The sequence below is a fragment of the Oryza sativa genome, chromosome 5 (genome assembly GCF_034140825.1).
Source record: "Oryza sativa Japonica Group chromosome 5, ASM3414082v1".
NCBI classification, from domain to species: Eukaryota; Viridiplantae; Streptophyta; class Magnoliopsida; order Poales; family Poaceae; genus Oryza; species Oryza sativa.
Genome location: NC_089039.1, coordinates 8,888,333 through 8,958,338, shown reverse-complemented (window position 1 = coordinate 8,958,338; position 70,006 = coordinate 8,888,333). Strand labels below are relative to the sequence as shown.

Sequence of the window (70,006 nt, the reverse complement as noted above, 5' to 3'; positions counted from 1 at the left end):
AATTCCAAACTCTTCGCAAAAGGATGCAAACTCATTGGAAAAATACTCCCCACCTCTATCAGACCTCAACCGTTTGATTTTCCTTTCAAGTTGGTTTTCTACCTCAGCTTTATAGATTTTAAAGTAATGCAATGCCTCATCCTTTGTTTTCAATAGATACACATAGCAAAATCTAGTGCAATCATCTATCAGTGTCATGAAATATTTCTTTCCCCCTTTAGTCAACACGCCGTTCATTTCGCACAAATCGGAATGAACAAGTTCTAGAGGTGCCAAATTCCTCGCCTTAGATGCCTTGTGAGGCTTGCGAGGTTGTTTCGATTGAACACAAGTATGGCACTTGGAACCTTTGACCAAAGTGAATTTTGGAATTAAACTCATGTTAGCTAAGCGCGTCATACAATCGAAATTCACATGACAGAGTCGCGAATGCCACACATTAGACTCATCATTCTCGCTAATATGGTTCACAGCATTATGATTATTACACATGTCATTCAAAGAAAAGCGGAACAAGCCTCCGTTGTCATAACCTTTTCCAACAAAAGTCCCATATTTAGATACGACACATTTATTGGACTCAAACACAAGTCTAAAACCTTCTCTACACAATACAGAGCCGCTAACTAGATTCTTCTTTATTGAAGGGACATGATGCACGTTCTTCAGCTGCACGGTCTTTCCCGAAGTAAACTTCAGATCGACCGTACCAACACCATGAACAGCCGCAAGCGACCTGTTTCCCATCAACAAGGAGGAACCTCTCCCGACCTGATAAGAAGAAAACAGAAAAATGTCAGCACATACATGAATATTAGCACCAGTATCCACCCACCAATCAGGTGAATGAAAAACAGAGAGAACTGTAGGTAATATTTTACCGTACCCCGATGTTCCTCCGCCCTCGCTAATGATCATGTTGGCAGACTTCCTGTCTTTGCGCTCAGGACAGTCCTTAGCCCAATGCCCAGACTTGCCACACACAAAGCAGTCTCCCTTTGCCTTTCCCTTGCCTTTCTTCTTAAAATTGGTTGCAGCCTTGGGTTTGACATCAGGCTTGACTTTCTTGTTGTTGTGGGATGCATGAGGGTTCTTCTTCTGTACCATATTGGCACTAGAACCTCCCTCAACCTTTTTGCCCCGGACGTCCTTTGCCCTCGCCTTCTCCTCAACACCCAAAGAGCCAATGAGATCAGGAACACTGAACTCTTGTCTCTTGTGCTTTAGAGAAGTGGCAAAGTCCGACCAAGAATGTGGTAGTTTGGCAATAATGCCACCCGCCACAAACTTGTCCGGCAACTCATAGTTGTTGTTCTCAAGTTCCTTAGCCAGCATCTGAATCTCATGAGCTTGTTCTACTACAGAACGGTCATCGACCATCTTGTAGTCATAGAACTGCTCCATGACATACAGCTCACTGCCGGCGTCAGAAACTCCGAACTTGGCCTCAAGTGCATCCCACATGTCCTTCCCAGAAGGCATGTGCATGTACACGTCCACTATGTTGTCAGCGAGTACACTGATCAATGCTCCACGGAACAGGCAATCCGAAGCCTCGAACTTAGCCTCTTCCTCAGGAGAAAGAGGTGGTTCACTTCGTTTGCCCCGTGAAACATAGAAGCACTGCATCGCTGTCAACCACAATAGTGCACGTGCTTTCCATCTCTTATAGTTTGAACCATCAAAAGCATGTGGTTTCAGTGCAGCAGCAAAGCCAACAACCGAAAATGACCTATCAGGTTTTTGGATTGTTGGAAATATAGTCATTAATCGGCATATTTTAATCCAAGAAATTGAAACAATGATCATGACATAAGCAGTGTAAGGTGATCTTAACATAACCAGTAGCATACTATGCGCATCATAAATGTCAGGAACAGGAACATACCAGTAACGCGATAACATGCTAGAGGCATCATGTAGAACAGGAACAAGAACATAGCGCACATAGTATAGCGATAGCGCTAACAACAGTAGCAGGAGGAGAAGATTATACCCCGAGAATGGCCCTCCGCTGGATGGTGAGGCAGAATTGCCTCCGTTGTTGTTGTCGTTCACGGCACCTCCTGGCGCACCAGCTCCAGATCCAGATCTAGCTCCTGTCGGCGGCGGCGCACCACCTCCGCCAGCAGTGGCGGCGGCAACTCCAGACATGGCGATGAGCTGTCGTGCGCGGGAGGCACTCCCTAAAAACCTGATCACCTGCCTACCCGGTGCAGATCTCAGGCGAAGGTGTGGTTTCGGAGGCACTGCTCCTTCCAATCTCTCGTGCGCGCAAGAGATCAGAAGTGGGCAAGCGAGAGCAACTCAGGCGCGGAGAAGGAGAAACTAACACCGGGAAAGAAGCGACAAACTCGGATCGGACTCGCGGCCTCCTTATCTATCAGGAGAAAGAACGTGGACGCGCTGTTGCGGAGGGAATCGTGGGAACGTGGGTTAGTGGCTGCAAAAGGATAGCGACGTGACGTGACGCACGCAAGACGCCAGCCACGCCACGCCCACGCCCACGGCCCGGCCCGACGCGCGCGCGCGCGCGTGTGGCATTCCGACCCCCACCTCAACTGGTCAATAGGGAGCCTCCAATAACTCCCTATTTAGGTTGAGATATTTCTCGCTTAAATCCTGAGGTGGTATTATTATCCTCAATATTTATTATGGGCCTTTGAGATTTAATATTATAAATTGGGCCTAGCCCAATTATTCTAACATGAAGTGGGCTGTGACCACCATATTTGTTTTTTCTAAGTTCATTGTTACTATAGAGGCATGCTATTGTTAGAGACCTAAATCTCTCAACTCGATTGCTATGATAAACAACTGGAACAAAGTGTTTTTGGGGAAAAGGAGAGGAGGAAACAAAGTAATACAATGTTATGGAAGTTTCTAGAAACTAAAGTAGAGGGTTGAAGGTAGGAGGAAGATAGGGAGGAAGAAGATCGCCAAGGTGCCAAGCCTAGCCACCAGGACACCGCCGCATTTCGCCGCCTTGGTTGATTGATCGATCGATCCTAGAAGCTTGCTGCTGCTGCCTTTTTGTATTAATCTCATAGGCATAACTGGGCTTTTGTTAGAGTAGCAGCTGAATCGGCCCATGTATAGCCCGTGGATTCTAACAATCCTCTTTCCTTGAAATTCGACTTGTCCGCAAGTCGATATCAAATAAACTTCTGAACTTGCAAAGCTCCACTCTTGATTTATATTGCACACTTGTACTGTCCCAAAAGCTTTATAAATTTGTCCTTCGCTTTCAGCTAGATCCCATTGCATGATCAATGCAATCTTAGCTATCAATCTTAAGGAAGTGAGATGTTTCGGAAGCAGCAAGACAAAATCATTTTCCTCAATCTTGTTGCTGACAAGCAGAGCAAAGGACCGGAGTTCAGGGTTCATTAGCTCTTTTGTTTCAGGTTTAACAGTAACTACCTCAGCTTTGCTATGCACTTGAGTATAAGCTGAATGTTTCTGAACATGTGTGTTAATCTCAATTATAGAAGTGTCAAAATTGCTGGTCCTATTTGCCTGTCGCAACAATTCTTCACCATATTTTTAATTTGGGAAGCCCAACCAAGATACCAACCAAAATTACTTGCATGTTTGGCAACCATCCATGCATCCACAAACCATGACAAATACTCAACCATGGAATTATGCCACTGCCTAAAAGGAAGTTTATTTAGAAATTATAAAGACTAGACCCACATGTCATAGAGACATCGGACGGGATTAGGAGAACAATTACTTGTAAAGCTTGATTAGGGACCGTGGGGTCCACCTAACCAGTGCCTCTTCTCCTTTTCTTTTCTCCTCTCTTCTTTTCAATTTCTCATCCTCTCCTCAGTCCTCACACTCTCCCCACCCGAGTGAGAGAGAGCTACGCACGGCGACGACGGAGGGCGGTGGAGCAAAGGAGTTGGAGTGCGGAGGTCACTGATAGGGCGGTGGGGAGTAGGCGGCCACGCGAGCGGTGCTCGACCTAGCGCAATGGCAGCCTGGATCGAGGCAAAGACAGTGGTGATGGCTCTACTGGCTTTCCAGACAGGCGGCGATAGGGGCGGCAGTGGTATCTCTGCAGATGGAGCCCTACGTATAGGGCGACCGGCGAGCAGAAGGTCGTGGATGCGGCGCTTATATTGGTTAGGCTTGGCCGAGCGCGGTGGCACCCTGGTTTGTATCCTAATTAATAGATACAATTGCCTTCTTAGGACTCTACCCATGCGTGGCAATCCTCATGAAGTACATCAACCTAACCCGACAACGTGTACCATGTCATACTGCCGAATTCGGTTCAATCGGCTAACCCCGTCCAACTCGGACTCTGCTGATCCTGATCGCAGCCGATTCGGACTCCAGCCGATCCTCACTCTGTTTCTGAGACTATCTCCATCTCGAACTCCGTCTCGATTTCTTCTTCATCTCCGATCCTTGGATTACCAAATTTGATCGTTAACAACGGCGGAGGTAGCGAGCTGCCTGGCCAGGAGGCGGTAGCACGGTTGTTTGGGGTGGTGGCGGTGCTAGTGGCGAGCTAGCTCGGGAAGGGACGGCAGCCGATGGTGTTTGGTCGAGCAATGCACGAGTCCAACGGCGCGGCTCCGTGTGCACCCAAGATGCTCGTCGATGCGCCTCGGGCTGGCTGATGATGTTTGAAGGTGGCAGCGGTGATGGGAAGGGCGAAAGGAGGAAGATGGCAGACCGCGAAGGCTTTTATAGCCGCAGCAAGTAGATGCAGGAGCTGCAATGGCTTCGGGACGAAGGGAGGAGGCATGGTGGCAAAAGGGAATAGGGACAGTAGCAGTGTGAGCTCACACCTTTCATCTTTGATGGGCGACCGCTGCAGCTGGAGCACGAGAAGGCGAGACGGTGGATTGGGCACAGTGGAGTAGTGCGCGCGGCGCGCACTACTACAGAAATGATTTTTTTGGACGAGACCCTCTTTTAGTTGCAGATGGACCATAACTGATCGCGTCTGCAAAAATCAATCCCTATTTTCGCATACGGCTCCTTAAGAGGACTGCACGCGAAAATCGATTTTCACAGGTGGGCCTCTTAAGGATCCGCCTAAAGTCTAAGTTACCTCCTCTCCTCCTCCAACGCTTCAAAATTTTCCATCCTTATCCTCTCTCCATCTCTCATTTCCACTCATTATCTTTTTGAAATGAGCTTCTACTCATTATTTCATCCTTATCATCTCCTTTCCTCTCATCCCTCTCACCTCCTCTTCTCTCACTCGCAGGTGCCCGCTGGGGTGGGTGGCAATAGTGAGACGGGTGGGAGCAGGCGCAGCGCGGTGGTTAGGAGCAGCGGCGGATTCAAGCCGGCGGTCGTCCCTGTGCTCCTGGTGGCGGCGCCCCTCCCCCACAGGGAAGAGGATAGGGGTGTCTAGACTGGGAGAGAAAGAGATAGAGGGGAAGGAGTTGGGCTAGGGAAAAGAAACGGTAGCCCACTGAAATAATAATGTTTCAGAATTTATAGGAATTTCAGATATTGAATTTTTTAGGGGTGTTGTTGTAATTGTAAATGGGCTTAGGAACTCTAATTATTTTAGGATGTTTTAGATGGACTTTGAATGATTGATTTGAGATCTTTAATGGCACCAAACCAAAATTCAAATAAGAGATAAAATTTAAAAAATAGAATTTGTATTCAAAATAGGTTTTAAACTTGAGCCAAAATCAGGACGTTACAAACCTTCACAGATTCACCGGCACGAAAGCGATTGAACAACCATATAGATAACTACCGACAATCCAAATAACTTTGAAGAATTAATTAATTAGTTAAACTAATAATAGATAAATCTCTCAAAGTTCAGAGAACATAGGCTAGATTCTCCCTAAAGGAGATGGAGCTGGTCGGGTACGAAAATTCTTAGACGAACCTCTTAGACGCTTGCGAAAATGGATTTCACATTTTTGAAATTAAAAGAGGGCCCGTATCTTTCAACTCTTTTTATATACGGGCCTTCTTTCAATTTGGCTTAGAAAAAAAAAAGAGGGTGTGTTTCAAAAGTCATTTTTTAAGTAAACATATACCTGACATGTATCAGAGAGCATCCAATACGCAAAAATCAAAACATATAACTTCAGTTTTGGGGACTATCCCTATTTCATACTCTGGCAAGCCAAGGCCTCCCGAGTAGGATGCAAAAATCAGCACTAAAAAGTTCAAATATAAATAAATTTTAATTAAATTAGTACTATTGCCCGGCCCCTTCAATCAATAAATCTAAAAAAAAAGAGTAAATTGCACATTGAAATAGAAGTTCTTTTCTTTGTCAATGTCAAAGTTTTAATCTTAGACTAGCCATTTTACTCAGTTTGAACAGTTTGGACCAATGACCTACCTGTGAGCCCGACCATAAAAAAAACAGCTGCTATCAAATATCTCTCGATGACGAGCTCCCATAACAAAATCCTCTTCAACACTGTCTGCACTAGTGTGACTATGGCGAGAATGAAGGCGCATAATGGCACCGGTGGGTGGAGGCTGAGCTTTGGAGCAACTAGGCGGAGGAAGAGCTATGGGGGCAATGGGTAAGTCCAGAAAAGGAAAGAGGACAAGCAAAAGGCGGAGATCGATGAAACACGGTGGAGCTAGACAGTGGTGATGCAATTGCAAAGGCAGAGACTGAGCTAACGCGAAGGTATAGTGGAGATCGAGGAGAAACATGGTTTAGGGGAAGAAGAAGGCATCTTAACATAGTGATCATTGGCATTATCTTATCTAGAGAGGAGTAATCAGAGTAAGGCGATAAATGGTGCACTCGTTTTGAGTGTAACTAGTTTGAGCAAGGGCTAGGATGGATTTCTATTCCATTATTAAAAAAAAAAGGCAATAGAGAGTTGCAGATGTTCTGGAGGAGTAGCAGGGTAGTGGGGTCGTCCCCATTTTCAGCAGCCTGACCCAGAGGAAACATATGAGATATGACAGGCAATAGTGACATGGAACAAAGCTAGCTAAAATTGAGGCAAAGTACACGTTAATTCACCTATTCCAAAATAAAACGTAGGAATAAACCTAGTTTAAGCTGCAACGGTGGCAATTAATAGATCTGATTCACTCTAAAGTTAAATTCCTTGATCCACCACTGTATTCTATCACGATGATGACGAGCACCGATACAAGTAAAATATGGTAGTGCAAAGCAAGGATAAATTAAGAGGAGTATATTATCTTTGAGGGATATTTAATCCTCTAGACGAATAAAATGTTTGTACCATCGCGCTTTTCAAGCTATATATATGGTGATCGATTAAGCTTTGACATGATGTGATAAGACTAACTAGATTTGGTCGATGTCGTGCTGATCTTATCTAATTAATCTTGCACACGTACTTAATTACTTTTCCTTGCTAATTATGGCGCACACGCGTGATTATGCTAGTTTTGTCCGATCCATCGGCGCTGGCATTTGACCATCTACCTACCCCCGGCCGACGGCTGACGAACGCGCGTGCGGCAGCGCTACGCGCGCGGCGGCAGGATCAGCTCGTTCGTCTGTCTTTTTCCCCAACGGCCAACCTTCCTTCACCAACACACAGCCCCCTGCACGATTCGATCGATCCAACACCACCGCACGTTGCACGTACTACTAGGCACTAGCTAGCCGCCCAGAAGGAGCAGATGCATGTACCTATACTTGTATTGGCACAGCATACACGTACGGGACAAATATTACGGGGAAACTCTTTTGACACCCACAAGTATCTCCTGATCTATACTAAACTACTTCCTCCTTTTCACAGATACTAATAAATCTAGATAGTATCTATATGAATGTAGACGATGCTAAAAAATTTTATATTATGAAACGAAGGGAGTACAACCGAGTAGCTACTACAGATCCTACCATATTTAACGTACAATATATCACATCATTAACAATTATTATATGTTAAATATAAACATGATACATCATCTATATTTTTTTCGTTTTAGAGCTCAATGTACCACATCATTTTTTAATATCTTAACTTATATTAATTCATCATTTCTACCGTATTTCATATAAAACGTGGAGTATCATCTAAAAATATATATTATCTCCATCCATGAATAAGCCCGATAAAGTACATTTTACAGGGAAAAAAAGTAGTATACTAAAAATGCACTTTATTTTGGGACAGGACATAGTAAATATTCGAATTGGACTTATCTAAAGAGAGTATAAATGTTCATTTGGTGAAAAAAATGATTATAAAACTTTCTTTTATACAAAAGAAATAATTAACAGTGTATGGGTGTTGCGACCTCTATCTTCACAAAATTAGAATTCAAATTGAGATAAAGGAGAAATTAATGGGCTATTCATATTGATGTTATTTTTCAACCATATCATTTTTTGGCAAGTTGTCATAAAAGTGCTTACATTTAGTTTTAGTTTATTGGCAAACTTAAGTAAATACATAAGAAATCCTGCCAAAATTTTGATAATATTGCCAACTTACCAAAATTTACTTCAGCTACAATCTAAATAGCCTCTAAACGACTAATAGCACAGGCACGGCTACCTTTCATGAAAAATTTGTCACTTTGTTTCTCTAATTAATGTGTACGATCAAAATTAAAAGTATGTTAAGGGAAAATCCGATATGACTATGGTTTAATCTATCACATGATGAAACCATAAATTTAAATTCGATGTACATAACCATTAGTTCTACATGAATATATAATATATTAAATATTTTCCATAATTTTACAAAGATATTAATATATTTTGATTCCTATTTGATGGTTAAGTTTCCAGTATATCTGAAAAAGTTATAAATCAAGTGTTTGACGCGAGGTCAAATATCGGACACACCCCTCATCCCACGATTTCTCCACCACTCAACCTTGATTCTATCTTATCCTCTCTTCAAACCTCTCGAACTGTCACTCTCTCCACTCTCCCTATTTGTCTATACTTCTCTCACTTATGACAAGAATACACTACTACAAAAATGATTTTCCTATTTAGATTGTAGGCGGACCATAACTGGTCGCGTATGAGAAACTAAGCTCATTTTCACGTGCGGTTCATTTAAGAGGACAGCACTAAAAATTTGATTTTTCCATGCGGTCCTCTTAAATGAACCGCACACGAAAATAAGCCTATTTTTTGCATGCGGACATATTAAGAGAGCCGCACACAAAAATACCCACTCTCTCTTTCCCTCCTACCCACTTTAAATTTTCCCCTCTTCGTCTCCTCTCCTCTCTCCTCTCCATCTCCTTTTCTTCTCTCCTCTCCTCTTTTTCTCCTCTCCTCTCTCCTCTCTATCTCTTTTTCCCCGTCCTCTCCTCTCCTCTCCTCCTGATTGAGTCCCGACGGCCACGACAGGCATAGGCAGCGCAGCGGCAGCGGCGGCACGGCGACGACACGCGGGATCCAGCGAGCGGCGGCCAACCCCAGCACGGATCCGGCGGCGGCAGCTGTCCCCGCACGGATCCGGAGGTCAGCCACCTTCCCCCGCAGGATCCGGCTCCCCTCCGGAGGGGAGGGGCGTTAGCAGCGTGGCCGGAGGGGGGCGCAGAGGCCGGTGGGAGGGCGGATCCGGCGACGGGATGCGCGGAGGCTGCTGTCCATGACCACAAGGGCAAGAGCGGCGTCCTCGGCCGATGACGACGATGAGGAGGAGGAGGAGGAGGAGGACGACGACGACGAGGACATGGTGGCCGGGAGCGGTGGCGCCGCCGGATTCTAGGTTTTCAATTTTTTTTTAATTTTATTTTATTGGATTTTTGTTTTTCCGTGCGGGTGCGCCACACGCAAAAAAAATAGCGATTTTTGCAGACCCCTGGTGTGTGTGGGCCGCCCACCCACACGCGAAAACTGGTTTTGACCGCCCGAAAAAACCTTTCTCATAGTAGTGATAGCCTCTCATCCTCGATGGCAGCATGATGAGCTTGGCCTTGGCAACCTCAATGGTGGCGTGGTACGACGGTCCCATAGGATCTCGGGCAAGGACCCACCTATAGCACCAATAGCGACAGATCGAGCAGAAAGAAGTAGATTTTTTATGATTTTTTTAGAGTAAATTGCACCCACGGTGCATCAACTTGGCAGGTAGGTGTAATTTGGTTCAAGAACTTAAGAAATGATTGTTCCAGTGTAACAACTTGGCAAGTAGGTGTAATTTAGTACAAGAACTGTATAAGTGATCGCATAAATACAACAACTTGCAAGATATATACGATTTTGATACAATAAGTTAAGAAGTTACGCGGCAACTTAATTATTTAGAGCACTTTTTTTATACATATTCAATTTTTAAGTACTTATTTTGACGATATACTAGCGTCGATTTGTATATAAGCATATTTATATTTTTATCCGAATAACTAATATTTGAAAGTCAATTAAACTGGATGTAGAAATTTAATTTCGGTTGAGATTTTGGAAGGTGAAGAAAACAAAAATTCTTAAAGGTAGTTGATGTAAATTAGATGTGCAGTATAATTCTTAAAGATTAAATTCAATATTATTAGGTAATATCCGTAGGATTGCTATGTAATGTCATATTGATATCGTGAGAAAAACTCACCTAGCATATGCTTAGTTAAATTGATGCACCAAAAACTAAATTGTCAAGTTCTTATACTAGAACTCACTTGTCAAGTTGTTGCACTCGAACGTTTAATTCTTAAGTTCTTGCACTATATCTCACACACCCGCCAAGTTGTTATACCGTGGGTGCAATATACTCTTTTTTTTTTATGTTTCAGACAATCAATTTTAATGTTCATTTGTGTTGAATCAAAATACTGGAGTGGTATATTTATGGCATTTCATTTTTTTCAAATGTTAGAACAAAATGATTCGAAGTGTGGTTCGATTGTGTTTCACCGTTTAAATTATTGAACCATTTTTTTCCTCTAGTTTTGACAGTTCCGTACGAGAGATGAAACAATGTCAGACTTTTGAGGGAAATGTTCCACGCCAGTCTCATTCCAATATATCTCCACAAGTGGAACTAACAATAATGGTCAAACATTTATCGAGAGCATGATCCAAATGATACCTATTATATCTTTCAACACAAGCAGAACCAAATGATTCAGAGTCGCTAATGCTTTTTGAAGTGGCACATCTAGAGTATCTAGATGGAAGTGGAACGCACGAAAGTGGTGGGGTGCGGGTCTCTTGTATTGCTCGCCTTATGGAGGCGAGACGATGGGGAAGGTAGAGGAGAGATGGAGGATCTAGCGGCTGAAGCGAAGAACGCGGCTCATGCTTTTCATCATGGGAGAGGTGGAGAGAACTAATACTCTCTACCGTTTCAAATTACTTATCAATTTAGTTTGTATTAAATTAAATATTTCATTTTTTTTGCCATTAATTTCTACAAACACATGTAGTTAACATCCTACTAAGATTTATATTTTTTAGATTATCATGCGATTTACAATCATATTGTTAAAACTACATTTCTAAAAATTTAGAGTGAAAGATAGGCATGTTTGGCTTAAGATAAACTTAGAACAATGAGCAGTTTGAAACAGAAAGAGTAAATAATTAAGATAAGGTGTGAATAACACACGAAGCTTGATTTGATCTAAAGTCATAAAAATATGACGGAAATTTAACGGTATTTCAGTAGCTGTCTGTATACATACTTTTCAGGCGCCAGGAACATTTCGCTGAATTAGTGAGCTTGGAACCGTACTACCCCTGATGCCAATGTGCCATGAGCTGGTGGATAAGGCAAAGGTAGCATATATGCAGGAGCGTGCACACTTCTGCAAGAGATCATAAGCTTCGACCCCACGCAGATTAGTTGGGTTGTCTCCAAATAATAATATAATATCGAGTTATCAACATTATCACACATTGTGCGGCCATGCGTGAAGGATGCAACAATCTCTATTTGTCGCATATACTCCGTATATTATAATATATGAATGTGATATATGTGTCATCATTCATTTTCCATCCAGTATTTCTCAACACATGCTTGAATGTGATTTGCATGTCCTTTTCACCATTTAATTCAATTAGTCCAAACGTCCACGTTGATCAGATCAGTATCTTCCAGGGTAGAGCTAACATGACTGAACAAGCTCTGTGGTCGATACACATCATCTCTGAGACTCCGACCCGTCCATATCGGGTCGCATTATGGACAGTAATTCTCGATTATACAGGTGCATGTTGGCATCATGTTGCTTCCTCCGACAGCTTTGCTTGCTGCAGCAGTACAATATACTCATAAGAAGATTGCAGTTAATTAGCATTCAAATTTTATAAAAGAACTATAATTATAATTATAAAGTACTACTTATCCCATCAATTAAACAATCACCTCCATTTATTTGTTTTCCATATTTTATCCTCAACCGTCCTTATTAAGGTCCTCTTTGTTTAGGCTTAGACTTATTGGCTTAGACTTTTAAGTCAGCTTATTGGCTTATATGATTTATAAGTCAGTGAATTTAATGTCCTACGTTTAGTTGTGGAGACATACATCTACCTCATATAAGCCAAAAAAAGCTTCTCCAACCTAGCTTTTGGTTTAATAGTGTTAGAGTGGCTTATGGCATTAAAAAAGCCAAACGAAAAAGCTACTTGTTTGTTTAGGTTTAGACTTTTTGACTTATAAGTTGGTTTATAAGTCTAAACAAAAAGGGCCTAAATATGAGACATATAGGTAATTTGTCTTTCGTACTAATTTCCCCTACGCCCTCTTAGAATTGTCATCTTTTCCTAATGGAGAGTAGATGAAAACGGTCCAAGATTTTTTTATACCCGGTCAGGTGCGTATGCACCCGCTGCTTAGTGCTTACATGTGATTGAAATAGTTGTAAAGCCAAAATACAACTAGGAGTATTTCATAATATAGAATTCATGTACAAATAAGCATAATTAAATTTGATGTACACTAGCTTAGAGAAAAAAACAACAAATTTGACAGCGAGTAGTTCCTGAACAACAAAAATATATATTCAAGAAAGAAAACTATGTGAGATGAAAAGGCCTAGTACTCATCCAGCTCCATCTATCATAACTCTCTAAGCCAAATTTTAGTGATTCTAGCAAAAAAAATCTCACTCCAACAGCATCTCTATCTGGATGGCAAAGCTTGATGGCTTGCCAACTCCTCCCTTCACTGACCAAACTGGCTCACCAATTATGGACCCCACACCTGGCATGCTCATTTCCACGCATTCTCTGCATCTAAGCAGCGAGGGAGGGAGGGTGCAGTGGCTGGGCATTAGCGAGGGAGAGAGGATGCGGCGGCGGGGCGAGAGGATAGTGAGAGAGGGAGGGAGGCTCAACGGCTCACTGGCCGAGCCTGCCGCACATGAATGGTTGTGGAGAAGGACAGGCCGGCAAGGTGGGGAACCGCCATCGCTGTTGCCTTGCACGCTCGGATCCGCCGCCGCACTCCCGAGCCCGCCTCGCATGCACGGATCCACAGTTGCCATCGCCTCCCGCCAACACCTCCCCCCCCCCTCGCTCGCACAGATATCCTCCGTCACACCCATGAGCCTACCTCGCGCGCACGGATCCTCTGTCACTACCTCCTTTCCCTCCCCCGCGGAGCAGTGGCGTGCACAGACATCATTGCCACAACAGAGGGAGTGGGTCAGGGAGGAGCTCATGGATAGGGCCCCATTCCCCAGCAGGATAAGAGGGAGAGGGGGAGAAAGAGGAGGAAGAACAAGGGGTGGTAGAGTTGACATATGGGTCCTCATTTTAGAGATATTTAATAGGGCCCCTTTGAATCAAAGGATTTATGTAGATATTTCATAGGATTCAAATACTATAGAAATTTTTCTTATTTGGCCCTTTGATTCAAAGGATTGAAGCTTTCCAAATCCGATGAAATTCTTATGAAATGACACATTGCATGTAGATTTTGGAGGAAACTTAGGAAAATTTCCTTTAAGTCTATCTCTCTCATCTGATTCCTGCGTTTTTCCTATAGTCCAATCAAACGTTTTAGGCATTCCTGTGTTTTTTCCTTTGTTTGCAATGCTCTATTTTACACTTTGATTCCGGTTAGAATCATGTGTTTTTCCTATTCCTCCGTTTGTTAAACCTTGCGATTCAAAGGGTGAGCACCTAGTTTGACTACCCAAATCAGTTGAAAAACTGGCTATATGGGTATTTGAAGAGTCTAATTCTATTGGAGATGCTCTCAAAGAAAAGGAAGAAAGGAGGGATGGAACTCACTGTGGATGGCTATACAGTGAGACAAAATGGTGGTGATAACCGCTTAAGGTCCAAACAATTGTTTGCAAACAACTAATGAAATAGAATAGTGGGATTGAAGATGATGACGTCAGGCTCATCGAACAATTTCTACTTTCAAATACTTATCCCGGGTACTATTATTTCTTAACATCCCTTTTTATAAATGATTTGTACATACTAAAAAGTATTATATTTGAGGATGAAGAGAGCATAAGGACATGTATAAAAATTGACACAAGATTGCAATCTTTTACACCCTCTGCGTCATAAAGAAAATACTGAAGACAATATATAATAGACCTTTTTAATTTTAATTAATAAAACAATAATATCTTATATTTTATGCCATGATTGTTGTTTAGTGAAGAGGAAACTATACACATACTTGTAGGCGCACTATCAAACACGGCGGTGACCATCGAGGCCAGATCTAGCCAAATCTGCTCAATGGGAGCTCAGAGGCCAGCGTCCAAGGTAGCAGACTAGCAGGGTGGCGTGATGCGACGATCGAGATTTCAGCAAGGCGATGAGGCACCGCAGGATTTGGGGCCTCGACATCCTGATTAGCCGTGCGACAACTGCATTGAGTTGTGCAGGTAGCAGCTAGTGGCAAGCTCATGAGCACATCCTACCATAATACAAAGCGATGGCGGTGGGTGCAGCATGCCGACACTTTGATGCATTACGATCTCTCAATGGACATTGTCGATGTGCCTCTCTCCCTCCCTAGTGGGATCCTGTAGGTGAAAATTATATCCAATTCCATGGATGGACATCGATAGTGCTTCTGACTTCCTTCTTCCTTGGATGTGTCGCCTAGCTAGGAGATCCTGTAATTTCCTAAACTCGCATGCAGAGTGTCTAGGCTCAGTGCCCTTGAATGGCGGCATGCAGATTCTGTGCAAGGGACGAATGAATTTTTCTTCTCTCTCATCCTCTCCTTCTAGAACCTTTTTGCCTCGGTTATGTTCAAGAGCCCATGAGTGTTTCGGCTGCATGGAGATAGTGGTGGGCAGTTCGGTCATGGCTCTATGTAGCACTACTAGAAAAATGATTTATGCTCATGGGCCAAAAAGATTTTACCAGATGGAGCTCCACCCCGCCTATACTTAAAGGCCTGCAAAAATAGATGATTACGCAGGCGGGCCACTATATCTTACGCAGCCTCGCAAGAGCTACACCCACCCGCCTGAGAAAACAACCTCACCAAATAAAAAAAAATCCCCCTGCCACCACCCCGACCCACTGCCGCCCTCCCCCACCGGCCCCTCCCTCCGGCCGCCGGCTCTCCTCCCCCTTCCCCTCTGGCCCCTCCTCCGTCCAACGCCACCGCCAACAACAGCCGGCTCCCCTCCTCCAGCCGGATCAAAGTTCACAATCTAGATTTATTTCACAAACACACAAACATAGAACATCAGGTATTGAATATTATTTGGTTGGAAATCCATGCTTCCTATGCGGCAATACAATCACAGTAGGGATAAGCAAGCTACCTCAGCGATCATACCCATAGGGTAAGACGCCAACGCATCATTTGTTGGGCTATCAAGGATTGATACTCCAATACCCTACAATATATAAGTGCTACTACTAGGTAGTTCCATTGGTTGCTCTCACAAACCGAGGCCAAACAGTTTAACGTGTGACCTAAGCATGCATATTTACAACAAAACATTATTTTGCACATATAGGAGGAAACATGGTCAAAGGTGGCTTGCCTTGGTCCTGCGGTGGTTCTTCCTTGTCAAGAACAGCTTCTAGATTATCTTCCGGTAGCGTGAGATAGAGTAAATCAACACAAAAGCTACTAAGTTTGCTACAACAATGCAAAATAAGGTTGCCATTAGGTAGATCTCATTGTTAGAAAAATTGTGAAAGTAGAACGGAGTAAAACAGAGCTAATGTTTTCAAGATATTAATATTCGAAGTTTAATTGATTTTTTGCACAAAGGGAAAAGAGTTTCTATTATGGAAAAGAATATTCTGGAGGGATATACCTTGTGGGGTCCACTTTCATAGGCTTCGAGGAGCCGCCGCATGCGCATGGTCAACCGAGCACCTGGTGCTGTTAGGACAAGTTTTATAATAGAGGTGGTTGTCACTTCTAATTTCATCTCTATCACCTTTCTATTAATTAAGAGGTAATCTATACAATAAGTTACCTCTAGCACACAAACCCCAATAACTTTAATGCTCTCACTTTTTTATTGAAGTGTGTAGAGGTCACCCCTTGCATGAGAGGTGGCTCCTTCACTCTCTCCTTCCTTCCCTCTTCCACATCAGGAAATGAGTCTACATGGCATCTAGGGGCAAGTGCTTAAGGGCTTATAGTACTTGCCCTTAAGTGGTGGACAGGGCTCATGGTTCACGGGTCAGCGTGTGGGGCCCGACGACCATTGACCCGGCTCATGCAGACTATGTGCACACTTGTTCACAGAGAACGGTAAGTGGACAAGGTCTACCGTTATGGACCTGGTGGTGGACCCCATGAATGGGCCCACGTGTTAGTGACTCTGGAACGGTGGACTGAGCGCGCGTCGGATGGGAACAATGGGTCCCACTCATAAGTAACTCAAGGATTAAAAGGAAGTTTATTTAGAAATTATAAAAACTGGACCCATATGTCATAGAGACATTGGAGGGGATTAGGAGAACAATTACTGTGTACAGCATGATGAGAGACCATGGATCCCACCTATCATTGCCTCTTCTCCTTTTCTTTTCTCCTCTCTTCTTTTCGATTTCAACACTCCTCTCCTCAGTGCTCACACTCTCCCTGCCCGAGCGAGAGAGATCCAGGCGCGACAAGGGCGGAGGACGGCGGAGCTGAGCAGTTGGAGCGAGGAGGTCGCTACTGGGGTAGCGGGGAGGAGGCGGTCACACGGGCGGTGCTCAACCTGGCGCGACTGCGGCCCGGATCGAGGCAAAGTCAATAGTGGTAGCTCTGGTGGCTTTCCAAACAGGGGGGGGCGACAGTAGCAGCTCCGCTGATGGAGCCCTAGGTTCAGGGCGACCAGCGAGCAGGCGGTTGCAGATCCGGTGCGGGGTGGCTGAGCGCGGTGCCAACCTAGTTGGGATGGCAGAGGTGGCAAGTTGCCTTGCCAGGAGGTGGTGGCGGTGCTGGTGGCTAGCTGGCTCAGGAAGGGATGGCGCATCGATGGCGTTCAACCGAGCAATGAGCGGGTATGGCAGCGTGACTCAGAGCGCACCTAAGGCGCTTGTCCAGGAGCATCTTGGGCTAGCTGGTGATGTGTGAAGTTGGCAGCGGCGACGGGAAGGGCGAAAGGAGGAAGACGGCAAGGTATAGAGGCTTTTATAGCCAGGGCTAGTGGATGCAGGAGCTGCGATGGCTTCGGGGTAAAGGAAGGAGGCATGATGGCACAAGGGAGCATGGACAACGACAGTACGAGCTCACCCCTTCATCTTGAACGCACGGCCGCGGTAGCTGGAGCAAGAGAAGGCGAGACAGTGGACTAGGCGCAGGGGCGTTGACACGGCGTGGACGTCAAGGCTAATAAAGACGGGGCGAGGTGAGGTGTCATGTGGCTATAGCTTGGACGGCGTCGGCGTGGGACCGCGTGATGATGCCTGCGATAGTGTGGCATATAGGGCGGCGAGGAGGTCCTCGGCTTGGGGCCCGCATGGTTGGCGGGTTTGATGAGGAGGAAGGTGGAGGTGGCCAGGCGGGGAGGCACGTCCACAATCTATCGCAGAGTGACACGGCATGGCACTGTGTGGCGTGGTGCAATGCGGGGATGGGGCACAATGGCTCTGTGTTGTGCGACGTGGTTAGGTGGTTGGCAGCCAGCCACAACGACAGGGATGGCAGTGCGGTCACACGGGCGAGTGAGCTGCCTTTCTAGGGCAAGCTCAACTCCACTAGCTGGGCCGGGTCAATTGGACCAAGGGAGGAGGGGGAAGGGATGGGCCATCCTGCAGAGGGAAGAGGGTAGGGGTGTCTGGACCGGGGAGAAAGAGATAGAGGGGAATAAGTTGGCCTAGGGAAAAGAAAAGGTAGCCAACTGGAAAAATAATGTTTTAGAATTTATAGGAATTTCAGAGATTGATTTTTTTAGAGATGTTGTTGTAATTGTAAATGGACTTTGGAACTCATTATTCTAGGATCTTTTAGATGGACTTTGGATGATTGATTTGAGATCTAGAATGGAACCAAACCAACATTCAAATAAGAGATAAAATTTATAAATTAAAATATGTATTCAAAATAGGTTTTAAACTTGAGCAAAAATCGGGATTTTACAAACCTCCACAGATCAATTCCACACAACTGGTACGAAAGTGATTGCACAACCATATAGATGATTGCACAACCATATAGATAACGACCGTCAATGAAAATAATTTAAAAGAATTAGTAAAAATAATATTAGATAAATCTCTCAAGTTCAGAAAACATAGGCTAGATAGACTACCATGTCGATGTAGTAGTAGTACTACTACTACTAACAATAATTATAACAAAAACAATAACAATAACAATAATGTGGAGGATGTGAATGTCGATGTAAATGTGGAGGATGTGTGTGATTTTTGTTATATTCTGTGATTTCTATACATGTTTTCAGGAAATTAATATTCGGTACTCTAGGAAATATATTTTTTATGCATCAGAACTATTATAGGTGCCGGCACCTATATAAGGCATCCACGTCGTCCCCGAAACCACTATAGGTGTCGGTTTGTGTGGAGAACTAGCACCTATAATATAATACCCATAGGTGTCAGTTAAGCAAATGGCACCAATGATGACTTGAGTCATTGGTGCTGACCAATAGTTCCCGGCTTCCAAACTGACACATGAGGGTTTTCAAACCGACGCCTATAACATTTTCTGTAGTAGTGGTAGCTAGCGAATTGGCCACGTATGATTTGACCAATTATATATATACAATGTAATTACACTTTAAATTTATTATATCTAGATTTGATTTTTTTTTTGAAAAAAGAACTGTTAAATGTTGTATGGTTAATTACCTTTTGTTTTACTATCTCAATATGAAATATGAAACATTGTATCGCCTAGCGCCGTTCGTCTAAAAAACAAAAACATAGTTCATCATACTAGACTAGTCAGCGTTAAGGGTTAAATTATAAGTATAGTAAAGTAGTGGTGTCTATTGATGTTGTCGTTAACTTTTGAACACACGTTGGATCAATTGTCTTATTTAAAATTTTGTGCAAATACGTATGATATAAATCATGCTTAAAGTATTTTTAGTTCTAAAATAACTCACAATAAAATAAATCATAATTTTGTAATTTTAAATAAAAAGAACGGTGAAACAAGTATTTAAAAATCAACAATGTAAAATATTAAAGGGAAAATTGCAAAAACCATCCCATAGGTCACTTGAAGTTTGACATTCCACCCCATAAGTCATTTTGTTGCAAATACCCATCCTCTACTAAGTTTTATTACAAAAACCACCCAATGCGCACGTGCTTAACCGAATAAGTTCGTTATTGCTGATGTAGGTTTACCACAGGCTAAGCTAGCCAAATCAATCTTGTCAAGTGATTGCATCAGGCTTATTTTCCTTATTGCATATAGCAAAACTCAGTATGACAATGTTTAAGCTTTCGTAACAATTTTATTTATGGAATCTCATTAAAAAAAGTGTCAAGAATACTCTAGAAGTATATAGTTTTGGTAAAGAACATATTGATGACTCCTATTTTATAAAAACACGTTGATTCGATTAAACATGTGTTTACTAGAGTGGTTTTTGCAACAAAATTGAATAGGTGGGTGGATATTTGCAACAAAATAACTTATAGGGTGGAATGTCAAACTTCAAGTGACTTAGGAGAGGTTTTTGCAGTTTTCCCCATGTTAAAATAATATATTAAAATAATATGGCGGTAGTAATCTTGGAAATGCTTAATTTCCATTGATTCGAACTGTAGTTGCACGCGCGCGACAGCGCTAGCTGTCCCCACTCCCCACCCATCCTGCTTCCTGGTGAAGCTGGTTTCCTTCCCTGCTCATCGTCTGATCGCCACGCAAGCTGCCACGTCGCCGGCGGCGCGCGAGAAGCTAGGAAGAGACGTCCAAACATCGACGATCCAGCTGAGAACACGCGCGACATCCCTATATATACCCATACACACCCCTCCCCATTCTCCGCATCACAATCGATAGGTAGCTAACTACTCCATCTAGCTAAGACCCGTAGTGTATAGTAGTCAAGATCAATGGCGTCCCGACGCCTTGCCCCGCTGCTGGTCCTACTGCTCTCGTCCAGCCTCGCCGCCGGCCAGAGCACCGGCGACACCGTCGTGTTCTGGGGCCGGAACACGGACCAGCTCGAGGGGTCCCTCCGTGAGGCGTGCGACACCGGCCTCTACACCACCGTCATCATCTCCTTCCTCAGCGCCTTCGGCTACATCCCGGGCACCTACAAGCTGGACATCTCCGGCCACACCGTCTCCGCCGTCGGCCCCGACATCAAGCACTGCCAGTCCAGGGGCATCCTCGTCCTCCTCGCCATCGGCGGCCAGGGCGGCGAGTACTCCCTGCCGACCTCCCAGGCGGCCGTCGACCTCGAGGACTACCTCTGGAACGCCTTCCTCGGCGGCGGCCGCCCCGGCGTCGCCCGCCCCTTCGGCGACGCCGTCGTCGACGGCATCGACTTCTTCATCGACCAGGGCGCCACGGAGCACTACGACGAGCTGGCGCGGCGGCTGTACGCGCACAACAAGGACTACAAGGGGAGGCTCGGGGTGATGCTGACGGCGACGGCGAGGTGCGTGTTCCCGGACCAGCGGCTGCAGGCGGCGCTGTCCACGGGGCTCTTCTCGCGGATCCACGTCAAGGTGTTCGGCGACGGGCGGTGCGCGTCGAGGAGGGAGGAGCTGGAGAAGTGGATGGCGGCGTACCCGCAGAGCCGCGTCCTCGTCGGCGTCGTCGCGTCGCCGGAGGCTGACAGGGACGGCTACGTGTCGCACAAGGATCTCTACTACGACGTGCTGCAGTTCATCAACAAGCTGCCCAACTATGGGGGCATCATGGTCTGGAACAGGTACTGGGACAAGAAGACCGGATGGACGGCTGGTAATGAGCCTGGTCTCCTGGATCAGGTTCTGTGATGGACGGCTGGTAATTAACCAGACCTTGATCCATTTTCACTTTGATCACTGATCACTTCACTGGATTCATGCACGAGCTACTACTAGTACGTGCACAAATAAAGTAAGTAATGTCATGTGACGTGCATGCACAAATAAAGATGGAAATGATATGATAAAAGATTGGGGTATGTGTGTGTGTGTGTGTTGGATAATGTAATGTAATGCACAAATAAAGTGAGGTGATCAGGACGGGCAGGCTTACTTTCTTCTGGGTGATATGTTGTATGTATTTTGTTTTATTGGATTGGAATAAATATATATATATATATATATATTTCATCGCCAGATATATATTCTCCCAAATCCAAAATTTTATTAATTCCGTGTATACTATTGTGGATTTCCTCGAGGATGGATGCTTGTCACCGACAAGTGCTATCTTGTCCATTTCGTAAAGGCACAATCTTCAAATTGTAAGCCGATCGAAACTGGTCTGTTGCTACATGGCTAGCTAATTTAATTAGACGGACATGTTTCATGTCTACTTGTCGACGTTAGCTAATTTATGCACGCCACTATATAATTCTATGATCGAGTTAAGTACTGTAACAAGACCAAATGAACATTGCATTTTACTAAGACATGACTTGTATCTTTGAGAACCTTATTCTTGAGGAATGAGGAAAACGATATTTTGATATCAGTTCAATTGGACCAATATATTTTGTTTTTGGAGAGTAAGTATCAGCCAAATAAGACCACGTGGGAGGTATCATTTTTATGCTTCTAAGAGTGCCACATAAATAACAAGGCATTTAATTCATTATATTAAAATAGTTCGTACAATACATAGTGTTATTTTTGTTGTTTCATAAGTAGTGCATGCAAGAGATAAATTGTATTAGAAACAGTGTAGACATAGTTCCATCTACATGAAACTTATTTCTCTCACGTCATTAATTCCCTGCCACATCATAAAAAAATGGTGACATGCCACCCTATTTAATGAGTATGAAACTCTCATTGGGAATGGCCTAATGCAAATTTGATCGGTCACTGTTGACTATTGAAAATCAAGAAACAATATTGCAAAGTTAATTAACAAATTGAAAATCTCACCACACATCTTACGTTTTTTAGACCGTTAAATATGCTTTGAAATTCGTACAACCCCTGAACTTTAACTCTCCGTCACCCTTCGATTCCTCGCTATCTCTCCGTCACCCTTCGATTCCTCGCTATGGCCAACACTTCTCCGTCCATCCTTCACCCCGATCCCCCACCTCCTTTGTCACCTAGTCTTGCCAGTGTTGAAAGCAGCCAGCGAGGCCCGCCAGACCTCCTTCCTTCTTGTCTCTCCACCCCCATCAAGCTAGCAGTAGCCTTGTCCATACAGTCTTCCTTATCTTCGACAGCTTACCATCGCCGGAGACATCAGCGTTACCCACCTCCTAACTACTCGCTCCACTTTGCTTCCACCGCCAACACCGGTTTATAGCACGCTGCAAATCTTGTGGCTTAATGCATGCATGTGCTAGCTACTACTATAAATAAATAATTTGTCTAATGTGATGCACGCACGAACAAAGATCGAGATGATATGATAAAAAATATTAGTGTGTGTTGGATAATGTTATTTAATGCACAAATAAAATGAGGTGATCAGGACGTGCAGGCTTACTTCCTAGCTTGTGAATGATGATATGTTGCATGTATTTTATTTTATTGGAATAATATATATTAAATCCACATATTCTACCAAATATTGCAATTTTATTCCGTACACACTATTCTGAATTTCCTTGAGGATGGATACTTCTCACCAATAAGTGCTTGTCCATTTCATAAAGGTACAATCTTCAAATTTTAATGGATCCTTTGCAACAAAGGGTTTGAAGGTTTGGAGGGATTCAATTCCATGGATTTTTTTTTCTTATGTGGTCCTTTGTATTAAAGGACTGAAAAAATCCTATGAAATTCTATTGAACCGACTGAAAAAATAGGTATTTTGGATAAATATTCACATAAGGTCCAACATCTTGAAGAAAAAATCATTGGCGTATATATCTCTTGTGATTTATGTGTTTTTACTGTGCTCCATCCAAACAATCATTCACCACTAAAAACGATTTTCCTATACAGGGACCATTTAGATTGCAGACAGACCATAACTAGTCGCATCTGGGAAATGGGCTCATTTTCGCATGCGGTCCATTTAAGAGGACCTCACACGAAAATGAGCCTATTTTCAGTGTAGTCCTCTTAAATGGACCGCACACGAAAATGAGTCTATTTTCAGTGTGGACCTATCAAGAGGGCCGCACGCAAAAATACCCACTCCCTCTTTTCCCTCTTACCCACAATAAAATGAGTCTATCTATCTCTTTTTCTCCTCACTCCTCTCTCTACGCGCGGCGCCTCTCCTCTCCTCTCCGCGCGGCCTATCCTCTCCTCACTCCTCTCCTCTCCTACCGACGGCGGTGGTAGACGTAGGCGACGGCGGCGCGCGGCGACGGCGACAGCGGTGGGCGTAGGCGACGGCACGCGCGGCCTCCACCACGCGGCGGCAGTGGAGGCGCGGGATCCAGCGGGCGGCGGCCAACCCCCGCACGGATCCGGCAGCCGGCCGCCCTCCCCACGCGCAGGATCCGGCTCCCCTCCCCTCCCCTCCCCTTCCTTCCCTCCCCAGATCCGGCGGAGGGGAGGGGCGTCGGTGGCGGTGTGGCCGGAGGGGAGCGCGGATCCAGCAGCAGGCAGCGTGGAGGCCGGCCGGAGTGAGGATCCGGCGGCGGGCGGCGCGGAGGCCGCCACCGATGACAACGAGGACGGGAGCATTGTCCTCGGCCAGCGATGACAATGAGGGTGGGAGCGATGTCCTCGGCCGACGAGGAGGAGGAGGAGGAGGAGGAGGAGGCAGCGGCCGGGAGGTGCGGCGGCAGCGCCGATTCTAGGGTTTTTATTTTTTTGAAATTTTTTTTTTTTTGGATTTTTGTTTTTCCGTGTAGGTGACATAAGCACCCGCACACAAAAATTGCGATATTTGCAGACCCTTGGGTGCGTGCGGGCGGCCCACCCACACGAAAACCGGTTTTGACCGCACGCGAAAATCTTTCTCGTATTAGTGATTACTGATGTTTTTCTGTATCTTTTTCAATCCATTGGTTGTGAAGTGCGATGGCACTTCAATTCTATATTTTTGCTATTACTATAAATTGAGAATGCTGCATTTCGATGAAGCCTTAAGGCCCTGTTTAGTTCATACCAAACTTCCCCCGAACTCCCAACTTTCCATCACATCACATCACATCCAAAATTTTCCTACTCACATAAACTCCTAACTTTTTTTTCCAAACTACCAACTTTCCCTAAACTTCTCCCCAATTTCAGGAAATAAACACAGCTAACTGACTTGGGCCCAATTCAGATTATTGAAACGAATCATTTGTTATATGTTGTGAAAAAAAATAATCAAAAAGCATCTTTCTAGTAATAGACCACTTTTTTAAACTATATATACGGGTAATTTTTAAAAATATTTATTCTATCTCTATAATCAAATATCCATTCATTAATCTAAATTAAATAGAGACAGAAATATCTGACATCTACTTGTCCATTAGCTAGTATCTGTGTACCAATGTATATATAATTCAACAATTGAGTTAGGCCTTGTTTAGTTGGGGAAAATTTTTGGGTTTGGTTGTCACATCGGATATATCGACACACATTTGAAATATTAAACATAGTCTAATAACAAAACAAATTACAGATTCCGCTAGGAAACTGCGAAATGAATTTATTAAGCCTAATTAATCCGTCATTACGATGAAACCATCTTTCGTGGAAGCCATTTTGGGTTTTCGCTGGCAGAAATTGCAGCCGCCACAAAGTAAAGACCAGTGAAGATGTAGATCTTCACTAGCAGTTATCTACCGCCAGCAAATAAATATATTCGCTGGCGGCCGACTAAGGCACAGCTTCTAGCAAAGACATATCTTCACTGGCGGTAGTCTTAGGACGGCCGCCAACGAAGATATTTCTTCGCTAGCGGAGGACATAGGCCAGCCGCTAGCAAAGAAATATATTCGCTTGTGGTAGTCTTAGGACAGCCGCCAGCGAAGATATTTCTTCGCTAGTGGCTTATTGATTTTTTTTGACACTTGGCCCGCTAGGAAAAATGCCCAAAGGGTTCTGGGAAAGGACACGTGGCCCGACAGCGAAGATAGGAACCGTCCGACTTCTGACATGTGGCCTACCTGTGAAGATGTAATATTTTTGTAAAACAAATTGAAACAATATTATATTTTTTTTCTTTTGTTTGTTCGTGTATTTCAGAGTCACACGTGGATGATATAACTAATCGAGCTATCGATAGAGTATGTTATCTTTCACGTATTTTAGAGCAACACGTGGAGTATGAAGCAGAATAATATACATATATAATTTCGAAGCACCTATATATGTACGTTGACAAAATTCGATCGACGACATATACAAATATTTGAATGTCTTACAAAACCTACCGATGACATATACAAGCTGCATCCAGATCATGACAAACCATAGCTATATTAAACTCCTGCTCTAGTTAGATAGGGATTCGTTCTCCGGCAGGTCCAAAACTCCGTCCTTGTCGAAAAACCTCCCAAGCTGATGTGCGCACTCATAGTGGATGAAGTAGCACATGTCCCGTTGTATGTTCTCCATGGATTTATCATCGAGCTCTCTTTCAAACTTGGGAAATTTTGGAAGCTGCATCCAGATCACGACAAATTAAGGAAATTATTGTCACGACCGGAATTAACCCAACGGGCGTTCCTTACGTGCGTGTATTATTCCTTGTCCCAAGAGGCAAGGTACACCAAAAGTTGATACATTTCAGAGTTTATCAAGCGGAAGCGTAAATAGTTAATTTATTACATGGGCGGCGAAGGCCCAGCACACACAAAGACAAACGGGAAACAGCGGAAGACTAGGGCGACGACCACAGGCGCTTGACGGCAGGCACGAGCTAAACACCAAAGCCTTCATCTTCCAGGGGCTCCTCTTCTGGGTTTGGAAAAAATTGAGCAAGACTAAGTACAACCACCGTACTCAACAAGACACACCCACAAGTGCAGGATAAATGCAAGGGAGTACAAGGGGGTTATAATATAAAGGGTTAGGGTTTGCAGTAAACAGCATTAAAAGACACTTAGTTGCTCAAAGCTATTTTGTAAACACGATTCCAGAGCTATACAATATTATTAATCAAGGCCGTGAACCCACACGAACCTGCCTTAACCCAAGGCCTACGATGATTCAGACCGAACTGGCAACCCGACCCTGGGTCCCAGCTCGTCCCAAGCCAACCCAGGCCAACCATTCCACATTTTAGTTGTTAAGCAGGTTTTAAGAATTAAAACGCTAACTTGGGTACATTGCTCGGCTTGCCCATAACCGAGGGCGCGGCTATTCGAATAGATTATACTCTGATCAGAGGTGTACATCTTTACCCACAAGACACATCTTCCTCACGTGTAACCACGTGCCACATACCACCACGGTATACAGACGGAAGACGTGACATAGTTTCCAACCCATCCTAGCCATAGACAAGAGTACCGACCCAACCCCACCTACGGCCGGAACCCCCGGGACAGGTAGGCAGGACTGAGCCCCTAGCAGCAGGACACCGGCCCTGTGCCATGACATCTCGACTACCGGGCCACAGCTCGTGTAGCCTTCATTTGTCCTAGAGATGTCCATCGACCCCCGACTTCGTCCATCTCCATCTGTGTACTTTTGTTTATAACCAGACTGAGCCACAAACTAAGCCTTACCCACTAGACATGTGGAAGTACGGTAGTGCTTTGCAACAGAGGCCCGAAGACCGGTCCTTATATGGCCGAGGTGCTACTATCAAAACCATGCACCCCGAGCCCAGCCTAAAACCATTTTGAGGATTTTGAATAGAGGGGGAGGTGTGAATCCAATTCCACAATAATCCAACCATTCCATAGTGTCCAGGTGATATGAATATCCCAAAGTCTAGAGTTGTAAAACCACCTAATGTTGCCTAATTAACCAGCGAAGCATCTACCTAAAATCATACTAGTGGTACCATGAGTAGAGTGTCCACTAGTTGGGGTTTTGTTTATTCTAGGGTGAACAAGGAAATAATAACAATAACAATAATAAGGTCATAACAAAGGTAAATAGGCATGGCTAGATAAAACAGTGATAACGCGGGAATTTAAATAAAGCGATAATGCAATAATTTAAATCAACATAATTTTATAAACTGGGATTCAATATGTTCAAGGATGATGTGACTTGCCTTGCTCGCTTTCCCAAACGTCGGCTTCAACTTCCACGAAGAGCGGATCTTCCGAAGCTGCAGCGTCTACACAACCAACGGAAAAGAAAAGGCCTTTACTCTAATAAACTCCATATAACAAGCAGGAACAAAGCACAAAAATGGGTTCTTGACTTCTTAAGGAAAAATTAGAGACTTGAACGGTCCAATTCCGAGTTCAAATGGCCAAGTTATGGCCATTTGAAGTTTATATGCTCTTTAAATGAATATTTGCGAATTTCTTCATTTAAATTTTAATTTTAAAAGGGTTTATTGCGTCAGCCGAGGGGAAGGGGCGCGCGGACCGGGTCCACGGGAGTGGGGCCCACGCGGCAGCCTCACGGTCCACGGTGGACCGGGTGCACTCGGGCTCACACCGGCCGGCGCCGTGGGTCCCACGCGTCAGCCGCACCCAAGGGCGCGGGCGGCTGACGGCCGGGCCCCACGCGGCAGCCGCTCGGTGCGCCCGAAGGCGGCCACGTCGGCGCGGCCGGCGGGAGGCGGCGCGCCCGCGCCCCTATGGTCGTCGGCGGCGGCCATGGGCACATCGGAGCGGCGGCCGAGAGAGGGGAGGGAAAGAGGGAAACGAGGCGGCGGTCCACGGCTCACCCTAGGTCGACGGCGACGACGAAAAGGCAGCCGGAGCGGAGGAAGGCGGCGGAGCGGCTCGGGTCGACGGGGACGGCGGCGCTCCGGCGGTCGACGAGCGAAACGGAGGGGTGGACGAGGTCGGCGAGCATGCAGCGAAGCCGAAGGAGGCGGCGCCGAGGTGGGAGGTGGTTTGGGGCGACGACGGTGGTGGACCGGAGCTCGGCGGCGACGGCGGAGAGAGAGAGCGACGGCGCGAGCTCGATTCCGGCGAGGAGGAAGGGCGGCGAGAGGCGGAAACGGACGGAGGAGGTGCGGGGAGGGTTTAAATAGGGTTGGAAGGGGGAGAGAGTGGCCGGCGGGGAAGGAATAGGCGCGGGAGGTCCGGCCGCCATCAATGGCGCCGGCGAAATTTGCGGGGGCAAATCCGCCCGTTTGAACGCGAGAGAGAGAGGGAAAAATGGGGGGAAAGGGAGAGGGGATCACGGGGAGTGATTTCCCCCTCTTTATTGCACGCGGGGACGGCGGGAGGCGGCGGGATTCGCGGCGGCGGCGGCGCTAGGGCGCGGGCGAGGCGGCGGGAGCGGCGGGAGGAAGGGGATGACGGGTGGGCCCCACCCGTCAGCGAGGTTGGCGGGCGGGCCCGCCCGTCCGCGGCGCGCGCGCGGGGAGAGGAGACGGAGGGGGAGGGAGATGGGCCGAGCCGGCCCAAGAGGGAGAGGGAGGGAAAGGGGACTTTTTAGAGTTTTTCTTTTTATAAAATCATTTTAACTTTGTTTATTTCTTAATAATTATTATTTGTGCTCTGAAAATTCCACTAAAATTTATTTACGCATTTTAGGCTTTTAGGAAATATACAAAAATCCTCCAAGCCTTATTTGACTTTTAACTTTGCACATTTTAATTGTTGGAGGCTTTCACACGGATTTTAATTATTCTAGGCATAATTTAGAGGATGTATTTTAGAGTCGTTTTGGGACGTGACAATTATTCGCAATAATACAAGCTAGCGATTAATTTAACAAGTGTATTGGCAGTTTGTACTTACCTCGTCGTAATTCGCGCAATATCTCCCATTAACCCTTAGGTACTCACAGATGTAATATCCGCCTAGTACGGTCCCATCGGTTGCTTGTGACACTTTCAACATCAATTATAAGGTATATTAGTTTATTAAATGGATACACACATGCATTTATGAAAATTAAGTAGCACTGTTTGGCATCCAAATGTACTTACCGGCCACTTATTGCGGATGAGTATGCGTTCTCTTGAGTTTTTCCATTGTCTGCCTTTCTGGTAATACCTTTTAAATGCACTGTTTGAAGATATAATTAATTTAGATTCCTCAAAGATAAAAACACGTCATGAGAATATATAACTTACAGATCAATAATTCTTAGCATTTCCTGGTATAATTTATATATCAATAATTCGTAGCATTTCCGGGTATGTATTGCTATCTTTGTCGAGAGATTCCAAGATGATGACTTCATTGTACTTTGGATAGAGAAGAAATACTATCCAATGGTTGCTGAAAATGAAATTGTTAGTTGAGCCGTGATTATATGTATATACTCGTAGTGGATATGAAAACTTACTCAAAGGCATATGGGGCATAAACGCACTCCTTGTCCTGCATAGATTCAAGCACTATAGCTACGCAAGTAGCCACATTGAGAATCTTTTCCTGATGCCTTTGTCCTATGTATTCTTTCCTCTCTTTGGGAGTCATCGCCTTAATGTGCGCCGGTAGCTTCTTCTCGTCTAGCGTGTAGGTGTGGTTCGACTTACTTATCCTGCACGGGTTTAGGTAGCCGACAGGCTTTCTCATCACTTCGGCTTCCACATAATTCATTCTGTCAACAATGGATGACCAAATCAGCTACGCAAATAGATATAACGATTTATTAACACGTTCAAGTCATGCACTTACAGACACCAGATGCCGATCAAATTGGTGTCCAGCCTCTTCCGACGGAAGAGGGAATGCATATCGGAGAAATGGACTTGGAATAGGCATGGCCCACTCCAGAAGATGTTCTCCTGCACGGCAACTGTAAATGATGTAATGCCTTTGATGGTGCTTGCCCTGATGTACCATTCATGCCACCTTTTTAATTGCCACGGTCCTTCTGTTGGTTGCCAGTCGTACATGAATGGTTTGCCATTCTGAAACTCATGTGGCACATCCGGGGAGTTGAGATAATCGTATGTTTGAACCCTTTTAATTTTTTGTTATCAAAATCAACATCTATGATATCTTTGTCCCTTCCGCGGAATGTCGTTAACATATATTTTTTCTTCGTCGCACTTTTTTCTTTGTGCTTGTGCGTCCTTACCATCACTGGCACATTGGCACCCTTAGGTTCCTCTGGTTGCGATTGCTCTAGTTGCGATGGCTTTGGTTGATTGGGCATTGCCTGTTCAGGCACCTCTTCAATTTCACCCTCCGCTTGCTTTTTAGGCTCTGATTGTGCAGTCTCTAATTGTTGTGTGGGAGACACTTCTTGAATTGCTAGCTCTGATTGTTGCTAGAAAAGCCCTCATTGTTCTTCTGATCCTGGAGGTGATGCATCTGCAGGATCTGATCTTGGAGGTGATGCAACATGAGGCTCTGATCTTGGAGGTGATGTAATAGGAGGCTCTGATATTTCCGGCGATCCAACAGCTTGCTCTAATCTTGGAGGTGATGCAACTGGAGGATCCCTCGGTTCTTGGTCCCTTGGTGGACGAGACGGTGACACTGGTAACCTTAGTGCTCGATCTGTTCCATCCGTTGACCCTACTTGAATATTAGTCTTGTGCCGGAGTATAAAGTGGTCGACGACATCTACAAGGTACACAATCCCCTCGGGTGTTGGAATGTCGATCTCGTGCATCCGGTGAGCCTCATTGACCGTCTGGAGCTCTACCTTGGCATAATCGTTTGGAATGTCTTGGCAATGAAATCTACGGCCCGGTATGAACCTCCTAGTTCCAACCGGTGTTTTCTTACACGGAGTATCCTTCGTTACATCGTCGACCGGATAGCTCGGGTCGGGCTCCGAAACCGCACCACAGTGCATCACTTTCTCGCTCCAATATCTACGACATTCCTCACGAGCTGCTGCCCTAGCCTGACAGTCTCTCTTCCTTATAGCGATCACGCTTCTTGTAGGTATGAGCATCATCTTTGAATCCATCCTTCCAGCTAGTCTTCGAGGATACTCCCCGCACACAGCCTAAGTGCTTCAGTTTGCCCAACGCATATGTGGGCTCGTCCCAGTCTCTATCTGGCAAGAATGTCCCGGCCTGTTGCTGCGTGACGATGTTCTTAATCTTGACAGATACCTCCTGGAGCTTTTGATCCTTGAAGACTACAACCCCTTCGGGGTGAAGGCCGGTGTTCTTGCACGCACCCATTTCCTGCTTCGTGGGTTGTGTTTTTTCATAGGAACCTCTTTCCAAGCCTTCTCCATATTTTCATCTTGTTTTTTCCATTTCTTCATCGCTTGACGGTAACCGGTCGATCCCAAATGATGAGGATGTTCATTCCTTCTTGCTAGTTCAGCCATCTTCTGGCTCTTCTCCTTTTCTTCGGCCAATGTCTTCAGGGCAACGAACTCATCCCTCTGGGCCTGTATTATCCTTACGTAGTCCTTATACGGCGTGAGTCCCTTCTGGACATATTTCCTATTCAGGTCTGTTTTCCAATTTCGCCACAGCTTGCCCATAGTCTTCAGCGCATAGTTGTTGACAGTCGTTATCGATCAGTTTCGCCCATCAATATTACTAAAATAAAGGAGAACTAGTTATGCTTGCAATGCATATTTATGTTAGAATAAACTATTTTCCACTAGCACTTGGATCCTAACTTCTTGCAGAGAATACAGTAAAAAATGGAGGAGAACCGACAGCAAAACAGACGATCAATCAATCGAACGTTGTCGAGAATCGAACTTGTGGACAAGTGAGCTGAGAACACTAAATTGACACGACCAAATGAGCCCAAAATTTTGTAACCATAATATACCATGAATATTTCTGTGCCATTGCTGGGAATTATATTTCTAGTAAAGTCATTAAGAAATACCAACAATAGTGCTTCCCTTTATCATCGTCTGTCCCTTCGAATATTCAAACTTGCTTTGCAGCGACATCCAACAGCTGTTCTTTCTATTGTCGGGAACTTTCTTCCAATCCTTCAATGTGATCTCCACGATATCCCTGACTACTGCCCCACATTGGTTGCTATACTTGGAACATGAGTCTTCTGGTGATAGGGGTTCCCCTGTCTCACATCCGCCTCAGCACGCTGACTTCTTTCAACATGTTCTTCCCTCGCTCGCCCCTTCTTTTCTTTGGTTTACTTGAAGTTGTGATGAGCATGACAGCTCTAGTTTCAGCTTCAGCTTCGGGTGCGACTTGGGCTTTCCTTTTAGAGCAACGTGGAGCATTCTTCTATATTTGCATTTCACGTGACTTCAGTTAAAATCCATAGTATGTCCTTAATAGGATTGGAACTAAACATATATAATATATTACGTACCACCGGTTCGCGAGGGCTGTAGTCGGAGTCAACTTCTTCATTGTTGCTCCCGCCCTTTCTCTTCCTTGCAAGAGAAGGATGGGGGTCACTCGGTGAGTGATACGATCCACTCTCTGCTTCACTGAAGCTTGACAACGACGATTCCTCCGCGACTACTTGCGTGCAAATATCTTCCTCGACGACGGCCTGAGTTTCCTTACCCTTGTCACCCGTGGGTTGCGCTTCTATGGGTTTTTCCATTGATATCCTTTGAAGGTGAATTTTTATTAGATGTGCAATATAATTATTTTCTGTGATGGTTTGATAACCTACAAACTAAAAATAAATAGACAATTGCACTTAACCCCTAAGTTCCTTAATTATCAAAAAAAAAATGACAGATTTCGAAGTGCATGGAGAACTATGGTGTCTTGGTCGGTTCCATCTATGGACTACCCCGACCAAACCAACATAATTCCCCATGCACTTCGTATTATGTGATGGTTTGATAACCTAGGAACTAAATGAGGAGATGCAGGTGTATCTTTCCTTAGGAATTTTATTCTGGATCCTAGGGTTCCGGCTCGATGTTGTCCCACTAGTTCTCGCTGACGTGGGCTCACCTTGCTGAGACATTTCCTAAATAACTGGTGTACGGCAAGAAAGTTAAAAGACAATACTAAACATGTATATCTTGATTACCCTAACTCATATATTTAAAGTTCCTTAGTTATCAAAAAATGACGAAATGTTCTGGTTGCCAAGGTGTCTTGGTCGGTTCTGGCAACCGGAACAGTTCGTATTCTTTGATGGCTCCATCTCCCTAGGAACTACATCTCACATCATATCGTTATCGTTAGCAAACTCTTTAATTGCTTTCAAGCTAATTTATTTTTGGGAACCCTTTCCCATAAATACAGCAACCAAGGGTGCTAGAGATCTGCAAAATATCGTAAAAGATATGTTGAATAGAACATGGGTGCATATAAAGGTTAATAGCTAGTCTTATACTGAGTCTAGTCCCAGATGGAAAAGGCTTACAGCAAAATAGCTACTTCCAGTAGCTGGATATTAACATAGTACTAGAGTTGCTAGTGGTTCTACTGCTGGTCGGTAGGTCCAACAGCATGGGTAGGTCCAGAAGCACGGGTATGAAGATGACCATTATCTAGCTTCTGATCTTCACCAGCGTTGTTGTCATCCTGTTGGCCCCCCGGAGCTGGAATTGAATTAAACAGAAAATAGTTGCATATGGTTAATGCTCTATAACAAGAATCAACCAAGAAAATTGATCAAAAGAGACTCTATAACAAGTCACATCATCAAGATTCTGACTCCTAGCGTTACCTGGCACCGAACCACATCCCATGAACATTGACTTAGTGGTGGCACCAACCACAGATGTAGCTTTGTGCTTGAGGGACTCTATCAGGGATAGTGCAACCTCGCCCGCCTGCTCAAGGTCTTTGAGAATCCTTTTAGCATCTATGAATTGGTTGCCAGCAGCAAGAGTGGCCATCCTCGTCCTCTCCACCTCCGATCCGGCCTCCCCCGCCATCTCTGTCGTATCAAACGCTGATTTTGCATCCTCAAATATGGAGAGCTTCACCTCAGCCTCCTTGCGCATCCTCTCAATGCTGACAAGCAACTCATCCTTGCTACGTGGAATCTGCTGCTGAGTGGGATAGAACCTCCTTGAGGCGGTTGACCTCTTCGAAGGAGTCAAGCTTACACCTTAATTGATTGGCATTTGTAATAAACAGGCGTACACCTCTGCACGCGTCGAGCAGTGGAAGGGTGGGGAGATCATGTTCGACGCATGCAATATTAGCAAGGTGGCTGCGAAGGGCCGAGGTCGTGCAGAGGTGTACGCCTATTCATCACAAATGCCAATCAATTAAGGTGTAAGCTTGACTCCTTCGAAGAGGCCAACTGCCTCAAGGAGGTTCTGTCCCACTCCCGGCAGCAAATTGCACGTAGCAAGGATGAGTTGCATGTCAGCATTGAGAGGATGCGCAAGGAGGCTGAGGTGAAGCTCTCCATATTTGAGGATGCAAAATCAGCGTTTGATATAGCAGAGATGGCGGGGGAGGCCAGATCGGAGGTGCAGAAGACAAGGATGGCTGCTCTTGCTGCTGGCAGCCGATTCATATACGCTAAAAGGATTCTCCAAGCTCTTGAGCAGGCGGGCGAGGTTGCACTGTCCCTGATAGAGTCCCTCAAGCACAAAGCTACATCTGTGGTTGCTGCCACCACTAAGTCAACGTTCATGGGATGTGGTTCGGTACCATGTAACGCTAGGAGTCTGAATCTTGATGATGTGACTTATTATAGAGTCTCTTTTGATCAATTTTCTCGGCTGATTCTTGTTATAGAGCATTAACCATATGCAACTCATTTCTGTTTAATTCAATTCCAGCTGCGCGGGGCCAACAGGATGACAACGACGCTGGTGAAGATCAGAAGCTAGATAGTGGTCCTCTTCATACCCATGCTACTGGACCTACCCATGCTGTTGGACCTACCGACCAGCAGTAGAACCACTAGCAACTCTAGTATTATGTTAATATCCAGCTACTGGAAGTAGCCATTTTGTTGTAAGACTTTTCCATCTGGGATTAGAATCGGTATAAGACTAGCTATTTACCTTTATATGCACCCTTGTTCTATTGAACATATCTTTTATGATCTTACGCAGTTCTCTTATGAAGATGCCCATGCACACCTGCAACAGTTCCTAGAGATCTGCAGCACATACACAGTAAAAGGCGTCATCCCAGATGCCGTTAGAATCAGGTTGTTTCCCTTCTCCCTCGTGGGGAAAGCAAAGCAGTGGTTTTATGTTAACCGTGCTACGATCAACACTTGGGACAGATGCTCTACAGCATTCTTGTCTAAATTCTTCCCGATGGGCAAAACTAACGCCATTCATGGAAGGATTTCTAGATTCCAATCAATTCCCGAAGCTTGGGAACGGCTCCAAGAGTATGTAGCCGCCTGTCCTCATCATGGGATGGATGCCTAGCTAATACTCCAAAGCTTCTACAATGGGCTCACACCCACGTCCCGTGACCACTTGGACACGGCAGCTAGAGGAGCCTTCTTTTCTAAGACAGTCAGTGGAGCCGTCGAGCTTATAGAAAAGATAGTGTCCAACATGGGCTGGAGCGAAGAACAACTCCAGTCCCGTCAGCAAGTCATGCACACCGTCAAGGAGACGGAAATGCTCGCTGCAAAGCTGGACCTTCTCATGAAGCGGTTGGATGAACATGAGAAGAAGCCTCAAGGCACCGTTAAGGCCTTGGATTCACACGTTACGTGTGAAGTTTGTGGCAACATGGGTCATTCTCCGAAAACCCATGAAGAGGCAATGTTCATGGGGAACAACAACAACGGGTTCCGTCCACAAGGAGGCCAGGGGTGGAACCAGCCCCACCCATATTTCCAAGGAGGCAATAACAGCGATAACTTTTCTAACCAGCCTTCCTTGAAAGATCTTGTTTTTGTGCAAGCCAAAACCACTAATGCTCTTAGTAAAAAGATGGCTACCAATGATAAGATTTTAGAAAACATAAATGTTAAGTTAGACGGTTTTGCTTCCGCATTTCAAAACCAGCTAAGTTTTAATAAGATGATACAAACACATCTGGCGCAGCTAGCTGCCTTAGTTCCCGCTAATGAATCAGGGAGGATTCTGAAGCAACCGGAACCTTCCGTTGAAAATGTTAAGACGATCACCACGAGGGGAGGTAAGTCCACTCGAGATCCACCGTATCCTAACTCTGCAGGAACAAGGAGCAGCAACAACAGCTAGGAAGCGTCGCTTAACAACACAACTGCGATAGAGGAGATAACTCAACCTGAGAGGATTGTGCCGCAGGAGTATTGCAACACAAGGCTACTGCCATTCCCCAGAGACACAAGAAGCTATCAGTGGACGAGCAGTTCGTTCGTTTTGTTGAGGTGATCCAAAAGATCCACATACACGTGCCGCTGTTGGATGCCATGCAAGAGCCCACCTATGCACGGTATCTCAAGGATATCCTCAACAACAAGAGGCCACTACCGACAACTGAGGTGGTCAAGCTGATGGAGGAATACAGCAATGCCATACTCCACAAGCTCCCCAAAAAGAAGAAGGATCTGGGGTGTCCCATGATCACTTGCTCGATCAGGACACAAAAATTTGATTAGGCCCTCTGCGACTTTTGAGCTAGCGTAAGCGTCATGCCCAAGGAGGTTTTCAACAAGCTCAACTTCACGGTGTTGGCACCAAAACAGATGCGCCTGCTACTGGCTGATTCATCGGTCCGTTACCCAGCTGGGATAGCGGAGGATGTGCCGGTTAAGATACGGGATTTCTTCATCCCGGTTGACTTCGTGATACTGGATATGGAGTCAGATAAAGAGACGCCAGTTATCCTGGGGTGTCCGTTTCCTAGCACCTCGGAGGCCAACATAGACGTGGGAGCGGGAAGTATCCATTTCCACATTAACGGGAAGGAAGAAAAGTTGAGTAGCACGTAACCGATATCGTGAATAGTAGTGGCATTTATCTAAAATGACATATTTATAGTGGCATGGATCCAACTAACCCTCTGATAAAAGTATATATGGTCGATTGAGAGGACGCAGTCGACAGAAATCACTGAAGTTATTTTTCTGTACCTTTATGTCTAGAGTAGATTAATATGATTTCTGTGCTGATTTGTTTGAAAATCGATCCAACTAGACTGCAGGCTAACCAACTCTCTCCGAATCGCCCAAACTCCTTTAAAGTTCTGAAGCTGATCCAAATTGAACTCCAAATTTGCTAAAAAAAGAATCACAGTTCTGAAGTTATCAAGCAAGGTTGGTAGGTTTCGCCATTTGTATGCATTTCTCAAACAACAGCACATAAACTGTGAAGGAGCGCATATAGCCACACACTGTAGGTGTGGTTAACTGTCTCACTTTCCCCGACATAGCTTAGAGTGTGGTTCTCTTAGCCATTTCATTTTCTTAAGCTAGGCTGCCGCTTGAATTCTTCCCTGAAACTTTAGCTTGCACCGCTAAACTTTTGCATTTTGTACAACGTTCTGGTGGCGGTGCCTGCTGCTAGCATATGGTGCGGTCGTGTAAATGAACTTTGATAGCTTCTAATACATCGACGCTTAAAGCGTGTTCGAAAAAATAACAATGATCTCTTGTTTCATATCCAGAATATTTTGCAGTTCATTCCAGCTCCTCAACTCAGATTCACCAAGTGTCCTGTGAAGCTGAATGTCCCATTCTCCATTTGCACATATCTATTTAACAGCTGCTTCAAGGTAACCAGACATACTGGCCATGTATGGAGAACTCGCTTCCGGTGTTCATGAGTTCATCCAACGTTTGACTGCGTGGAGCCCTATCCAGAATTGTGAAGCCCCTGAAGCATTCGACTGAAAGAGGCATCAATCATCACTAATTTACTCTCTTTCTTTCTCTCTTCCAAAAATATAAGCAGATTCAAAATTTATATCACAGAATCTATACAAGTTTTAGCCAACGAGATGCTTGGGAAGGGACTCTTAAGTAATTCAAAATTCAAAATGCAACTACAGAAGGGGCTAAAAGAAAATATTTTTCCATCTTAATTCTTACTAAAAAAAACCTAGAAATACTTATATTTTGAAACCGATATAGTATTTCTCTCTAAGCAGTTGACAGCATGGCTCTTCTGAACCCTATTCTAATATGAAGATCCACTTACAAAGCAGATATGCATTCATAGCTCCAGTATTTATAAATCCCAGCCCTCCAAATTCCTTTGGGCAACATAGTGTGCCGTATGTGATATCTCTTTTAATCCTCTAATCCCTTCCAAAAGAATCTAGCTCTGATACTGTCCATCTTGTGATGCGTTCCTTCAGTTAGCAAGTAAAATCCCATGGCACACTATTGTCTGTGTTATATCAGAGCCCCATCAGTTCCTTCACAATTTTTATCAACACTCTATGGCTCGTTGGATATATGCATGTATTCCCTGCATATACAGTTGATTGGTTTGGGAACTGAAGGATGATATGATGATACATACCATTAAGAAAGATAGAAATGATCACTCAGGCAAAAACAGAGCACCCTCTGTTCACCAAAAGTAACAGAAACCAGTGATTTAACAGGAGGAAACATTTCGTGCCCAAATACAGGAAGAATTTCATGCCAATCAAACGCGAGTACTAGACGTAGGGTTCATGACATATTAACACATTCCCGAGTAATTCCACAGGCCATCATTCGCATGTTACGTACCTTGTTGATGTTTCCACGACGGCCTGTTCTACTTGAAGCACGGCAATGGAGTCAGCAGCGGCGTCATGATCAGCACGCCCTGAACCGGTGAACCCAGCTGATGATGAGATGGTGGTGCTGGATCTCATGGAGTGCGGCGACGACCACGACATCTCCAGTTGCAAGCTCTCCGTCAGTGTGGTCACAACATCCGCCATAGTTGGCCGGTCCTGCCCAGCGGGCTCCGTGCAATCCAGTGCCAATTGTGCCACCATCTCTACAGAGCTGAGATTGCAATCATCTCGTATCATCGGATCAGCGATAGCCTCGATTCCTCTTCCGCTTGAAAGCCAGTCACGCACACACTGTGCAAGGTTCTTCTCTGTGCCATTGATGGTGACGATCGCTGTTCTCCCTGTGATGACCACCATAAGAACAACTCCGAAGCTGTACACGTCGTTGCTCTCACTTGGATGACTAGCTTGAAGGGATCTAAAAAGCATATATGCAATGCACGCTCATGGTTACTGCTGACAATGACCTGAACAAAATATTATGAATGGTACTAAACTAACACAGGTAGTCAGGAATTAACAAGTAGATAGTTATATACTCTGGGTCCATGTATCCTGGAGTGCCAGCCAGTTGGGTGATGGTGCGTGTTTCCACTGTCCCATGGATGGAAGGCCTTGTCAACCCAAAGTCAGATATCTTTGCTTCAAGGTTTGCTGTCAGAAGGATGTTTCCCGCCTTGACATCCCTGTGAATCAACCGTGGACTGCACATCGTGTGCAGGTAATTTAATCCTGCACGCATGTGTTTGTATAATTATTTCAAACATGGGATACTAGGCACAGTAAACTAAAATTTGCACTATTTAAAACTGATATGCAAATTAACTAAAATTTCTGGGTATGCGCAGTACCGTTGGCAGATCCTAGTGCAATGTTAACGCGTTGCAGCCAGGTAAGGGGTGGTTCAGGTGGATCTTCACGACCTGTGAACAAGAACAGATGGGCCTTTTGAAAATTCTGAAACTATATTTTATATTGTTTTCTTCCTTCTTTTATATATTTTTTTAACTTGAATAGAAACTGTTTTTAGTTCCAAATTTATTTTTCCTGTGATGCTTCATGACACGTACATAAGGACTCATTTTTAATTAAAAAAGTAAACCATTAACTAATCATACAATGCTTTCTATCTTGTTTTGACTAATGTGTGAATTCCTACTGTGCGTAATTAGAGTATGTTTTGTTTGATCAATGGTTGAGAAGAGGCCACATATGAATATTGCAGCAGTGTCAAACAAGCCTAGTACTGTGGTTTATGAAATGCTGCCTAGAGTATTGTGGGGGTAAAAATTTAATGTGACTAGCTACCGACCTCTGAGCCGGCCCTCCAGGGTTCCCCCATCCATGTATTCATAGACAAGGCATCGATGTTTCTTGTCGTTACAGTAGCCAATTAAGGACACCAAGTTCTTATGATGAACCCTGGTCAGGTGTTGAACCTGCAAGATACACATGGTTACATTTACACTATTTCTAATGATCCAATGATACATAATATAGATTAGGCCATGCATGCATCAAACTGTACTACAATTGGTGTCTTCGTACATACCTCTGCCAGAAACTGCTTATGATTCCCTCGCAAAGATGTTTGTGATTCAACCTTGACAGCAACGTCAGTTACATCCTCCAATTGACCAGCATAGACATGACCAAATCCACCCTCCCCAATTACATTTCTCCAGTCATTCGTGATGACTTGGAGTTCCTTGTACTTGAACCTCCGACTCTTGTATGGATCAGCTTCAGGAAGCACATCTGGATTTGAGAGACATTCACGCATTCATAGTCACTCATCCATTTTAAATAGCACTTAGTGTGCAGAATAAATGCTGCTGCATCTTTAGCCAAATGAATCCCTACGATGTTATCAATATACTGGTAATTTAGCTACAGTTACCTGGGTTTGTCTTCCTTCTCCTGTACCAAATGAAAAGTGCAGATAGGGACAGCGCGAACACCGTAGCTACTATGGCAGCAGCTATTACAAAACCTATAAATTTGTTCCTCTTGTTTTTGTTAGAAATGGGGTCGCATGTATGATTTCCACACAGGTTGGGGTTATTTCCAGTCCTAGCAAACAGAATGAACGGCGATTGGCATACATGTAAGAGATCACAATTAATATAATTCCAGGTAAATTGGCGAGATTTTAGGTGATTAAATTTCAATCAAGAATCCAACTATAGCCTCTAATTACAGGGCGCCAAATTGCAAAGGGTAATTTGCAAAAGACTGCCTGCAATCTTGTTTGACACATAAAAGATAACAGCAATTCAATGCAATAAAATTATAAATAGTATGAAATATAATGAGTTTCCTCCATCAAAAAGATATGAGAAACAAGTACAAACTTTAGTATCATCTGCCCACTGTCAGATTTTTCTTGCAGACTAGTTGGAACTGTTCCACTGAGGTTATTGCTTGACAAATCCCTATGACAGAAGAGAACTATATATCAAAATACTATAGTTTTGTGCGTTACAGTATCCAAATATACAGTATTATTTGCTAGAGAGCTTACACTAATTTTGAAAAGGATAGATTAAATGGAAGCGTAGAACGTACAGAAAGGTAAGCAATGGCATTTGACCCAGAAAGTCAGGTATTGATCCTGACAGGTTATTGTAAGATAGATCCCTGCAAACATAGCAGCATGATGGGTTGAGTTGCCAAAAAATAAAAACGCTGTAGTGTTATGTTATTATTTGAAACACAATGAAGAGAATAAATTGCTTGAATTGTACTAATATGCAGGCATAATGCCATGTCTTTAGCTAAGCTTGGACTAAGCGTCTCCAACGTCTGGCTACAGCACAATACATAGTAGCGGTTGGACCTGGACAGGACATGCTATATTATCCCTCTATTCTCAATTCTGTTCTATGCTCTAATACTCTGCAATCATGCTGTCTGCTCACACGATAGCTCTGCCCTCTTCCATTTTCTTCCCATTTCTCCTTATCTCTTGCCCAATCTGTTTTCGCTACTCCTTTTATCTGCTTTTCTACTATATTTTCCTCTCTGGATCCACACCAAGCAGAACCATGTAGAAGAAGCAACTATACCATAATATATACAAAATGACTAGTCTCGGTGGCATGATGACTCAACTCAACGTTACAAGTTGACATACATGTCTGCAACTTCTACTAATGATCACACTAAAAGTGTTGGAAAATGTATGCCTGAAATGATATATAGTAGTATGCATTACGTACAAGTGTCGGAGCAACAAAAGCTGACCAAAGGAAGCATCAATATCACCAATCAATTCGCTGAATGACAAGTTCCTGCAGTTAAGATCAAAGTATTAAAGTCAAAAGAAAAATGTACACTGTGTGATTTTCATTTTTTCTTTCTCTTAGCTTTCTGTTGAATGAAATTGTGCAAGTCAATAAAACTTCTGGCAGCATATATATGCATGCTGTGATATTGATCGTGCATGTTCTGATATTGATCGTGCATGCAGAATTAACTCACAAAGCTGTTATTCTGTGCAAACCCCTAGGATTATATTGGATGTCTCCGATGGAAGTATGAATGCAGCTCAATCCATCCCATACAAAAGCTTCGGGAGCACAAGGATCACCCTCCCAGTTCCTCTTCACAGAATACTTTGTCTGTATAGTCATCATGGCAATGGCTGTAGATATATAGCAAGCAAGTATAAAGCGGAGGAAAATACAGGTAAAGAGTGAACTACTTTTTATCATGATTTAATGACATATTACCTCCTTATTTTAATATATCATGTTTAGAACAAGCTAATTAGGCAAAAAAGGCTTAATTAGCTTGTCTTAAACATCATATATTAAAATATGGCGGTAGCAATACACAGACAAACAGACAGATGAACAAGCATGTCGATTGATTGGGAAGGGAAAAAATGTTGTAAAAGTTATAATTCATGCTACATACCATCAGAGGAGCCAGTGGAAGACTCATTCAGTGTCCGCCCTAAGAATATCTCCATGGCACTAATCAAAGGTGGAAGGTCAGAGATTATTGTTGTAATGAGGGAGATGCTATGCTGGTCTGAGCCTAGCACAGTTCCCGAGAAAACATCAGCCAACATGTGCCGTGGGCTGAATGCAGCAGCCAGCGGGGTGTTATCCACAGAAACAAGGAACTGCCGTAACAAGTTATCTGAGATAGCCTGCACCTCGGCAAAGTATAGCACAACAATGTACTCGGGGCCGATGCCAACATCCATGGATGCATCAGAACTCCATGGCAGGTCCATCCTTGAGGCATTCACCGCAGTAGATGCACTACGCATAAGATCAGAAGGTGCACCATAGGTGTCGTTTTGGGGGCTCTTGACTGTCCCATTGATTTTGTCAGGAACATCTTCCCAGCCAGGAATGTCTTCATACCTCTGCCAGAAGCGGTCGTAGCGATCAACTGGGTACCTAATGTGGTGCTCATCAGTTCCAAAATGGAAGCGATTGAAGCCAAAACTGACCGTTTCACGGAAAAAGCTGAGCAAAACTAGAGATTGTGCCACATTGTGCCACATTGGCCTTAGGTCAAGCCCTGAGATGAAAGGAGTTCCTGACCCAGTGTTTACCAAGCAAACCTGCAAGAATTCAGAAGGAGACACTGCAATCGTCTCATGGACATATGCTCTGCTGGAGTTGGTAATGTTCACCTTGACCCAGTAGTTGGCCCCAAGATAGAGATCAAAGGCAGGAGGTGAGTTGAAAGCATCGTAGTTGCCATACCCAAAGGTGGCCCTCACAAGATACTTGCCACCTCGTGTTAGCTGCTTGAGCGTATAGCAGTTGCGAGTTCCATTGGGAAAGTAGCGGACAGTTGTGTACCGTTGTGCAAGATCCCTCTGCAGGTTGCCAACATCAACAGTGTGAATAAACCCTGTATTTGTGAAGCCCACATCGGCTACATATGTTAGATTTGTCTTGAAATCTGGGTAGCTTGGCCTCGTGATATATCCACAGTCGATGCTTATGAAACCTGCCAAAGCAACATATGAAGATCAATATGAGAAATCAGTTCAACTCTATACATAATACAAGAGAAGAGGGCTTACCAAGATTGTCTAGTTGACCATGGATGCAAAACAACAAGCTTAAGGTGACCACAAAGGCGGCCTCCCACTGAGACATTGAAACATTCAAAATTACATTCTTCTGTTCCCGATTAATAGTGTATATAGTAACAATGAAGAATACGATCCTCCAATGCACCTATGTATAGCTAGATTTCTAAAGTGTGGTCCATTTTTGTGCAATAAAGTTCAAGCCAGTGAAAGCTTGCCATAGTTCCCATAAAAAAACTATGAAGAATACATCAAGAATATAATAATATCTAGGATATAAACAATTAAACAAGGAACAAAGCTCATTTCTATAAAAGAAGAAAACAAACATGTTCCATCGAAAACATCTGTTTATGCCGTAGCATTATATATTACAGAACAACCTATCACAGACAACATGATGGCTCCAGCTACCATTAACAGTAAAATGCTCATCAGTTGAAGGTCCAAAAGGGACTAGTTCATCGAGATTCTAATCTAAAATTGTTTCAGAGACATATTCTATGCCTGGTAATTGGTAAAGCAACATCTTAGATATATCTAAAGAAATCGGAATTGGTAAAAATATCGCAAATCGTACCTTGGGAGACCTTGGTCGAAACTTTTAACCATCGGATCACGCAGAGATTTTTGAAGTGACTTCTTCATCTCCTTCTAAGGTGACTCCCGCGGCCACCGAACTCCGGCAAGCAAGCTGGATTAGGTTTTCTTTGGGTTGGGGATGCGGGTTGAGAGGGGGTTCAGGGGCGGGGATGGTGATGGTGATGGCGCCGGTAGGGTGGAAGAGGGCGGCGGAGGCATCGGGGGTAGGAAACGGTTGGTGGCATTGGGAGGAGAAGGAGACGGGAGACCGGCTGGACTCGCCGGCGGGCGGCGGCGATGGCGACGATGAGGCCCATGCCAATCTTTGCGGAGGGGGATGGTTATGTTGTAGAGTTGGTACAGATCTCAGCCACCGGATACCAATCTGATGGTAGGAAAAATTGTTGTTTAAAATGGTGGGAACTCTCGGTCCATAAAACCAAACTCGTACTATTATATACACATCCAACTACAACTTTCTCTATATCTATCTAGATTCGTTATACCAGGATATATTATATCTTGGTACTAAGTTATCTTTTTAAGACGGAAGAAGTAAATTATCGTGGCTGTTCAAACTTTGAGCACCAATAATTTCATGCAACTTCCTCCCTTAGATTCCATGATTCTTTAAATTTTTATAGATTTCACTATTAATAATTATAAAAGTATTTAGTTGAAAGTTACTGAACAAGAAGATATATAGATTTGTCTTACTTCTATTTATTATATGTATTACAATAGGAAAATATAAGCAAACATATATTTTGGAGGAGAAAAATTATGGGACACTATCCCCCCGTTATAGTGGGACAGTAAACGAATATATCCTACAACTAAGGCCCGGGTTAGTTCCTAAAATATTTTTTCCAAAAACGTTGCATCGAATCTTTGGATATATGTATGAAGCATTAAATATAAATAAAAAGAAAAACTAATTGCACATTTTGCATGGAAATCGCGAGACAGATTTTTTTGAGCCTAATTAGTCCATGATTAGCCATAAGTGCTACAGTAACCCATATATGCTAATGGCGGCTTAATTAGGCTCAAAAGATTCGTCTCGTAGTTTCCATGCGAGTTATGAAATTAGTATTTCCATTCGTGTCCAAAAATCTCTTCAGATATCCGGTTAAACGTTCGATGTGACATTCAAAAAATTTTCTTTTCGTCAACTAAACACACCCTAAATCACCTTTTACGTGTGCAAAGGATGTCAAACTCTATCTGGCCAGTGTCATCCGGCCCCACATGATCACATTCCCACGAGGGATGGAGCAGCTGTCGGGAGGCAGCTCGGAGTCGGGGTTGCCGCCACACGCCTCATCCTCGAATTCAGGGAGGATGCAGCCGTCAGGAGGTGGTTCGGAGTAGGGTCACCGCCACACGCCTTCTCCTCGGATTTAGGGACAAAGCCGCCGTTAGGAGGCAGCTCGGAGTCAGGGTCACCGCCACACGCCTCGTCCTCGGAGTCAGGGACGATGCAGCCGTCGGGAGGCAGCTCGGAGTCGGGGTCGCTACCACACGCCTCATCCTCGAAGTCAGGGACGACGCAGCCGTCAGGAGACGGCTCGGAGTTGGGGTCGCCTCCACACGCCTCGTCCTCGGACTCAGGTACAAAGCCTAAACGAGATGCACGCGTAGTATCCAAAATGAGAATTAAAAGGTATGCCGTTCTCTAGCAACCCTCATTTTGGAGGCCATATCATTATCCAAAACATCGAGGATTATATAGCCGGAGGAAGTATATGTAATCACAGTATATAAAAGTTATATTAAAGTTATATTGTTACAACACTGGTCATGCTGCTGTACTATCAATTAATTTGCTGCGCACGTTTGTATCGTCATATTTCAATTCAGATCGGGCTGAATCAGCTTATTGTTTCTCTATTTTGTGGCTTCCGCAATTATATGATCATCATTTCCTTTGCAATTTTACTTTTTTTTTCTCTAGGAGTCATTGCTCTTAGGCTTCAATTATGTTGTGCATATACAATTTCTTGGCTTGAGAGTTCAAGAATGATACTAGGTTGGCACTCTTAGATGGCGGCAGATTTGTTTCAAAGGACAGGTAATCTTATTTTCTCTCACCCTTTTCTTATGTATCCCTTCTCACTGGGTGTCTAGGAGGTCACTTCTTCAGCTGTTTGGAGTTTGATTTGGCAGTTCAGTGGTGACTTTGTTGCACATTAGCAACGCCTTGTCACGCATAGCAGCGATCGGTGTGGTCTTAGTTTCTTGGAGTGTGTTGGTGATGTCGGTGTGTTTTGTTTTTTTTTTCTTTTTATAGTCTCACAGGATTGTAGTTTTGTAAAAAAAAAATTTCTATATCAATATGAAATATCGCATCGTCTGGTGGTGTTCCTTTTTTTTTAAAAAAAACACACAACAGGTGGTGTCAAGAAAAGTAAAAAGGAGAATTACAGAAACCACCTCAAATTAATATCACCCTGAGTTTGAGATTCCCTTCTATAAGATGATTTGTTTCAAATACTCCTTCCTAATTCACCTTGGTTTAAGATTCCTCTCCCCCCCCCCAACCCCAAATTGCCGTTGCTCACCCATTCTCGTAACACAAACCCCATATCACTTGTATGGATAACAATAAGCAAGAAGCCGTGGTTGTCATCATATCGGCCATGCATGCCCTATATGATACGACCGTGGCATTCTGACTCATGGCGTCTAACACGTCGTTGGACAGTGGTGGTCTTCGCATCTTGATTACTGGAAGATGAGTTGTTGTGTTTGCTTCATGGGGTTCAAGCGGTTGATTTTCTTTAGTAGATTCAAGAAAAGGAAGATGAGCTCGGTGCAGTTTATGTCACTGAGAAATAAGATATGTTTGGGATATGTACATAAAGAGATGCACTAAGTCATATAACACATGGAAAGAGGAGTCTTTTACCCCTATGCCATTAAGAAAGTTGGAGGTTACGCGTGTGCCACAAAAAAGTTTTGAGTCACCTATATGCCATGACACAAACTTTCGTTTACCCGTGTGCCATTCCATCCACCTTCTGTTAGATAATGAGCTCTGACATGTGGGACCCACGTATAAAAATGACTAAATTGCCCCTGAAGCATTTTCATCTCACTACTCTCCCGTGCAATTTCTCCGGTGCCCTAGCCTAGCACACCGCCGCCGCCGCTAGTCATCGCCGTTGCCGGCACGCCGCCGCCGCCGCCATCGCCGGTCGTCGCCGTCGCCGGCATGCCGCCGCCGCTGCCTCGCCTCGTCTATCCGGCGGCGCGCCTCCCGCCGCCGCCGCCGGTAGCCGCCGCTGCCGATTTCTCTTCCAAATGTTCCATCCAAAGTGGCTGAAATAGAGCAAGGGCAAAATAGATCTTTCAAACCTCCGTTAATCTCCGTTAGTGTTGATTCCATCCAAAGTGGCGCACAGGTAAAAGAAAGTTTGTGTCATGGCATACAAGCGACTCAAAACTTTTTTGTGGCACACACGTAACCTCCAACTTTCTTAATGGCATAGGGGGTAAAAGACTCTGGAAAGAGAGCAAAAAAAAACATGAACATCGGTAATTGAGAGGAATATCAAAACAAGGTGAATTAGGAGGAGGATATTTGCAACAATTGTCTTAAAGAGGGGGAGAATATCAAACTCATAATGATATCTGGGTTGGCTTTTCTAATTTTCTCTAAATAAAAACATCCCTCGGACAAAAGTTTTTTTAGACTGTACAACTCAAGACGCATACGAACACACACAACACCACACCACAACACACACTAGGATTGAGATTGGAGACACTAGGCCACAGTGAAGTACCACTGAACGCGCACAGGAAACGTGAAGTACCACTGAACGCGCACGCGTGTGTACCCTATTACCTAACTAGGACCAACTGAAATTGATCCCGGGGAAATTTGGAAAAATCCACTAGCGGGACACGCGAGTTGCGATCCCATGGATCGAACTCGCGTGGGCTGCCCGGACACACGCGTAGCTAGCCACCCGAGCAACGGTCGGTCCTCCCCTCGGAGGGGGGTTAGGCACCCTTTAGGGCTAAAGTTCCTGTTTCATCCATGGGTGGGTTAAATGCTAATGGGCCCACATAAGGCCCTCATGGGCAGGCGGCCTCACACCCGATCGAGAGGCCTAGAATAGTGTGCCACTAGCAGACGACGGCAGCAGCAGCCCAGCAGGATAATCTATGATATCTATATGGAATAAGTTCACCTACCATCCCTCAACTTTATGTCAAGTTTATCTGACATCCCCAATCCCCAATACCAGAAATGTCTACCCCTTAAATGTTCAAAATCGTGTAAAATAGGTCCCATGGCAGTATATATGAGTGGTTTCGCTGAAGTGTCATGCTAATCAGCAAGGAAGGAATAAAAAATTATGGGGCCCACTTGTCATCCTCACTCCTCCCCACTCTCACTATCCTCTCTCCCCATGCCACGAGCAGGTCAGGCGGATCGGCAGCGCACGAAGCTGGCAGGACAGAGCAAGCGATATGTGGAGAGGGGTGGCGGCGGTGGGGTGCAGAGAACGGCAGAGGACACTCTATGGGAGGATGGCGCGGCAGACAGCGAGGACAATGACGATGCAGTGGGCGGAGTAGGCCGGGAGAGGATGACAACCACACGCTTGGGGTTTTATCGGGAGACGACAACGACGAATTCGACCTCCTCCTCTCCCCCTCTCCTGCCAGTCTCCTCTCCCACTTCTCTCGCCGGTACGGCTGGCCACCTCTCCCCTCTCCCGCGGCATCACGACGACGAGCCTAGGCGAGTTGGGTGACATCATGGTGTCCGTGCTCCCGAAGAACCTCGCCTTCACCATCTCCGTGCCCTCGTCGGAGTCGTTCCACGCGTCCTCATGTTACCGAAAGGCCGAAGACGCCACCTACGCTGTTGTCTCCCGCATGCTCGGCTTCTCTACCGTCCCTCGCCGCCTGCGTGCTACGGACGTGGCGACGGCGCCGCACCGCCGCCGGCAGCAAGGTGGTAGCGCCCATCCAGGAGTTAGTGTCTGGGCTGAGGATCTCCGCCTGGAGGAGACCGGCGGCCTCTCCCCTCTCACCCGTCGGCGCGGCTGGCCTCTTCTCCCCCTTCTCCCACCGGTACGACCGGCGGCCTCTCTCCCCTCCTCTCCTCTCTCCCGCCGCCCCTCCCACCAGCTATCACAGGCTTGGGAAGAAAAGAAAGATTATGGGGCTGACATGCCGGCCCCACATTTTCTTCTACTTCACTTACACGTGGATCCCTCATTTTTTTTTATTTTTTGCTGATTAGGATGCCACGTCAACGAAACTGGGTATCCAACTGCTATCGGACCCAAATTGCACGGTTTTATATAGTTTGGAGGTGATGAAGATTTTCTGGTATTGGACGTAAGGCATATCAAACAAACTCAACGTAAAGTTGAGGGACGGTTAGTGAACTTATTCCTACAACCAGCACTAGCGAATTACTCCCTCCGTCCCAAAATATAAGCATTTAATTTTAGCATAGTGACAAGTCAAACATTTTTAACTTCAAAGAAATAAAAAAGGTCAATAATGTAAAATTGATGTAACTAGATTTATCATTAAACAAACTATCATAATATGCAACTATTTTTATTTAAAACATCATATTTTTATATATATTATTGGTCAAAGTAGTATTTCGGAGACCGTGTCAGGATAAAAGATGCTTATATTTTAGGACGGAAGGGAGTAGCATTTTGGCTTCATACCGTACGTGCGGTGCCGATTCACCGGTATGGCGGGACTCACGGGTTAATAGCAGAAATCAAGGCGGAAAAAATTAACTAGCCACCCGAGCACTCCAGCGATTTTTTGACGCGACCACAATACTCAACCTTAATTTCGTCATCCCACACATGCGCATGCATCGATCGCGACCGATCGATCGACGGTGTGCAGGCGTACGTGCAGCTAGCTACATTCATGCATGGCATGCACCAGGAGCCCGCCCGCCCGGCCGCCGGCCAAGCACATGCATGTTGGCCGCCGCTGTGACTTACGAAAGTCCACGCACGCGCGGTCCGCGCGCCTGATTCTCGCAGTGGTAGAGAGAGTCGTGGCTGATCTGATCGGGACGTACGTACGCCATGGCCCGGCAAAGCTGCCCCGAATCACGATGCTTCACTCGCGGGAGCCGACGGGGCGTCGCTCGTTGATCAGGAGAGAGTTGACGGGGGGCACGAGTGATTGGCGGATTTGGGGATGCGGCCGGGGATGAAACGGTCGATCGATCGGTTGACCGGGGGCCGGGAGGATCGTCGATGTCTCGATGATGCGCTAGGCCTAGCTAGGAGAGGTTTTTCAGGGGAGACGTCTCTCGGGCCTCGGCCCTCGGGATGCGCAAGCTTAGCGGTCACCATCGCATCACGCGCGCGTGTGGTAATCAACCGAAATAACGGCCAATCTCCTGTGAACTTTTGACTTTCCATTTTGCCAATAGATCAGCTAGCTTGCTCAGGATATATTCCGGACACGGAAAACGTAAAGCATCGTCGTCATGCAAGTAATTGACATTGTTAATTTGGTATCTACATATTATAATCATGTACAGTTACCCTCTGTTGCATATCAACACAACTGTACATTAATTGTATTACCTCTATCCCATAATATAAGGCACGATCAGAGTTGGCACGGTGTCCATAACTAATATTTAGCTTATAATTTCTCATATACTATAAAATTTGTATCAACAAAATTATAATCATATAAAAGTAAATTTAAATCTCAATATAATGATATAGTTTTTAACAAATAAAATTCATTCCATATTATACTAAGTGTTGGTCAAATGTTTTAAAGGTTAAATCTTGAAATACATGCACGCCTTATATTATGAGATGGAGGAAGTATTAATAACATGGGAGTGGATTCTAAATCATCGAGGGGATATCCCATCGTTATTTACATATGTTATCTAAATGGTCATGAAAAAAAATTTTAAAAAAACTCAATTAGATAGATTAATATGTTATAGATCATTCTACAAACATACAAGTTTCTACTAGTTGCAAGTTGCAACAAAATATAACTCATGCGGCCTTGGGAGTTCAGGGTGCAATGACGCATAATATGTGTATACTACATTCAACACGAGCTACATCCACGAGTAGAAGTTAACCAAAGATGGGCTACAGCTAAATGGTAACCAGCTTTGCTAGATCTAGCCAGGCAGGCAGAAACTGATCGAAAGGTAGTACATAATACCGGTAACTGCCATGGTCCCAATAACGATCGAATTGAGGATTGGACAAGTGAACTACACACAAAAAGGGCCGACCTACTACTACGTAATTAGCTAATCAATCTTTTCGGCTGTGCTTAATTAACGTATGTTGACCCTAGCCACGTGCATTAGTAGCATGAATGTGGAACTATCCAACAGAGCAAGCAAAGCAGAGCGATTTGTCTGCATATATGCATGCATGGAAGGATATAAGCCGTCGTCTGCTGCCTATAAATAGAACACCTCCTTTCCCTAGCCACCTCACACACCATCTGCTTGCATCTTCCCAATCTTTGCAAAGCAACAACAATCCTAGCAAGTTAAGCTAAGCACCCAGTTAGCTAAGCTAGCTATAGCAGCCATGAATTCCAAGTTCCAGCTGATATTGTCAACCTTCGTTGTCATTGCCGCTTTCACCCTGCTTCCACGTCCTTGCGCTTCCATCGAGTTCCACCGCAAGCTCTCCAGCTGGTCCAATGGCGGAGCTACGTGGTATGGTGCTGCTAATGGCGCTGGAAGTGATGGTAATTAAATACATATGTTGTCATCAGATGAGCGTTATTCTCGAAAAGAAAGTCGATCCATGCCTATATCATGCAGTGCGTCTTAACAACAATGCAATCAATATCTTTGTGTACAGGTGGGGCATGTGGGTACCAGGCTGCCGTCGACCAGGCACCGTTCTCGTCCATGATCGCCGCCGGCAGCCCTTCCATCTACAAGTCCGGCCTGGGCTGCGGCTCTTGCTACCAGGTACACATTACATATATACATATACTGAGAGAGAATACCAGCCGTATATATACGATGTACAATGAGCATATATTGGAACTTAATAAACAATGTTTCAGGTGAAATGCAGTGGAAATAGCGCTTGCTCGGGCAACCCGGTGACTGTGGTCCTCACCGACGAGTGCCCCGGGGGCCCGTGCCTCAGCGAGCCGGTCCACTTCGACCTGAGCGGGACGGCGTTCGGTGCCATGGCGAATCCTGGCCAGGCCGACCAGCTGCGCGCCGCCGGCGTCCTCCAAATCCAGTACAACCGGTAAACATCTTACACACTGTCTTCCATATGCATGCAGCGAGCAGCGACGGCGGCCAAGCGGCGCAACAGTTGCAATTGTGTCCTTTAATCGATCATCTGATCGATCTTGTCGCGTGTCAGGGTGCCGTGCAACTGGGGCGGAGTGATGCTCACCTTCGCCGTGGACGCCGGCTCGAACCCCAGCTACTTCGCGGTGCTCGTCAAGTACGAGAACGGGGACGGCGACCTCTCCGGGATGGACCTCATGCAGACAGGGGCCGGCGCCGCCTGGACGCCGATGCAGCAGTCGTGGGGCGCCGTCTGGAAGCTGAGCGCCGGCGCGGCGCTGCAGGCGCCGCTCTCCATCCGCCTCACGTCCAGCTCCGGCAAGACGCTCGTCGCCAGCAACGTCATCCCTTCCGGCTGGAAGCCCGGCGCGTCGTACACATCGACGGTGAACTACTAATGATCGCAAGCACTGCACCACAACTTGCATAGCTGCATGTGCATGTGCACCATGCATGCAGCTTTGCAATACATATATGTCTGCAGGCAAAAGGCATATATATATTGGATCGATTGGTGCAACAACGATGTGTACTTGTAAGTGTGAAATTAATAACGGCGAGATACGTACAGAGGAGGAGGCGCAGATGATTTACCAGTTCTCCCCTCATCGCTGCAGTTGTCGTACGTGTCAATGATTATCGTTATACGTGTTAATTACTGTGTGTGTGATCAGTGTTTGTAATGGCATAATAGCCGACCAGTGCTTATAAACGTGCTACTATATATGAAGTTATGAACTCAATTCACAATTTCAAATTGTACGTGTGCATATAATTAAGTATTGTCTTGACTCTGCATACATGGATGTCTCTCAGCATGTAACATGAAAAGGCTAACATTGCACGCGGTCGGCCGTGTGTGATCATGTCGATCTGTTTTATATCATGGCAAGATTTGCTATAGGACACCGAAAAATTATAGCCTTTGCTATAAGACACCCAAAGATCGTGAATCTTTTCGTGGATACGGTAAAAATGTTGTAATTAGCTACTGGACATATTCCTCCTATTATTTTATTATTTCTAGTTAAAATGGAGAGAGAAAGAGTTGTGTAAGTACCAAAATGCCCCTCTCTTTCTTTTCTTTTCTTCTCCCCTTCTTCCTCGCGCTTGCTGCTGAGCTGAGCAGAGGCGTGACGCGCGCGGCCAACGTGGCCGGTCCGAGCCGGGACGGCTCAGCCACGGCAGGGCGGCGGCGGCGGCGCATCACCAGGGTTCACCGCCGACGGCGACGATGCATGGCGGCATCCCGCACGGTGCCCGGGAAGAACTCGCCTTTGCCGCCCAGCAGCCGCCCCACACGGATTTCGTTGATGGCGCCGGTGCCCGGGAGCGGAGGCGCGAGTAGCTGAGCATGCAGTGGAGCATGGCGCGCGTACCACTGCCTGTCGACGACCGCGCACACCACCTCGCTCCACCCCGCGGCCTGGCCGCCGCCGCGCCGCACCACCCACCGGAGCGCCTCACGGAACGGCGCCTTGCAAGCGGCGTTGAGCGCCAGCATCTGCTCGACCGGGTCGGCGCGGGGTCAGTGACGGCATCGGGGAGGAGCTCGTGCATGGGCGGCGCGTGGCATCGGTATAAAAACACGGCGCGTGGCGTCGGTATAAAAAACAGAAGCGAGCAGGAAAACGTCACGGTGGACGCAGGTTTCGTGTTAATTGAGATGCGCCAAAACGCGATGTTTACAAATATATATGCATGCGGTGGCGCTGGTTCAGGATCCTAATTACAAGGGATTAGATTAATCCTATCTTCTATCTATCTGAACCAACAAACCATCCGTGCATATCCATATATCAGATGACAAGATAATTCTAGTTTATCTAACAGTTGGGGGAGTTAAAGGTGGTGTGGACGACGTTGACGGCGAGGCCGCGGTCGCGGAGGAGCTCGGCGAGCTGGAGCATCGGGGCGATCCGGCTGCGGAACAGGAACGGGAACATCGATGCGGCGGCGGCGAGCTCCGGAGGCGCCGTCAACGAGCGCGAGCGACGTGGGCGGGCACCATGACATGAGAGGAAGAAGAAGAACAAATTAAGAGAGATTGACAAGTGGGTCCATGGATAAACTTGTCTTTAACTAAAGTTTCTCTCTCCGTTTTCATCGGAAATAATAAAATAATGTTGTTGATGTCCGTCAGCTAATTACCATATTTTTTGAGTGTCCACGAGCAAATAGACGATCTTCGGGTGTCTCACAGCAAATGCCGCAATATTTTGATGTCCTATAGCAAATTTTGTCTTATATCATTTTGGGGGAAACTATTTTGACTCTCGAGGGATGACCTCTTATTTTGTTAAAAACCATAAATGGTTATGAAAAATTATGAAAAAAATTGCTAACATTCATATCACATATCTATACACGTCATAAATCATAAATCATAAAAATCTCAAGTCCAAATTCAACTCAACGTCAATATGTAGAAAAGACAAATTAAGCATATAAAAAGTAACATATTGTACGCATCTAAATTTGTTTTTTTTCTCAATGTGTAGGTAGAATTTGGACTTCATTTTTTGTGGACTAATAGATACCACTGTACTCTACATCGTTCCTTCCTAGTCAAGCAGCTTTGAAGGCTGGCTGATTCCAGCCCGTATAGGACATGAGCCCAATTTGCTCCTTTGAAAGCGCAATGAATTTTTTGTTGGGCCTAGGCCTATGCCAACCGTCCTACCATCACTACAGCTACTTTGCACTAATCTTGCGACAACACGGTGAAAGGAAAAAAAAAGAGTATCTTTTATATTTATCGGGTGATTTCTCATAAAAAATCACCCAAATCTTTTTTACCCTTGTATTTACATACAATGGACTACAAAAGAAAAATAACAAATACATATTAACTTACACATTATTTTTACCAAAATTACAGTACACTTACATGTCAAATCAACTAAATTTACAAATGTAATTTTAGTTATATAAGACTGTAATTTTATATTTTAAAGAAAATAATAATTACATATTTACTTACATATTATTTTTATCAAAATTACAGGACACTTACATGTCAAATCAACTAAATTTACAAACGTAATTTTAGTTATATAGGACTATAATTTTATATTTTAAAGAAAATAATAAGTACATATTTACTTACATATTATTTTTATCAAAATTACAGTGCACTTACATGTCAAATCAACTAAATTTACAAATATAATTTTAGTTATATAGGACTGTAATTTTATATTTTAAAGAATTTAATAAGTACATATTTACTTACCCATTATTTTTATCAAAATTACAGTCACTTACATGTCAAATCAACTAAATTTACAAATGTAATTTTAGTTATATAGGACTGTAATTTTATTTTATTTTTATTTTTTATTTTAGTTTCAAATGTCTTAATTTTTCAATGGTAAAAGAAATCAATTTTTATTTAGATGTTTAAGATATGTTAAATTTTTTGTATCGATTAGTACTTAATTTGACATGTAAATTAACATCGAGATATTTCTTAATTTGACATATGAAAATTACATACTTCACGTATTTTATTCACACGGCAAGACTAACACACCTTGACTCCCTGTCGACCTCATCCACGGGAATTGCTGCACAAATCTTGGCGCAAAGATCATGTGGCCAAAAAAAGTCAAATGCCACGAAAAAAATCACGCGGGAGATGTTTAGCAAAATCGAAAAAAAAGGAGGAAAAAGTACACCCCAAGGTCCCTCGACTTGTTATCGAGTTACAAAATCGTCCCCAACCATAAAACCAGATATATAAGATTCCTCAACTTACAAAACCATTCACTTTAGGTCATTTGGTCATTTTGACCCAGATTTTATCCGACGTAGTGGCTGTTTCAGCATGGGTCCCACACGTCCGGATGCCACGTCATCTCTCTATTTCCACTCTTCTCTCCCTTCCTCCTCTCTCTCACACACACTCTTCTCTCTGGGCAGGCCGGCCAACGAGTGGGGAGGAGACCGACGCGGAGCTCGTACCTTGTTGCGGCGTAGTTGATGCTGACGAGGAGCGCGCACTTCTTGCTGCGGACGTGCAGGTAGCTCGCCGCCGCCCGCGTGTACCCCGACGACATCGTCAATGACGGCGGCGGCGGCGGTGCCGAACGCGCTGATGAGCAGATGCTGGGGATGGAGGCACTATGGCAGACGCTGGGGGACACACTGGCATCGGCGGCCTACGCGGCGGCAGTGGCGGCGGGGGCTGAGCGGTGGCGGTGGGGGTGGCCTCCGATCTCCCCTGGCCTCAACCGCCGGGGGAGAAGCTGCGCACGGGCGGCAGCCGCCGAGGGCGTCGCGGCTCCGATCCTCAAGCGCCCTCATGGCGTCGCCATCGTCACCGCGTTCCTCCTGCCTCGCCGCCACCGCCGACGCGGGAGTTGAACTTGTCCCCCTCCTAATGTACTCGCCACAGGCGACGCAGTTCTGCCAGCCGTTCTTATGCTGCCACCACCGCCAAGCCGACGCCGACGCCAGCGGCGGCCGCTGGGAGGCGTTGGCCGAGCTGGAGGAGGACAACGAGATGGTGTGTGGTGCTGGAGGACTCCTCTCGCGCCATTTGCCATAGTGTTTTTCCCTTTGTTTTCTCTTTTCTCTTGGTATTTTTGTGTAGTGGAAGAGTTTGCTGATGTCACGTTTCTCTTGTCTTTGAGTTTGCCATGGATGCCCCCCAACTTGAAGTAAGGCAAGTTTGCTTCACAAACGGTTGCGCTGGCCATTTAGTTCATCTCCGACGAGGCATCCACATGAATGCAAGCCTCCTTCGTCGTCGACGGTGCATCTTAAAAAAGAAAAAGAAGCTGAGTTTTCATTGTTTTGTCTTGGAAGTCTCAACCTGCTTCCTTGCACTTTCATTTGAAAGCTACTCTTAGGTTCTTCATCACCATCGTCGCTATGGATCTAGCCTGCAACCTGGTGGAGAAAAGGACTTGATTGCTTTTTCTTATTTCTTAGGAGTTATTCCTAACAAACTTTAGGAGCTTATGTTAATTTGGCTACATAAGGAGCATTTTTTAAAACTGTTTATATTTGTAATTGACTCCCCACTGCGGTTAACTCGTGTTATATACTAGAGTTAATTGGATCCATGCCACTTCAAATGTGACAAATCAAAAAAATACCACTACTATTCGCGTAATCGGATAGGTGCCACTGAAAATTTTAAAAATTGAAACCATGCCACTCCGTCACTCTTTCCGTCCTCTTCGTCGCTCTTTCCATCCTCCCTGTCCTCTTTCACGTCGCGTTACTGCTGCAAGCGCTTGTAGTAGGCGGAGCTCCTCCTCGTTGGGAATGGCGGCGGCGGCGGTGGTGGCGGCCTCGCGGCTGCAGCTGCAGGCGCCAACGGAGGAAGCCACTTGAGAGAAGGATTTGCCGTCTCCTGCCACCGACGGTGTGACCGTCGCGGTGCTCTTCCTGCCGCCGCCACATCCACACCACCATCATCCATCCATCCATGGCTGCTGCAAGCTTCGACGGTGCCAGCGCCGAGGCGCTCGGCGTGCACGCGGCAGCGACGATGGTGGAGCAAGAAGCGGCGGCAGCGGATTTGGGCGGCTGCCTTTGAGGTCACTCGCGGTGGTGGGGATTGGCGGAGGCGGTCGGCCAGGGAGAACGCGGAGCAGCGCACGGTCGTGGCGAGCAACCTGGTGGTGTGCCATGAGAGGTGGACGGCGATGGAGGAGCTTGCCAAGGAGAAGCCCAAGGCGGCGGCGCCGACTGTGGCCGAGGAGCCCAAGGCAGAGGCGCGGCAAAGGAGGAGGCAAAGCCGGGCGAGCTGGAGCTGGAACCAGAGGAGAAGACTGTCGTGATCATGTCACGCCAAGGGAAATGTCTGTTCGTGACAGGTCACCAAGGATGAAGGGACCAATACAGTCGAGGCTATTGAGCGTCGCCGCCGCGTCCGAGCCGGCCGGGGCCGCGGAAGCCGAGGAGACCGTCGTCGCTGCCGCGTCCGAGCAGGCCGCGGCCGCGGAAGCCGAGGCGACCGTCGTCACGGCCGCGTCCGAGCCGGCCGTGGCCACGGAAGCCGAGGCGACCATCTTTGCCGCCGCATCCGAGCCAGCCGTGGCCGCGGAAGCTGAGGCGCCGCCATCGGCTACTGATGATTTGGATTTGCTGATGTTGCGTATCAGTGTAGAAGAAACGGAGAAGAAACAAAGGGTCCGACGGAAATGTACATGCTCGGATGGAAATCTTAACGGGAGTGGCATGTTTCAAATTTTACAAATTTTCAGTGGCATGCATCCAATATCATAAATAGTAGTGGTATTTTTTCAAATCAGCAAAATTGCAATGGCATGGATCCAATTAACCCATACTATATACTAACACCTAGTTATCTATAATCGATAAAATACATGAGTTTTTTTTTTAAAAAAAAACGTGTCGGGTACCACACGTCCACACACCCTCCCTGCCTATGTGCAGCTGTGCACCGATCGCATAGTTAGCGATCGCTCTGGGGGGATTTCTTGTGGGGGATAGCGTACGTGCGCGGGTGGCAAGTGGCAACGATTCGGATGGTGTACAGTTGAGGAGGATTATGTGCGTGACGCAGTGAGACTGTCGACTGCAGCCGCAACGCTCATCCCAAGTCACTCCTTAAGTGCTGCAGTACAGTAATAAATAAAATGCATGCTTGATAATGAATACCAGGGAGTCGTCCAGGCAGATTTTTATCGCCAGATTAAATAGGTTGTAGGTCTTTACTAAAGTTTAAACAATTCACCAATGTTTCATACTCCTATATCAAATGAAAAATTAGCACCGTAGGAAAATCAGCTGTGTTCCCTTGCTGATGTTTCTCTAATTAATTTTCTCTGACTCGAGTGCCCCAACTTAGCGTCAGCAAACGTACCATTGGAGCTGCACCTCGTAGTAACAGGACGAGGTCTTCCAGGTACAAGCTCTCCCATAAAACCTTCCACAATGCGTTGCTTTGTGCAATGCAAAGCCAGATCGGACACCTTCATACAGAGTTTATATCATAATTTCCTCTTGCTCAGTTATTCTGCTGCTGTCAGCAATGTCCTTCAGAAAGGCTGTTCTGCACCAAATTTCACAATGCTGATGATCGTTGGTTGAGCTGTGATAGCTGATAAGCACTAAGGGAGCAACCCCAAAGCCATCGCTCTTTTCACTGCGATGTCGAGAGGAGAGGTTTTGTAGTACCTGCTCATGGTAAACAATCACCAATTTCTTATCTATTTGCTGGTTACCCCAAATGAATTATTATTACTTAGGGGTGAGGAAATGCATAGAGTCCAAGTATCCAAGAGTGGCAGTAGGATCAGTGGTGGTGTGTGTTTTGGTTTCACTGCAGAAAGCGCTGGCTGCTCAGCCTGAAATCAGATATTTTTGCCTCACAATTTGCAGTAAGGATGTTCTGGGTCTTCACATCTCTATGGATCAAGATCAATGGTGGACTGAAAGACCCGTGGAGGTACTCCAATCCTACATGGATGGAGGATTTAAGCATTAGAACCATACATCGCATGATGATAGTAATTAGTAACATTGTAATAGTTGAACCATTACAGGGGAAATTAATGTTTGAACGCACATACAGACATCCCGTCAAAAACTGATGTGTACCATTAGCTGAGTCGAATGCAATGTTCCGGTGTTGCAACCAGGTAACGGGTTCAGCAAGGAAAGGCGATATTCTCATCCAAGGAGAAAAATACGAAAAAAAGACTTTGCCAGTATAAAATATGGCCTGTGACTCGTATAACCATCTTTTTTAAGCAATAACAACAAAGGAAATAATAGTTGGCACTTGGCAGTACAAAACGTTATTGGTTCCTGAACGGTGAATGCTGATTCCAGAGAGCCTGTAACAACCCATTTGCAAGATGTTCCTGAATGGTGAATGCTGATTCCAGAGAGCCTGTAACAACCCATTTGCAAGATGTATGCGAAGCATCTAGAAAAGGGGAAAAAATGAATTGAACAGGTTAGTGTGCTTAAGGTGCATGTAAAATATTACATGATTATGGGTTCCAAATAAATTTCCATATGAAAGCAAGCAGCAGAAGTATACTAGTCAAGCTCAGTTTCAAGCTTTGTCTTCCAGAAAGTACTACAGGTAGGCGTGCTAATGACTATTAGAAGCATCGAATTATAGATACAAATGCCAACTGAAATGTTTAAAACCAAGAAAAAATGCAATGTAAATAAGCCACAAACTGACATTACAAGAAAAAAACATTTAATTTATTCATTGCTATATTTCATTGGCATCTCAGCTATACCTTCTGAATACAGTATAATTTAAGTTGATAATTCCCTTCGATAATTTCACAAAGGAAGAAACCAAGGAAACAAATTTTATTATTTCAACAGTGTGAAGACAAGAACCTGCCTGTCAACTCATCTGCTATGTTGGATTATATGGTTACAGTAATAAAAGCCCTGTTACTGAAAGCTGAAGCCATAAATAAATCAATAATTCAAGATTATAGGGCATTTAACTGATTATAGGTCAGGTTACTTCATCTATCTTACAAGCTAAACAATATGCAGCACACGAGAACGCGTCGGGTTTCATACCCTAAGATCCTATCTGGTCGAAGACTTTTTAGGCTTCCAAAGCCCTGGTCTTCTTGCATAGGCAGACAAATATCATGTTGAACAACATGATGTTGGGTTGGATGCCTGTGTAGCTGTGCTCAACATTGAAAGAAAGAAAGAAATCGAATTCTTCAGCCTTTTCCCACTTTTCATGGGTACAGACCATAAATTAGGTAAACTGAAACCTCTAACGTCAGCAAGCTGATTCAGTGTTCAGTCAGATGATGAAAACACTGAACAGAGATATTCAATCATCCACACCCATCCTGCTCACCTGCTGCAAACCACATATGTTACCGTTCTTCCACTATCGACTATATTAAGATCCAGTTCTTGCTGCTGAACATTATATTGCTGAATATAAGCAATACATTTAGCAGCAAGGATTGAATCCTAATGCAGTCAACAGTGGAGCAATCTTCCTTCAGCGGTTCGGCCTAACACCACGCTCAAATCGTCCTACCTAGCTGCTTGCACGGGCAGGGGATGAGACGGGCACGGCTCTGCCTCCACGAGCAGCTGAGCTCCGCGCGGAAGGCAGCATAGGAAGGAGGCGAAGCGGCGGCGGCGGCGGCGGCGGCGGAGGGGAGGAGGGAGAGCTAGGTGATGTCTAGGGTTAGAGGGGGGGGGTGAGAGGTATATATGGATCTATGCGGAGAATCAGGACCGTACAATTGGAGTAGTAGAGATCTGAAACATTTATATTATTTTTTTTGGAAAAAATTACTGGGTCATTAAGCCCGCAATACTACAGCCCAGCCCAGCCCACTTTGCTGAAAGAGAAGGAGACCCGAACATTCTACAGCCCACGAGAGGGTCAAGGCCTCGAGGGTCGAGTAGAGCAACATGTTTTTATTGTAGGAAAAAGTACACCAAAGGTCCTCAACTTGTCATCGGGATAAAAAAACATCCTCCAACCGCAAAACTAGATATGCGGGGTCTCTTAACTATACAAAACCAGTCACCCAAGATCCTTTGGTGGTTTTGACCCCGGTTTTAGTCTACGTGACGGCTGAGTCAGCGTGGGACCCACATATCAGGTGTCCACATCACCTTCTCTCTCTGCCCTTTATTTTTTTCTCTTCTTTTTCCTCTCCTCTTTGTGGGGCTGAGCGGCGGCCGGCTTGCGAGCGTGTGGCGGCTGGCGAGGCAGCTTGCGAGCGGAGGCGCGAAGGAGGAGGCGGGAAAGGAGGAGGGCGGCGCCGCGACGGCGGCCGCCAGCGGCGGCGGCAGTGGGGAGGCGGTGTACGGGCGGCACCGTCGTCGTCCCCCTCGTCCCCGCGGGATCCCGCCGTCGTCGTCCCTCTCGTCCCTGCCAGATCACGCCGCGGCGCAGTGGCCGGCGTCCTCCTCCTCTTCTACGTGGCGGCGGTCGTTCCATGGAGGTAGGGGTGAAAACGGTACGGAAACTTTCCGGATTCCGGACCTATTTTCGAAAACGGAATATGCCGGTCGGAATTTTTTCGGAATTTTTCGGAAACGGAAACGAATTCGGAACTATTTTCTCGGAAACGGAATCGGAAATGATAAGGGCAGTTTCCGTCGGAACTCGGAATCGGTCGGAAACTTTCCGGAAATTTTCTCGGAATTACCAGAAATTTTGTGACTGAAATACCCTTGATTCTTTTTTTAAGCACTAAATAGTAAATACCATGGTGTTTGGCTGTTATTTTTCTTAAAAAAAATATTTGTTATGCAAATCTAAAATTACATAAGAATATTTTTGTGCTACATTGGGATTTATCAACAACATTACTCTTTTAAACATAGATAATTTATTCAATTGGATTTATTAGTTTGAAGGGTTTTTTATTCCGATAAATTTTCGTTACCGTATTCGCGCCTGTTCGTTTTCGCTCCGTTTTCGATTTCGATAATATTCGATTCCGTTTTCGTATCCGGGGTTTCCGATTCCGATTTCGATTCCGAAAAAAATATGAAAACGAAAACGATAAAGATGGTTTCCGTCCGTTTCCGTACCGTTTTCACCCCTACATGAAGGCCTACGCGGCAGTCTAAGCCGGCCCGGCCTTCTCCTCGGCTTCGCCGGAGCCGAGCTCTACCGGCAAGGCGCTAATTTACACCAGTATATGTGTGCCAAAATCTGTCTCATCTGTGTTATAACAATAGCTGTCCTACTAAGGACACTCTTACCTCAGCTTCTGTGGCTGACGATGCACAATTACATCATGTACTCTGCTTTTAATGTCTAATATAATGAGTTCTTAAAAAAAATGCAATGTATTGAACACCGACCAAGAAATAATCTGAGTTCTATTTTACTACTTTATACTTCATATTTGCAATTAATATGTGCCCTACCCAGCTAGGGATATTCCTTTTTTCCCGATCAAGGGCCTGGAAGCCCCCATTTCTTTTACTAGAAATGATAACACAACTTACAGAGTCTGGATAACAGTTGAAACAAGAAAGGAAAACAGCAAAGCATCACCTATGGTTCGCTACCAGGACTGACTTACGAAAGAGATAACAAGGGCTATGCCTATTACAGATCCAGCAGCCAACAGACCAAAACAGAGAGCAGCCTTCAAGGGGTTACAAAACAAAGGTGGCCTGTGGAAGCTAGGATCCCAAAAAAAAAAAAAACTCCATATTGTCAGACGATCTTCAGCCTTCTATTCTTCTCGTACCCGCCCTCCATCAATGTCTTGAGCTGTAGATCTCATTTGCTATTTGCCTTATGAGCCTGGCCCCAATTACAATCTTCTTTGGTTTGCCTCCAACTTCTGCATAGTTGCCTAGGATTCCACCTAGTAGCATGCCAAAGAGACCAGGTCAGTGGGGTCATGTGGGAGCTTTTTCTCAAAAACAAGCTTTATTTTTGGTTTTCCAAATGGTCCAAATCACAGCAGCCATCCCAACCTCCATCATTTGTTTCATGTTTTTATCAAGTTTATACAGCCACTGTCCAAACAAATTTTGGTTATTCAACACTGGTTTCAGGTTTAGTGCATAGATCACAATGTTCCACAAAAGTGATGAACCCTGAGTTCCTCTCGACACTCAAGACTGTTGTTGGCCCGATCTTTCAGTGAGTTATGATAACTACGATTTGGGAGAAACGTTGACGATCCGACTACAACCGTACGAGACGTTGTGTTGCGCCTTAGCGATCGATACACCTCTCCGTGGGTTGTTGATCTTGCCGGTGCAGATCAACCCTATTCCTGCAAGCAAATCGAAGAAACAAGCAAGAACAAGATAAAAGCAATCTGATATTGCAAATAGGAATTTAATACAAATGATAAGTTGGAGTTCCGAAGAACAAGCAGACGGACGGTCTAGCCGACACGCGCGCTGCAAGCAAGTAGCAATGGCTAAACTTTAATCTAACAAAACCCCAGAAACCCTGAAGGGGTAACTAGCTATATATAGGGGTGGGAGGACGACCTAGGGGTGCCTAGGGTCGTGCTCCACCAGCTTGGGGCGCACCCCACATGAGCCCCACCTGGGCCGGGGTCCCAAATGAAGTTACAAGCCCATAGGCCCATTACAGGTGTCGCAGCACCTTGTTTCTTCAGTTGCTGCCGACTGATATGGAATTTGGCAATGAGGCTTGATACATTGGAAAGAGGACTCCGAGAGCTTTCCATCAAGTACTCACGGGCCGAAAACGGAGGTCGTATGGAGCTTCGGCGGCCGTTTGAAGTCAGCAGTGTAGCAGGTGGCCGAATTGGATTTTGGCACTTGGAGGACTCGAACTTGATATCTTGTTGTTCATCCATGATGTGAGCAACAGATGTATCCGTAGTAGCCATGGTCACATCATCCTCCCCTTCTTCACGGAAAACCGTCCTCGGTTTTTCCATATGGTGTTCTTCACATAGTCCATTCAAAATAACCTGTTTCATCCAATCAAAACTAGAGAAACTCGAAGTAGTGTGATTAGCAATAACATGTTTCTCTAAATCCGAACAAATGAAAACTCTATGCACCAAATATATTCCTCTATCATTATATTTGCCAAAGATATGAAAAATAGCATTAGTTGGACATGGCAAATCAGACTTAGCAAATAATTTCTCCTTCAAATTATCGAGCTCACAAAAATCATCAAACTGAACATAGCCCAAAGTATTTAAAGAAGATAGCAATTTACGTTCCTCAACTTCATTAGCAATGTGAACAGCATACTTAAAATCAGCACACAAAGAAACACTAGGAATAGCATGTTCATTCACTAGTTGTGGTATGGATATAAGTGAAGCATTATCACACAACTCTTCTTTATCACAAGGAACAGCGAGTAAATCAACTTGTGACAAAGGAATTCCAGCATTTGGTTCCACTAACGGTTGCTCTACTTTTGCATGAAAAGTGGACAAATTTACTTCGTTAACAATGCACTCACCTTGATTAATTTCAGTACCATTTACTTTACCTTGGATGTCCTCTTTAGATGATGGAGGTGTCTCGAACTTGAGTGTGAACAATGGAATTGGTGGCTCTTTCATGTCTCTCTCCTCCTTTTCGTGATTATGCACTTCCTGCAAATAGTTAGTAATTGGAGGCAAAGACATAGCGTGTTTCTTTTTCATATCCTCCTCTATTTTACTTTCAGCATTGCAAGCAAGTTGTAACAAATGAGAAAGAGATCTATACTTTTCACAAGCAAGCATGTCCTGAATTTCTTTGTTAAGTCCACGTAAAAACCTCAATTCTGTAGCTTCTTCACATTCATCTAAGCCACAACGTAATAAACAAGCATGCATATCATGATAGTATGAAGTAACACTTTTGGTATCTTGTTTTAAACATTGCAGTTTGTTGAGCAGAATATCAGCATAATACATGGGAACATAAACATCTCTAAAATATCGTTTCAGGTCTTTCCAAGATTGTGGTATTTTGTTATGCCTACAAAGATGTTTCCAATCATTAGAAACATGTTTAACTAAAACACTAGAGGCACACATAACCTTTTGTTTCTCAGACAAGACATGCTTTTGAAATTCACTATCAACCGCTAGCTCCCAATTAATGTAAGCATGAGGATCATAGTTTCCCTCGAAATAAGGCAGTGCAGATTTGATCTTACCTAGAACATTGTCACTTACCTCATAAAGGTCATGTTGATCACTCCTCATGTCTCGACGAAGATGTCGATGGTGAGCACAGCTATCCCCAATTATCTTGCGTATCCCTGCCATTGTTAGTAGAAAACAAGAAACATACACAAAAATATGCGCGTTCCTATTAACTACTATACTAGGTAGTGGCAGCTCAAAAATCACACACACTCAAGCTTTTAACCAAGCTCTTATAAGATCTTACCAATGCAAGCGGAATGGTGACATACACCGACTCAACCAAGCACCCCAATGGAGGTTGGATGTATCGATGCCTTGGCGAACACTTGTTGTACGGCTGCAATCAAATCTGTGGAGCTCTGAGTAGGCTTAAATATGTAGCAAAGGAATAGCAAATGCTCAAATCAGAGAATGCAAAGTTGAATAATTGTTCAAAGTCAAGCACCGTGCTGGTCCTAGGCTAGAACGTACTAGAGACACGAGCCTAGACACAAACGATACCACAAGATAGCACTAGGAACAACTCATGCACAACTCTGATATATGAAGTTCAGCTCAAACATAACAATATTTTCTCTTTTCTTTCTTTCTTCTTTCTTTTTTTTTCCTTTCCTTTTCTTTTCTTTTTTTTGGGTGCGGCTTTTCTTTTCTTCTTTTTTATGCACCTTTCTGCCTTTTTTTTCTTTCTTTTTTTTTGATTTTATTTTACAAAAACAGATTCAAGGACCTCAATGTAAGATTACAGGGACTCAAACGTAAATACAAAATTTACAGGGACTCAAATGTAAAAGTTAAAACCCAAAATTAGAACTATACAAAAATGGAATCCTATCGTCCTGTAGGTTCCGTTTTTGCAAACGGATTTTCAATCCGATACTCGAAAAATTTTCACCAAGCAGTATGCAAGATCACGGTATAGATTGAAACCGTGACCGAGAGGAGACACTCGGACTCGGCCTGGTCACGGACCCGGGGTGGTGGTGGGTAAGGAAAGGAAGGATGCGGCACTACCTGTGGACCCCCGTTTTTATAATAGGAATCAATCGTGTAAACAGTACCATTTCCCTGGATCAAGTAGTTTGGTACACACGAATTCATAGCTGGAATATCAAGTGCACATACACGAGTGTCTAATACGAATTATTACATCATAGGCCCGCAGGCATAGTCTTAAATCATCGGACCGAGAGGTCTGGAATACATCCAAAAGCAGAAATAGATAAGGCAGCGGAATTCAGGCAGCGGCATGCCATTGCCACAGGCAACGACCGTACTAAGACCTACTGGACGCCATCGTCTTCATCTCCCTCCTGATAGTAGGCATAGGGATCCTCCGAGGCTTCATCTCCCGCTTCTGATAAATTTTATATTTGCAAGGATGAGTACCAACCGTACTCAGCAAGCCACCACAACAACAATGCATATGAAAGGGGGAGTTCAAAGGATGGCCATAGTTCTTTTGCGCAAAGCAAGTTTTGTAATTCTTTTCACAAGCCTAAGACCTAGCATTGACTGATCAAATTTTAGTACCAGAGTTTGTATTTAAACAACGACGGTTCTGTCCACCATCCATTGTGATCCCAAGGATAGCTTCCCGCCATTGATTCGTCATGGTTTTCTGAGGACGTCCACCTTCCCGCCTCTCAGGAAGTGGCTCCAACAGCATAAAATTCATCATGCAATATCCCCTCCCACACAAGTTAAGAATTTAGAGTCTAGCCAAGTGTAATACATGTCCCGGTGCTCAATAACCGCGAGCACGGCTATTCGAATAGATTTGGTTTACTCACACTGCAGTGGATGTACACTTTACCCGCACTCCGCGACTGCCCAACACATGAGCCTTGTCCCAACACATGAGACGCGTCACGGCAAAGCTTTTCGATAACCTCGCATTGGCAGTACCCGCTCCATGAACTTAAATCCTCATGCACTCTAGGCGTCCATGTTTCTAGCAGTGAGAGGAGTTCTGGCGCTCCCGGGAAAGAGAAGTCTCACACGCATATTAAATTATGGTTCAAGTTAAGTTCTCTCTCTCACACACTCATGGCAGTCCTACCAATGGCGACACCGATGTAGGGCACGCCTCTCGGCCCTACCTCAACGGCTATCCCATTGTAGCGCACCTGCCTCACTCAGGGGTGAACCATCTATGCAGGGATACTGCCTCCGCTCGGCTATCTAATCCGCTAGGTCTATACCCATTCGAGAAGTACGGTTGTACGGGGGTCGTTTCATGCTTAACTTCATGGCTCGGTCCTTAATTGACCGGGGACGGTACTAGCCTTTTCCAGATACCACCCAAATCCTCCGTCCGCCCCAGTCGAAAACAGTTATTTAGTTTATTTCTCCTTTCACAAATCATGTTATCAATATCATGGCAATGTGGCGCTCATGTCTCCACATGCCGCATCTCAATTACCTTCCCAAAGGTAATTGCCCAAGCATATAGCATTTGATAAATATGAGTATGCATGATTCTAGAATAGCATTTCTAAGCAATTGTCATAATTGACTAGGGACTCATACGTAAACATGGTTACGAAGGAATAAGGGATAAACAATAATCAAGGCATGGCATAATCACAAGTAGGATGTTCATCTTTGCATGCAATTTTATTTGTAAACAAAATAACTTCGCAATTGGGATCAACATGTTCAAGGAATAGTGATGACTTGCCTTGCTCGAGGTCTTGCGGGTCTTGGCCTTCACCTGGATCCGCGGCTCCCTCGGTCTCTATAGTTACGTGCGAAAATTGATTTGAATTCGGTTAGAATTCAAATAAAAATCCAAGTAAATCCAAATGGAAGCCGAACGCGAAAGTCAATTCCTTTTTGTTAATTTTACTATCCGCGAACTATGGCAAACCCCAAATTTTGGTTTAACTTATTTTGCGGTTACAATATTTTGTTGTCGTATGTTTTTAATTTAATCTACCCTAGCATTATATCCATATATTAGGTTAGAAATTTCTTATCGCGAGCTAAATGTCGGACGGAATCCTAGAATTATCTTATAATATTATACGACTTAATTTGGTCTATGATTAAATATAATACACGGCTAACACCCTAGTAATTAAATCCGAATCGCTACCGTTGATCGATTATTTATAGAGATTTCCTAGAAATAATCCACAACAATTTACGAGAATTCATACATTTGTTTAATTATTAATTACATCTAAATTAATACCGCGAATTGATTTCTTATGGAGAGTACTAAAAGTTATCTATAATCTATAGGAATTTATCCAATCATATTTTCATTAATCCTATATTTAAATGCTAGTATTTTAGGTATTTAATTAGCAAGGGTTTATCTAACTATATTTTCATTAATCCTACAATTAAATTCTAATATTTGTAAATATTTTAAATTTTCCCCCTTAAT

At 44.8% G+C, this 70,006-nt stretch overlaps 3 protein-coding genes and 1 long non-coding RNA gene across 6 annotated transcripts; 2 read left to right on the top strand and 2 right to left on the bottom strand.

The window, feature by feature from the left end:
- The first annotated feature begins 20,329 nt into the window (after positions 1–20,329).
- Positions 20,330–21,619, top strand: LOC4338208 (xylanase inhibitor protein XIP-like). The gene has a single exon (XM_015784423.3). The coding sequence runs from the start codon at positions 20,399–20,401 to the stop codon at positions 21,290–21,292; it is 894 nt and encodes a 297-aa protein (XP_015639909.1). The 5' UTR covers positions 20,330–20,398; the 3' UTR covers positions 21,293–21,619.
- A 16,376-nt stretch (positions 21,620–37,995) lies between these two features.
- LOC4338207 (probable LRR receptor-like serine/threonine-protein kinase At1g05700) lies at positions 37,996–49,496 on the bottom strand. The gene is made up of 15 exons (XM_066310858.1): positions 49,394–49,496; positions 45,950–46,305; positions 44,092–44,158; positions 42,960–44,015; positions 42,522–42,684; positions 42,260–42,331; positions 41,607–41,678; positions 41,393–41,473; positions 40,939–41,111; positions 40,591–40,796; positions 40,351–40,477; positions 39,890–39,961; positions 39,578–39,770; positions 38,986–39,456; positions 37,996–38,132 (listed from the first exon to the last, which is right to left on the bottom strand). Exons 1-15 carry the CDS (start codon positions 49,494–49,496, stop codon positions 38,099–38,101), a joined length of 3,246 nt encoding a protein of 1,081 aa, XP_066166955.1. The 3' UTR covers positions 37,996–38,098.
- Positions 49,497–52,173: 2,677 nt separating this feature from the next.
- On the top strand, positions 52,174–53,759 carry LOC4338206 (expansin-B18-like). Its single transcript, NM_001420291.1, has 4 exons — positions 52,174–52,434; positions 52,551–52,663; positions 52,762–52,955; positions 53,076–53,759. The coding sequence occupies exons 1-4, from the start codon at positions 52,272–52,274 to the stop codon at positions 53,398–53,400; spliced, it is 795 nt and encodes a 264-aa protein (NP_001407220.1). The 5' UTR covers positions 52,174–52,271; the 3' UTR covers positions 53,401–53,759.
- A 5,980-nt stretch (positions 53,760–59,739) lies between these two features.
- Positions 59,740–62,173, bottom strand: LOC9269778 (uncharacterized). Of its 3 annotated transcripts, XR_010741235.1 has the most exons (3): positions 61,541–62,154; positions 60,552–60,914; positions 59,740–60,442 (listed from the first exon to the last, which is right to left on the bottom strand). It is a non-coding gene; the product is annotated as an uncharacterized lncRNA (long non-coding RNA). The 3 variants fall into 3 exon arrangements; XR_010741233.1 differs by lacking the exon at positions 59,740–60,442 and having other exon boundaries at positions 60,488–60,914; positions 61,836–62,173; XR_010741234.1 differs by lacking the exon at positions 59,740–60,442 and having other exon boundaries at positions 60,488–60,914.
- Positions 62,174–70,006: the final 7,833 nt, after the last annotated feature.

Bases quoted from the DNA above. Each gene is read 5' to 3' on its own strand.
- LOC4338208 (XM_015784423.3), top strand. From the start codon at position 20,399: ATGGCGTCCCGACGCCTTGCCCCGCTGCTGGTCCTACTGCTCTCGTCC.
- LOC4338207 (XM_066310858.1), bottom strand. From the start codon at position 49,496: ATGGTGAAGGCGAGGTTCTTCGGGAGCACGGACACCATGATGTCACCC. The intron at 40,797-40,938 runs GTAACTGTAGCT...TCTCAAATCCAG, and splicing joins GAGAAGGAAGACAAACCCAG to ATGTGCTTCCTGAAGCTGAT. The intron at 40,478-40,590 runs GTATGTACGAAG...TGTATCTTGCAG, and splicing joins ATAAGCAGTTTCTGGCAGAG to GTTCAACACCTGACCAGGGT.
- LOC4338206 (NM_001420291.1), top strand. From the start codon at position 52,272: ATGAATTCCAAGTTCCAGCTGATATTGTCAACCTTCGTTGTCATTGCC. The intron at 52,435-52,550 runs GTAATTAAATAC...CTTTGTGTACAG, and splicing joins TAATGGCGCTGGAAGTGATG to GTGGGGCATGTGGGTACCAG. The intron at 52,664-52,761 runs GTACACATTACA...ACAATGTTTCAG, and splicing joins GCTGCGGCTCTTGCTACCAG to GTGAAATGCAGTGGAAATAG.